General features: G+C 31.8%; 6 protein-coding genes and 1 pseudogene across 9 annotated transcripts; all 7 read left to right on the forward strand.

Moving 5' to 3' along the window:
• The first annotated feature begins 1,755 nt into the window (after positions 1–1,755).
• On the forward strand, positions 1,756–28,093 carry ILA (putative protein kinase regulator ILITHYIA). 3 transcript variants are annotated; one of them, XM_022863275.2, is made up of 60 exons: positions 1,756–2,024; positions 3,175–3,551; positions 3,648–3,779; positions 3,922–4,303; positions 4,430–4,576; positions 4,694–4,878; positions 4,971–5,097; positions 5,225–5,298; positions 5,389–5,465; positions 5,556–5,592; positions 5,718–5,884; positions 6,150–6,333; positions 6,432–6,509; positions 6,644–6,763; positions 6,845–6,904; positions 8,087–8,176; positions 8,295–8,394; positions 8,483–8,652; positions 9,694–9,993; positions 10,078–10,194; positions 10,298–10,399; positions 10,498–10,647; positions 10,742–10,906; positions 10,974–11,150; positions 11,329–11,451; positions 11,606–11,686; positions 11,773–11,889; positions 12,065–12,237; positions 12,497–12,574; positions 12,678–12,825; positions 13,190–13,312; positions 13,418–13,474; positions 13,553–13,663; positions 13,741–13,932; positions 14,034–14,207; positions 14,762–14,872; positions 14,966–15,035; positions 15,151–15,229; positions 15,459–15,561; positions 15,713–15,883; positions 15,993–16,115; positions 16,193–16,306; positions 17,004–17,110; positions 17,198–17,249; positions 17,334–17,440; positions 17,541–17,600; positions 17,700–17,814; positions 17,967–18,077; positions 18,169–18,306; positions 18,380–18,502; positions 18,608–18,679; positions 19,260–19,372; positions 25,553–25,711; positions 25,934–26,030; positions 26,112–26,294; positions 26,573–26,767; positions 26,840–27,019; positions 27,124–27,256; positions 27,416–27,494; positions 27,645–28,093. In XM_022863275.2, the coding sequence occupies exons 1-60, from the start codon at positions 1,901–1,903 to the stop codon at positions 27,685–27,687; spliced, it is 7,857 nt and encodes a 2,618-aa protein (XP_022719010.2). In that variant the 5' UTR covers positions 1,756–1,900; the 3' UTR covers positions 27,688–28,093. The 3 variants fall into 3 exon arrangements, with proteins under 3 accessions (XP_022719010.2, XP_089620082.1, XP_022719011.2); XM_089763956.1 differs by having other exon boundaries at positions 1,767–2,024; positions 27,592–28,093; XM_022863276.2 differs by having other exon boundaries at positions 1,767–2,024; positions 8,087–8,170.
• Positions 28,094–32,169: 4,076 nt separating this feature from the next.
• Positions 32,170–37,246, forward strand: LOC111277852 (protein neprosin-like). Its single transcript, XM_022864280.2, has 7 exons — positions 32,170–32,797; positions 32,945–33,031; positions 33,235–33,510; positions 34,107–34,277; positions 34,797–34,850; positions 36,230–36,376; positions 36,494–37,246. The coding sequence occupies exons 1-7, from the start codon at positions 32,579–32,581 to the stop codon at positions 36,869–36,871; spliced, it is 1,332 nt and encodes a 443-aa protein (XP_022720015.2). The 5' UTR covers positions 32,170–32,578; the 3' UTR covers positions 36,872–37,246.
• Positions 37,247–38,094: 848 nt separating this feature from the next.
• Positions 38,095–39,627, forward strand: LOC111277530 (B3 domain-containing protein At2g31420-like). The gene has a single exon (XM_022863958.2). The coding sequence runs from the start codon at positions 38,262–38,264 to the stop codon at positions 38,958–38,960; it is 699 nt and encodes a 232-aa protein (XP_022719693.2). The 5' UTR covers positions 38,095–38,261; the 3' UTR covers positions 38,961–39,627.
• Positions 39,628–40,442: 815 nt separating this feature from the next.
• LOC111277853 (uncharacterized) lies at positions 40,443–41,093 on the forward strand. The gene is made up of 2 exons (XM_022864282.2): positions 40,443–40,756; positions 40,852–41,093. The coding sequence occupies exons 1-2, from the start codon at positions 40,650–40,652 to the stop codon at positions 41,069–41,071; spliced, it is 327 nt and encodes a 108-aa protein (XP_022720017.1). The 5' UTR covers positions 40,443–40,649; the 3' UTR covers positions 41,072–41,093.
• Positions 41,094–43,878: 2,785 nt separating this feature from the next.
• Positions 43,879–46,540, forward strand: LOC149518227 (Nucleic acid-binding, OB-fold-like protein). Of its 2 annotated transcripts, none has more exons than XM_089763957.1 (6): positions 43,879–44,183; positions 44,694–44,768; positions 44,925–45,013; positions 45,653–45,737; positions 45,904–45,985; positions 46,151–46,540. In XM_089763957.1, exons 1-6 carry the CDS (start codon positions 44,022–44,024, stop codon positions 46,240–46,242), a joined length of 585 nt encoding a protein of 194 aa, XP_089620083.1. In that variant the 5' UTR covers positions 43,879–44,021; the 3' UTR covers positions 46,243–46,540. The 2 variants fall into 2 exon arrangements, with proteins under 2 accessions (XP_089620083.1, XP_089620084.1); XM_089763958.1 differs by having other exon boundaries at positions 44,925–45,003; positions 46,151–46,376.
• Positions 46,541–47,059: 519 nt separating this feature from the next.
• Positions 47,060–55,455, forward strand: LOC111277532 (ammonium transporter 1 member 2-like). The gene is made up of 10 exons (XM_022863959.2): positions 47,060–47,404; positions 47,517–47,576; positions 47,703–47,750; positions 48,703–48,835; positions 48,924–49,000; positions 49,257–49,355; positions 49,453–49,523; positions 49,624–49,714; positions 49,813–49,907; positions 53,795–55,455. Exons 1-10 carry the CDS (start codon positions 47,147–47,149, stop codon positions 55,329–55,331), a joined length of 2,469 nt encoding a protein of 822 aa, XP_022719694.2. The 5' UTR covers positions 47,060–47,146; the 3' UTR covers positions 55,332–55,455.
• Positions 55,456–63,846: 8,391 nt separating this feature from the next.
• LOC111277533 (protein CANDIDATE G PROTEIN-COUPLED RECEPTOR 7-like) lies at positions 63,847–65,302 on the forward strand (annotated as a pseudogene).
• The last annotated feature ends 5,219 nt before the right edge of the window (positions 65,303–70,521 follow it).

Genomic DNA, 70,521 nt, shown 5'->3' on the forward strand with positions numbered 1-70,521 from the left:
AAGATGGAATCACCAAAAGAGAAGAGAGGTTTTTAGCCAAACATATTTTATAAAGAAAGGTTTTCTTACAAGAGAGAGGTTTGATTTTTCTCGATTGCTAGAGTGATAGATGATTACTTCCTAGAGAAGTATCATTCTATTTATACATGAAAAAGTAAAGGACTAGTAGCCTAATAAGACAAGACTAGGACAAAGTAACTTTACAAGTGGCTTAGGATAAGACTAAAGGACGGTGAGTCATAACTAAGGTACAATGACTCATAACTAGGGTACAAAGGTTCATTATTATGGTATAGTGACTCATCACTTAAGGTACAGTAACTAAGCACTATGACTCATACTAAAGTACAAAAATACATTATGACTTGACTAAGACATAAAATTGATGAAGACTTGACATAAGGTTGTCTTGATGTGAAATTCACATATTTAAATATTTTATTTTAAATATTTTGTCTAAGACTCGATCTAAAATTTAATTAAACCTAAAATTTGTATTCAAATTTATTTTATAAATTTTAATTTTTTATTTAAATTCTCTAACTTAAATAAACGTTTAAATTTAAATGGATAATCTGATACTTGAACAGATCTACATGTATCTTTGCCACCCCTGTCCTAAAACAGAACTGAAGTAAACTTTTTAAAATTTTTTTCCTTATAAATTATGTATGCCAGTGTGCTTTACATGTACATGACAGAGAGGTTTATGTAGGCTTTTGTGTAATCTCTGCATGACAAACAAATATGATAATTGATGTCAATCTGCCATGGCGCTGTCAATGTGGATACATGCATACTCAGCTTAAGGGATTTTGCAGGACAGATACAATTAGAGGTGCACAAAATTTGTAAAATAATGATGATTAGTACTACTTTTACTAACAACTCTACTAGCCTGTACCTGTATGTAACATCTATCAATAGCATACATTTTACATCTACTAAGTGGATGTATTAGAAAAAAAAATTGTTTTACTTAGGCAAAATTATTCTTAAATTAACTTTTTTTTATTAAAAAATTACATGTCATAATTTTTATTTGATCTAAAAATAGTTTGTTTTGTTTAAAATGGGGTTGTTAAAAAGATTGAATTGTGTGTAATCAAATTAATAATGATAAAATTCTTTAATTTAGTTCATTTAATTTATATAATCGTTTTTAAGAGATGACATTAATTAATTTTGATGAGTTATAGTTTCTTATTTTATCTTCAAACTACTTTTTTTTTTATCAAAAAATTAGTAGCAATAATTACAAATTCAAATAAAAAACATATATTTTTGTATTAGGAAAAAAACTGATTTCGTGTAATAATATATAAAAGGCTTTGGCATTTCAAATAATTAAAGTTCAAGTTAATCAATTTTAAATTATATATATGATAGTCATTGTTTGTCCTATTTTTATCCCTATAAATATTTTTTTATTAAGTAAAAATTTGCTTGTGACAAAAACCAAAATTTTGAAAAATCAACTAAAAATAGGAAGCAATTTGAATAATATTAATTTAATTAAAATTCAGTTGATCTAAAATTTTGTATCCCAAATCTAAATCAAATAAATTCTAGGCCATTCACAAATGAAACAAAGAAAAAAAAATATATAAAGCATGGGCCGGACTAATCTTGCCTAACCCACAAACAAGATCCAGAGCCAGAAGTCCAGCAGCCGCTTTTTCCACAAATTAGAACAAAATTTCTACCGTTGCAGGCCCATTATATATTCCTCCACTCTCGCCTTCCACAAGCTCTAAAACCCTAGCCAAACACTCCACACTGAAGAAACAAAAAAAAAAAAAAAGAATCGTGTTCATTTCAAAGACCTGAAAAACAAAAAGAGGTCCAAAGGCCGTAATTTTGGATCTGGAATCCAAATCGGGATCTATTCCGGGAAGAAATGGCGGCTTCTTCATCGCAGGTGGAATCTCTAGTCTCAATCGCCGAGATTGTTTCTACTCCGTCAACTAAAAAACGGGTCCGGATCTTTCGCGATGAACTCCCTCCCATTATCGCCAATTCAGGTCTCTGATTCTCTTTCTTTTTTTTTTTCATTAATATTAATTATTAGTTGTTTTTTGTTAATGTGATTGTTTCATTTTACTGTTGGAACTGTTGAAGTAAAATTTGTACTTAGATTTATTGGAAATGAAAGGTGTTTCTTTCAGGGGTTGTTGAGGTTTTAGAAGTCAGAATTGGGTTTATGGAATTGAAAATTTTAATATTTTTCTGTAAATGCTAATTTTTGCATACATTGATGTATATGCGTATGTATACTTAGTAGTGTTTACGTGTATAATGGATAAAAAAAATACGAATTCATCAATGAGGTGAATTTGCGTTGTTGTTGTGAATTGTAGCAAATGGGAGTGATTACATGTCGGCACACTTGAGTACTAAGTAGTGTTTGTTTCTTGAGTAATTACTGGATGAATGGTTGCTGAAGTAGGATGGATTAAAGTTTGAGAAGAGTTGAAAATAAAGTTCATGTTCTTGGCTGTCTGTGGATGTGAAATGGATTTAGAGTTATAATTAGAGGGTTTTCGTTTATGAAGCATGATTTCAAAGGTTTGCTGGTATCTAAATCACCTTGCTTGACTGGTTTAACTCGGTTGCAATCTGTGTAAAAAACTGGAAATATTTTATGAATGAATAAGGGACAGAAGAATTTGTAATTTGCATTGACAAAGTAGGCATCTTCTTTCCTGTTGCCTGAAGTAGTAGATCATAATCTTTCTGTGAATTTGTAAACTGATTGGCATTAATAACGAGAAAGGTAGAAAGATGTCTTCTCTGAATTTGAAAGTTTTACTCAGAAATGAAGTTATGATTTTGCTTTTCCCTATTGGAGCTTATATCATGTGCTGCAATCTCAAGAAATTGTGTGCATGTTGAAATGCATTAATTTTGTGAATCGACTGCAAATAAGCTGGGTATACAGCATGATTAATCTTAGATATTTTATCACTTTTAACCTTCACTTTAATGCAACACATGGCCCCCTCTCCCCCTTTCTCTCTCTCTCTGTTTCTGTCTATCTCTCTGTCTGTCTCTCAATAACTGAATATTTGTGCACTCGATGCTGCAAATATAGGGTAAAACCAGAATAAGATGAACTTATTTTGCATGTACATGCATCTACTGACTGGTTGAACCATTACTCATTTTGAACAGATATGTCTCCTGACTTTACATCACTTTTGGTTGATATAATATTTAAAACATTCCAAATATATGATGATGGAGGGTCGAGAAAAGCTGTTAATGATGTGATTGTGAAGGCTTTAGGCGAGGTTACGTTCATGAAAAGTTTTGCAGCGGCACTTGTTCAGGCAATGGAGAAGCAATTGAAGTTCCAATCTCATGTAGGGTGCTATAGTCTACTCAAGTGGTCATGTCTCCTCTTAAGCAGAAGTCAATTTGCCACACTTTCGAGAAATGCATTGTGTAGAGTAGCTGCAGCACAGGCATCTTTGCTTCATATTGTCATGCAAAGATCTTTCCGTGAGCGAAGGGCATGCATAAAAACATTTTTGCATTTATTTTCTCAGGTTTGCTATGACTAACCTTTTCTGGTTTTTAGGATATTGTCCTGCTGGTTACTGCAAAATAAATTTCTTAGATTTTATTGCTTTCTTTTTTTACAGTCACCTGATGTCTACAACATATACATAGAAGAAATAAAGGATGCACGGATTCCATACAAGGATACTCCTGAGTTGCTATTTTTATTACTAGAATTTTCTTCTCTGGTACCATCTAAGTTTGAGCAAAGCAAGGTAGGAGTTATTTGATTTCAGCTTTGTTATTTATGTTGGAATTTCTTTGACTTTTGGGAATCTTCAAGGCTTTTTAGTTTAGTGTTTACTTATATTCACCGAGTTGTATTGAAGGTTTAACATGATTGTTTGCTTTGTACAGCCTATATTTCTTGACATCTATGTTAAAGCTGTTTTAAATGCCAGAGAAAAGCCAACCAAGGGGCTTAGTGAATCTTTTCGTCCACTATTTGCGCGTATGTCACATGAAGATCTCCAAAGTACTGTGATCCCGTCATCAGTGAAAATGCTAAAACGCAACCCTGAGATTGTGTTGGAGTCTGTTGGAATACTATTAAGTTTAGTTGATCTTGATTTAAGTAAGTATGCAATGGAAATTCTTTCTGTCATATTACCACAGGTTCGGCATGCAGAAGATGGAAGAAGGGTTGGGGCATTGGCTATAGTACGCTGTTTAAGCCAAAAGTCTAGTACTCCTGATGCTTTTGAATCAATGTTCAATGCTGTTAAAGCTGTTCTTGGAGGTTTGACCTTCTCCTCTTTTTAAGACATTTATAGATCTCCGTGTGCGGTGTATGACACTTTAAGAGTTAAGACCTTTAGTCAGTAATCTTTTCATGAACTTTAACTCAACTTTCCGTTGCAAGCAGGCTCGGAAGGAAGGCTGGCATTTCCTTACCAAAGAATTGGCATGATCAATGCCCTGCAGGAACTGTCTAATGCTCCTGAAGGAAAATATCTCAACAACCTCGCTCGCATTGTATGCAGCTTTCTTTTAACTTTTTACAAAGATGAAGGTAAGCTATGATGATTCTCTACCTCTTCTGTTTACATATAAAAATTTTAGTTAAGTTTTGTTAGGTGTTGAAAATCCTTTACAGATGATCTTTCTGAATCGTCATCTGTCCTTGCAGGAAATGAAGAGGTCAAGCTAGCAATACTATCAACTATTGCTTCTTGGGCAGCCCGTTTTGCTGATGCAGTTCAACCAGATTTAATTTCTTTTTTTTCCTCTGGCCTCAAGGAGAAGGAGGCTTTAAGAAGGGGTCATCTTCGTTGTTTGCGAGCTATCTGCAAAAACTCTGATGCCCTTTTGCAGGTCAACAACCCTTTTTTTTTGTGTGTGTGAAGCTTGTTCTTGTCATTATTCTTGTTCCATTACCGTGAAGCTTTTGAAATATGAATTTTCAGATGTCAACGTTACTGGGGCCTCTTGTTCAACTCGTAAAAACTGGTTTCACTAAAGCTGTGCAGCGTCTAGATGGCATATATGCATTAAATATTGTTGGGAAGATTGCAGCTGCTGATATCAAAGCAGGTGTTTGTCTTGTTGTAGTTGCAAATGATTGCAGATTAGGATGCCTACAATCTCTTTCCATCCATTATTATTTTCTAGTTCAAACGTTTTATCTCTTTTTTATTCTATTTGTCTTTGCCTTTCCCAGAGGAGACTGTGGCAAAGGAGAAAATTTGGTCCTTGATATCTCAGAATGAGCCCTCACTTGTTGTAATTTCGATGGTAGCTATTGCTAAAACTTTGTTTTTAGAGTTTTTTTTTAATTGGATTATTTTTAACATTTTTTCCTAAAAAAGTATCTTTGTTACCTAGGTCTCAAAATTGTCAATTGAAGATTGCATATTATGTGTAGATCTTCTTGAAGTGCTATTGGTGGAACACTCTCGCAGGTTTAAGTCATTTATAATGCACTAATGTCTTGTAATATTTATTTATTTTGGCTTATGACTAAACTTCGTTGAGTTGCCTTCTTTATGCAGAGTGTTGGAAACTTTCTCAGCGAAATTACTGTTACAGGTAGACCAGTGTGCATTGATCTTTTTTTTTTTTTCTGTTACCAATTGAAAGAAAGAAACTTTGATCTTTGCTCCGTGCTAAGGATGAATTCAATATGTGATAATTGATTTTGAATTTTGATGTAGTTATTACTCTTTTTAATGTGCCATTCAAGCTGGGATGTACGTAAAATAACTTATGATGCTACAAGGAAGATAATTGCTGCTGCTCCTCAGTTATCAGAAGATCTTCTGCTTGAGTTCTCAAACTTTCTTTCTCTTGTTGGAGAGAAAATAAGTACCTTGAAGACAAGGTACAAAATGAGTCAGTTCTTTAAGTTTTGGTGTTTTTAATACCATGCACTGATTGTCTATTTTGAATGTGTTTTATAGGTATAAAGACTGTTGTTTTGGATTTTTTCTTACTGGCGAAATTACTTTTATCACCGTCCATTTTATTTTATGGTTATTGTTAATGTTTTTTCTTCTTCTTTATTGAGGCTCTATGTTCTATATTCTGAATTTTGTTTAGCCTTTTATCTGATCTGATGAGAGAAATCTAAATCTGTTTGTTTGTAGTGATGCAGATAATTCTCAAGACACGCAACTTCATATCATTCCATCTGTTGAGGTTTTAGTGAAAGCTTTAGCTGTTATATCATTCACAGCTCTTGCTACAACACCAAGTGTATGTACACGAATTATATTCTGCTCTCATCATCCGTGCATAGTTGGAACTGCAAAAAGAGATGCTGTTTGGCGGGTATACTAATTTTATCTTTTATTGTTTTAGTTTCATGAAGATATTCTGGTTTAGTGGCTTATTTTGTCTTTGTTTTACATTCATCTTTTTTTCCTTAGAGGCTCCATAAATGTTTGAGAACACTTGGCTTTGATGTGATTGGTATTATCTCTGCTAATGTTGGCAATATCTGCAAGGTAAAATCTTTGTTCTTGGGAAATATGTCTTATGTCTTTTTTTTTTTGTGGTAATTAACCTTATTAGCACTGCTGTCCAATTACATGCTTCTGTTATGGTCTGTAGTTAACTTTTTTGGGGTAATGTTTTGTAGGGTCTAGTGGGACCAATGGGATTGATGAGTGCCAATCCATTCGAACAAAAGTCTGCAGTATATTCTCTGTGCACTTTGATGTCAATAGCACCTGAAGATAGTTATGCGGAGTTTGAGAAGGTGTTGCATATACTTAGTCAAAGTCAGTTTCTTTTTTTTCTTGGTGCTGATTATTTACGTTAGCTCCCTTCCACTTTGCAGCACCTTATAAACATTCCAGATCACCATTCACATGATATGCTTTCAGAAAATGACATTCAGGTGTGGTTTATAACATTATCTACTTCATTTGTTCTGGTTTCTTGGGTGTAATCTTTCACTATAGTTATGCTATTATCAGTGTTTTGGCTAGTAATTAAGATCAACTGCCACATATATGAAACAGTTGACCAACTTTGGTAGGATTAAACTTTAGATAATGTTTCTTGGATCAGGGTAGGGATGAACCCTGTATAACAATCTTTTAGTGTTTATATTTCTTTTATACATTTCTCTCTCTCTCTCTCTCTATATATATATATATATATTTATGTGTGTGTGTGTGTCTATATATATATATATATATAATTCTCAGCGAGCTGATATTAGCTACAAAAACAAAACTCTTTCCTCTTTAGGTGGGTGAAAATTTTTGCTAAACAATTATGTTAGCAGCTGTCACCTACTGTCAATTTCTAGTTGCCTTATTTTATGACAAGGATTTAGTTCTCTGCGGTCTATCTTTCCTAGAGACTTGGCATAAGACATTTAAATTGCTATTATGAGCATATTTAGTTGTAATGGTGCATACTTTTAGCATTGGTTTCCTTTGCGTGTGACTTCTAATTGCACCGTTAGATTACATGCATATTGTTTCTACTCTGCTATTTTTTTTTCTTTCTGTAAACTTTGGCTTTTTTATTACAGAAGAGTGTGTCAAAACGAGATATCTAAGAGGATTGGATGGACAATGTTATGATTATTGAGTTGATCATCTTCTTTTTTACTTTTAGCTTCCCTCTTAACTTGTTTTGGGCCTTAAAGTGCCACATGTACTTGGCTTTGTTAATCCTCATTCTTCTTTTGCTCTCTCAAGGTTTTTGGCTGCAATATGTGCTTCATTCTATATTTCTCAATCAACAAACTTATTTCTCTCACTATCTCCTAATGCATGCTTACTTCAAAGATGGCATAAATTAGTAGGGCTTTAATTTTTTAAGGTTTTTTCGCAACAAAATTTCCATTTTAGTGAGTGGCTACCTGAGGGTAATATTTTTAGCGAGAATGATGGGAAAGTGTGATGATCAAAACTTGGCTTACAATTAGAAGGTGGAGGAATAGTATAAGTCATTAGATCACCCTTTTTGGCGTATTATGTTTTGTGTAGTTTTATGTTCTTGTTCATTGAGTTGTTCTTTTTTATTTTCTTTAAGACTTGATTCTATCATTTTTATGTTGTTTTAGGTTTTCCGGACTCCTGAAGGAATTCTTTCCAATGAGCAAGGTGTTTATGTTGCAGAATCTATTACTTCTAAGAATGCAAAACAAGTTGAGGTCTTGTCTCTCCTTTTCTCTTTGAAAATTGTTCATCTTGGTTTCCTGCGGTCTTTTACATATCTTTACTTTATTAGAACTTTTCATTCATTTATATTATGTTATGTTCTATTACCAGGACCATATCAGTTCCAACCATTCTGGAAAGAGGGAGGTATCTAGTAGAGCAGCCGGTGGTGGTGGGAAAAAGGATAGCGGAAAGTCAACAAAGAAAGCTGGCATGTCAACTTTGCCTTCTGTTTATTGCTTCATAATTTTTATTGCTTAATTCATGTCATAAAATTGTCTGTCATTTAATCCATATAGATAAAGGAAAGACTGCAAAAGAGGAAGCCCGAGAGCAGCTTCTTAGAGAGGAGGCATCCATACGCGAGAAGGTTCGGGAAATACAGAAGAATCTATCATTGATGCTGACTGCTCTGGGGGAGATGGCAGTTGCTAATCCTGTTTTTGCACATAGTCAATTACCTTCCCTGGTTTGTTTCTTGCAAACTGCTCTGTTTTCTGTCCTTCTGTATTTCCTTTTAGGTATGTTTTATAAGCCATTGATGAGAATGTTGCATGGCAGTCTTTCATTTTCTAGCTGCAACCTCCTTTATGGTGGTGAGGTAGGGGTTCCATCAGGTTGCTATCTTAACCGCCACCTGGCACATATTATGAGGGTACAATTTACTTAAGGTTTCTTACATACTTTCCTCAAGTTCTCCAAGTGGTGAACCCTAAACCTAACTTCATTGCTGAGTTAGCAATTTAAAACATGTGATCCATTTTCATTGGGGAACTTTTGGAACAGGAGATAAGAAACCTCACCTATGGTTTTGTTTGTAGTATTATTTCATATTGATTGAGTTTAAAGTTCGTTGTTTGTCTACCTATTAGGTTTGTTCTTAGTATGGTATCGGCACTCAGGTTATTTGTTCCTTCCTTCATTACCCTTATTTGTTGTTCATGTGTTTGGCCCATTTTTCCTATTGTTTTTCATTGGCCCTACATGTGAGGAAGTGATAAGTGGTGTTGTCTCACATTGGTTAAGAAGTTTGTTGCCCTTTATTCAAGTTGAGCCGTCAATTGTTTTACGTTGGATCTTAGCAATTTTGTCTACATATCATGAACTTTTTTTCAATTCTCTAATGCTCAAAAACTGGGATTTGTTTGAGTGATTCTAGTGATGCATGCTATAAAATGCCATGCATTAGAAACCTCTTTGTGAGCTCAGTAAAAATTCCCTTCTCCTCCTAGATCCGGCATAGGCTCATTTGTTTTCCCTAATTTGCCTGTCCTTTTCTCATTTTTTGCATCTCCATTTCAATTTCAATTTGCATTGGCAATAAATTTTTAACTCAACTTGCAGAGGAACTTAGTTTTTATTTATTTTTCGCTCAAAGTGGCATTAAATGCTTGTATTAATCTAATTTTCCTTTGCTGTTAATTTCATATTTGTTTTCCACCAGTTATTTGGTATGGATTTTGTCTTTAGATTTCTTCTGGTTAAGTTCGTGGATCCTTTATTTTTGCAGGTTAAGTTTGTTGATCCTTTATTGCGTTCACCGATTGTTAGTGATGTGGCCTATGATACATCAGTGAAGCTCTCCCGATGTTTAGTTTATCCCCTATGTAATTGGGCCCTCGATATTGCTACTGCTCTACGTTTAATTGTGACTGATGAAGTTCACATTCAGTGGGAGCTAGTTTCTTTTGTGGATGAAGAAGCTGAAGAAAGACCATCTTTGGGTCTTTTTGAGAGAATTGTATACGGATTGTCTGTGTCTTGTAAATCTGGACCTCTTCCTGTAGATTCCTTCACTTTTGTCTTTCCTGTAAGATATCCTACTTTCATGTGTTACTGAATGCTTTCAATGATGCTTCTGTTATTTATTTATCTCATCTATGTTTCTCATCAGATAATGGAACGGATTTTATTATCACCCAAGAGAACAGGACTTCATGATGATGTTCTTCGGATTCTTTATATGCACATGGACCCTCTTCTTCCCCTTCCTAGGCTTCGCATGTTATCGGTTACGCAATCAAACTTTTAGTCTAATTTAGAGATTTATGATTTATAGTCTTTTTTTTTTTAATGGTTTGTTCCTGCTATATCATTCATTTTACTTTTTGCAGGCTCTCTATCATGTTCTAGGTGTTGTTCCAGCTTATCAAGCATCAATTGGGCCTGCATTGAATGAGTTGTGTCTAGGCCTGCAGCCGGATGAAGTAGCATCTGTATGTCCTTAACAAAGTTCCTTATTTTCTGCTACATGCTGATTGAAAATATATGTTATTGAAAATATATGTTCTATGTATTAATTTTATTCTTACAGGCTTTGTATGGAGTGTATGCAAAAGATGTTCATGTTAGAATGGCTTGCTTAAATGCTGTAAAATGCATTCCATGTGTTTCTGGTCGGGCTCTTCCTCAAAACGTTGAAGTTGCAACAAACATTTGGATTGCTCTACATGATCCAGAAAAGGTTTGGTTAGAACTGTTTTCATGAATGTTCAAAATTTTGATTTTTTTGGCTTCCATTTGATGAGTCATTCAGTTCATTATCTCTGTGCTTTCAGTCTATTGCAGAAGCTGCAGAAGATGTATGGGATCGCTATGGATACGAGTTTGGGACTGACTATTCTGGGATTTTCAAGGCACTTTCTCATATAAATTACAATGTGCGCTTGGCTGCGGCAGAGGCATTAGCTACTGCTTTGGATGAAAACCCAGATTCTATACAGGTTTGTTGATATTTGCCTTTCATATTGCTTTCACGTTGTTTTCTGATCTTTTTGGTGATATTTTCAGGAATCTCTTTCTACTCTATTTTCTTTGTATATTCGTGATTCGGGTTTTGGTGAGGAAAATCTTGATGCTGGTTGGCTTGGCCGACAAGGAATAGCACTGGCATTGCATTCTGCAGCTGATGTATTAAGAACAAAAGACCTTCCTGTTGTCATGACATTCCTGATATCACGAGCACTGGTGTGTATTCTTTCCTGATTTTTGGTAATAATTATTTAAGTGTGCTGGCTTTGCTATATAAGCTGGGAATGATTCCTCTTGTATTTTATTGTGTAGGGCTGCAAAATTATTTGTACTTTTAGTTTTTTTCACTAGAAATAAGGATGTTTAACTACTTTGTGAAAATTTGTCGTTGCAGGCTGATCCTAATGCAGATGTTCGTGGAAGAATGATTAATGCTGGTATTATGATTATTGATAGGCATGGAAGAGAGAATGTTTCTTTGCTATTCCCGATTTTCGAAAATTACTTGAATAAGAAGGTTAAACTCTCTTCCAAATTAGAATACTTTCTTTTGAATATGTTCCATTGATTCCATGCTTGCATAATCAAGTGCTGGAGTACCTTGTTTTTCTTCTTCCTGTAGTTTTGCAGAACCTGCTGAGTATTCATGCATAATTTTTCTCTTTGTGTAGGCATCAGATGAAGAAAAATATGATCTGGTTCGTGAAGGTGTGGTTATTTTTACAGGAGCCCTAGCAAAACATTTGGCAAAGGTGCTGATTTTACTGCTTCTCTCTTATAATAAGAAGAACATGGCATTGTTCTAGTTTAGCTCTAAGATCCGTACTTTTGTTAACAGGATGATCCCAAAGTTCATGCTGTCATAGAGAAGCTGTTGGATGTGTTAAACACTCCTTCAGAAGCTGTGCAGCGAGCAGTCTCGACATGCCTATCTCCTCTGATGCAATCAAAGCAAGTATGTGGCACCTGGTGCTAAAAATGGGTTTTTAGGTTTAGAAATAATAACCTATGTGCTTTTTATTTTGTGCTATTATGCATGATAGTTTCTGCTTGAAGATATATGATACTTCTGCAGATTCATCTCCTTGTCAGGATTACTGATCAATTTAATGTTAACATTGCTTGTATAGGATGATGCAGCCGCACTTGTTTCTAAACTGTTGGGTCAGTTGATGAAGAGTGAGAAATATGGTGAACGTCGAGGAGCAGCTTTTGGACTCGCAGGAGTGGTCAAGGGGTTCGGTTTATCATCTTTGAAGAAATATGGGGTTGTGGCTGTATTACGAGAAGGTTTTTCTGATAGGTGTGACTTCCTTTCAACCCTTCAGCTCTTATCACATATATAATGGATGCTATTAAGTTTAATTCAGTTGGGTGAAGTTCCCAAACTTTAATTGCTATTCTATTCTGTCTGCTTTGATTCTTTTTACCTCTCCACCCCCTCCCCAATTAAGATTGCTGATGATGCTTGTTATGAACATTAGTCATATATTTAGTGACTCATTTAGTTCCTTTTCTCATTCTATTTTTTGTTTCTCTTTCTTTTTCATTTTCAATTGCAGAAATTCTGCAAAATCTCGTGAAGGAGCTCTGCTGGCATTTGAGTGCCTTTGTGAATATCTGGGAAGATTATTTGAGCCGTATGTCAACAATCATTAGGGCCTATTTTTTGTTTAATTTCATGTTAGATAGGTCCATCATTGTACAACATTTTATATTTGATTGCATGTGATTTTGATCCAGGTATGTTATTCAGATGTTACCATTGCTTTTGGTTTCTTTCTCTGATCAAGTAATTGCAGTTCGTGAGGCTGCTGAATGTGCAGCTCGTGCTATGATGTCTCAACTGAGTGCACAAGGAGTAAAGCTTGTCCTTCCATCTCTGCTAAAGGTGATGTTTCTGTTTGTTTTCCTCGTTCCCCACTTTCTCTTCAACTACTGATGTAATTTGCTTTATGGTACTGAATGCAAAGCTATTGAAATATATGTTTAAAGGTTAATATCACTTAAGAATCTTGAAAGGTTTATACATTAATTGACAGATAGTTGGAAATTGGAAGATACTCTGTTTAAATTTGCACACTAGTTGGGATGATTATGTACTTTCTTTAGGATACAGTAAATGAGTTGTGTATGCCGGCCATAAACTCTTAGGTATTAATATAAAAGCATGTTTGATGAGCCACAAGCAAGTTCTTATAGGTTTCCTGTTTTAACATCTGTCTGTCTTGTGGTACCTTTTTGTGCATATCTAGGGTCTTGAAGATAAGGCCTGGAGAACGAAGCAAAGTAGTGTACAACTACTTGGTGCCATGGCTTACTGTGCTCCTCAGCAACTCTCTCAGTGCCTTCCTAAAATTGTACCTAAATTGACAGAGGTCATTTCAATATACTTGTTTTTTGTTATTTCAGGTTCTGACTGATTGTACCCTTGGTTTGATACCAATTTTATTTTGACTTTTATATTTCTTTGTTAACTGTAGGTGTTAACAGATACACACCCCAAGGTCCAATCAGCAGCGCAAATGGCCCTTCAGCAGGTTATAGTTTATCCTCTTTTCTAAGCTCTGGCTTCTTTTTACATGAAAATTGTTGAGCTAATATACTTATTCTTTTAGGTTGGAAGTGTAATAAAGAATCCGGAAATATCTTCACTCGTCCCAACTCTTCTAATGGGTCTTACAGATCCCAATGACCATACAAAGTATTCCCTTGATATTCTCCTCCAAGTAAGATTCTGCACCTGAAAATATCAATTTTGATTGTTTTCTCTTTTGTCCTTCTAAACTTATTTTTAATTTTGCAGACAACTTTCATTAATTCAATTGATGCTCCTTCACTTGCATTATTGGTACCAATAGTACATAGAGGTTTAAGGGAGAGGAGTGCTGATACCAAAAAGAAAGCTGCTCAAATAGTTGGAAATATGTGTTCCTTAGTCACAGAGCCCAAGGATATGATTCCTTACATTGGATTGCTCCTTCCTGAAGTGAAAAAGGTGCCTATTCCAAGAAAATTTTAAATTTTAGATTTTGTTTTTTTTATTTTTTTTGTGTAAACCCTTAATTCCAGAAGTTCATATGTTGAAAATATGTACAGGTACTTGTAGATCCCATTCCAGAAGTTCGATCAGTTGCAGCTAGGGCCATTGGATCTCTTATAAGAGGAATGGGAGAAGAAAACTTCCCAGATCTTGTCCCATGGTTGTTTGATACACTTAAATCAGACAATAGTAACGTTGAGCGCTCTGGTGCTGCTCAAGGCTTGAGTGAGGTTAGAATTTATCAGTTATTGAATTCTGGCATATATACATTGACTTAAATCTTTGCTTATCCTTCCAATCTCCAAGAATATATGAACCAATTTTATAGGTGTTTCCCATCTCTCCGTTTTTTCCACTACATGCTGTGTTTGGTTATTTTTCATCAGTGTTAGTGGTATTAACATGATGAGGGGATTTACAGATAGGAATAAGGGGATTAATTGGAGGCTGGTCCTAATATGAAGCTTGAGGGATTTAGAGATTTTTAATGGACAGGAATGTCCGAGTTAGATCGAGCTAGAGATCTTGAGTATTCTTTTAGCTGACTCTTGTTTTCACTTTCTCTGTACATTTTCTACTTAACCATATTTTTCTAAAGTTTCATTGATGTATAAGAAGTTGCCATTATTTGTTAAATTGTTTTCTGTGCACTTGTCTACTTGCACGTGTAAGTCTTGTGCCTAACGTGCTCTTTGTAAATTATTACTATTATTTTTCACCAATCAAAAATAGAAAAAAAAAATCATAAGTTGAGTAAGCAAGAGATGTTTGCATCTATCTTCAGGTCTTAGCTGCCCTAGGTACCGAGTACTTTGAAAATGTACTTCCTGATATTATTCGAAACTGTTCGCATCAAAAGGCATCTGTACGTGATGGATATTTGACACTTTTCAAGGTAATCTCATCATACCTTTTGATATCTTAGTTTCCCTTGAAGAAATTCTTTTTATTGGATTTTCTTAACAGTTTTCTTTGAAATTTGTTATAGTATTTCCCAAGGTCATTGGGTGTTCAATTCCAGAACTACTTGCAGCTGGTGTTGCCTGCCATCTTAGATGGTATATACTAATTATCTTTTCTGTTCTTCAAATCCTTAGTTGGACCTTCTTTGATAATGATTCTTGGCACAAGTTATTTATAAATCAATTATAATGGCTGCTTATATGATAATAGGTCTTGCGGATGAGAATGAATCTGTGCGGGATGCAGCTCTAGGTGCTGGGCATGTCCTAGTGGAGCATTATGCAACAACGTAAGGATTCTTCTGGTTTTGTTTTTGAAGTTAATTTTGTACTTTATCTAAAAAATCATTAGGATTTGTTCTGGCTTTCTCGAATTATTCTTGGGCATTTTTAAAATGTTAAGTTCATTTTTGAATAATACAACTTTGATGGATAAAGATGGATAAATTGCATGTCTAGTCTCAATGTCATCCACTAGTGACATAATGATGATCTTTTCTGTTTTCTTCTTCATGTCAGGTCGTTACCTCTTCTCCTTCCAGCTGTTGAAGATGGCATCTTTAATGATAATTGGCGAATCAGACAAAGCTCTGTGGAGCTATTAGGAGATCTCCTGTTTAAGGTTTGCATCTTCATCTTTCAGTTCTCCTTGTAATTTTTTGGCAAATCAGCAATTTTGGTTTCCTTGGTCCTTTGGAGATCCAAACCAAGTGACTCTTTCTTACCGCCTAAGAACTCAATGATTTTATTTCTTTACTCTATATCTTATCCAGGTTGCTGGAACTTCTGGGAAAGCTTTACTTGAGGGTGGTAGTGATGATGAAGGTGCTAGTACTGAAGCACATGGACGTGCTATTATTGAGGTTCTGGGAAGGGATAAGCGCAATGAAGTTCTTGCTGCACTATATATGGTTCGAACTGATGTCAGCATTACTGTACGCCAGGTAATTTTCTTCATGTTAGTTATCAAATTCATTAAATGAACTAATGGTGTGACCATTTTGATTACAGTATATTGTAGATAAACTTAAAATTTCCTTCTCCATTTGTCAGGCTGCATTACATGTATGGAAAACTATTGTGGCAAACACCCCAAAGACACTCAAGGAAATAATGCCTGTTTTAATGAATACTCTAATTACTTCACTTGCATCAGCATCCTCTGAAAGGCGGCAGGTTTGTACCTGAGTTGTTCTGCATCCTCTGTTATAATGTTAAGGTTCAGAACTTAAAAATATCCGTCGGTTATATAGGTTGCTGGAAGATCACTGGGAGAACTTGTAAGGAAGCTTGGGGAGAGAGTACTTCCTCTGATCATTCCAATTTTATCCCAGGGATTAAAGGACCCAGATGCTAGTAGAAGACAGGTGAGTCTTTCCTCTTCTCATGATACTGTATTTTACCTTTTATTCTCTGTACTGTTGAGTGTGATCATCCTTTGATCTAAATACACAAAGATATACGGATTCATATAGTATTAAAAACAATTATGGATGAATTATGAAGTAATTATTTGGAATCTATTAGAATGCTATAGTTCTATTAAAATTATAGGAAGCATGAAATATTGATGTATTACATTTTTTTTTATAGCTTTTTCTTTCTTCTCTTTTTGTGTGTCATACTTTTAAGCTTCATTCTGTGAATCTTTTTTTAGTGGGAAGTCCATTGAAGGATATTGTTGTTGTCATCTAATTCCATAACTGAAAATATCATATTGATATCTGTATAAAGACTAGTTTAATGTCTAAGGATTTCATGTGAACTATATGATACGGTTTAAGTGTTGGTTGTTTTGTTAAGCTTCTTTTCTTCTACCTGCTAATAAAATTTCTATATAAGGTACGACATCATTAAGGGTTGGGTAGGGTTGGATTGACAGGCAAGGTTTGTGTAAGAAGGTTCCTCACCTTTGTATTTGTGACATCAGTGCTTTGCCTCTGGGTAATTGTTATTGTTCTGAAGCTGCAATTTTAATTCTTCTTTCTCTGCAGTCTTTCTGTGTGTATGTGTGTTGATTTATGATACTTTTAGTTTTGATGTCTGAAATTACATGGTTGATAGGGTGTATGCATTGGTTTGAGTGAAGTGATGGCGAGTGCTGGTAAGAGTCAGTTATTGAGTTTCATGGATGAGCTTATTCCTACTATTCGTACGGCCCTTTGTGATAGGTTTGTTTCAATCTTGTGTCTGCTAGTGCTTGTTCTCTATCTTTAATTGTTCGAGAAATTATTATGCCTTACTATTTATTCCAACAGTGTTCCTGAGGTTCGTGAGTCAGCAGGCTTAGCATTCAGTACTCTCTACAAGGTACTTTTTTGATCTCTTGTTTCTTTCAAACTTGCTTATATAGCTATATTCGGACAGAATGAACTATAAATTGTCTTGATGCAGAGTGCTGGTATGCAAGCAATTGACGAAATTGTTCCAACATTGCTACATGCTTTGGAGGATGATGAAACTTCTGATACTGCTCTAGATGGTCTCAAACAAATCTTGAGGTTATATTTTACTTCCCTCTGGAGACTATGGTTTTCTATTTCTTGGGCATGGTTTCATATAATTTGCCAGTACTAAATTGCTCTTTCTCGGCAACTTTAGTGTCAGAACTACTGCAGTCTTGCCTCATATTTTGCCTAAGCTGGTTCATCTTCCCCTTTCGTAAGTGCCCACTCTTTTACGTTGTTGATATTTTTCAAAAAAATAAAACTTGCTTTAATAACTCTGCTTGGTTACTGATTCTTTTGCAATTCTGTTCAGTGCCTTCAATGCACATGCTCTTGGAGCTTTAGCTGAGGTTGCAGGGCCTGGCCTTAACTATCACCTTGGTACCGTCCTGCCTGCTTTACTTTCTTCAATGGGTGGTGATGATGTGGTACACACATTTCCTTTTCCTTCCTTCTTTTGTAGTACTCATTTTGAACTTGGAATGTGAACTGAATTTTTGTTCATATTCATTTGTTATTAAGCACATAAGCCTTTTTAATTCAATGACATCTTACTGCCTGCTCATTGCGGATGTTTCAGGATGTTCAACCTCTTGCTAAGGAAGCTGCAGAAACAGTGGTCTTGGTCATTGATGAGGAAGGCATCGAATCATTAATGTCAGAGCTTCTTAGAGGAGTTGGTGATAGTGAGGTTTGTCTGATATGCTGTTAATGGTCACTAAGGCTTGCTCTTTTTGACTGACACAAATGCACTTACATTCTGTGGCTTTCTGTGGTTTCAGGCATCAATTAGAAGAAGTTCATCATATTTGATAGGATACTTCTTCAAAAACAGCAAACTTTATCTAGTTGATGAAAGTCCAAACATGATATCTACCTTGATTATTTTGCTTAGTGATTCAGATTCTGCCACGATTGCAGTATGTTATGAGCTATTCCTTGCCTGTTATTGCCCATCTACATAGTACCTTGCATCTAATGTTTGGTTTATAGGTTGCTTGGGAAGCTTTATCAAGGGTTGTCAACTCAGTTCCAAAAGAGGTACTTCCTTCATATATAAAGTTAGTACGCGATGCTGTATCTACTGCAAGAGATAAGGAGCGTAGAAAAAAGAAGGTGAGTGGTTGCTACTTTCTCATAAGGATGATGATTATCAGATGCAAATGGTCTGTGGAAAACTAACAAATCTGAACATCCTTTTTTTTTTTAATTTACTTGCAGGGAGGCCCTGTTGTTATTCCTGGATTCTCTCTTCCAAAAGCTCTTCAACCTTTGCTTCCCATATTTCTTCAGGTATTCCTGTTTTTCATTTCTCTCCTAAGTGTGTCATCATTACCTCATGTTGATATCCCAAAAATGTCGGATTTTCCTGAAACATGCAATTCTAAATTAGTGCTGGTGAAAATACAATGCTTAATCATCTCTACCTTGTGTTTCAAGCCCATTTCTTTCTTCATCCATGTTTTGTATAGATAAATAAAAGCAATATTTTGACAACAATTTCGGTACCAATTACCGTCATAAATGCCATTTTCAATGGATATTGCAAAATGTTCTATTGTTGTTTCTATCATACAATCATATTACAATTTTTGTCTAAAGCATCTTGAATGTTATTTTTGCATGTTGAGAATCTTTACAGTTGGGATGATGCTTGGAGTTCAATGCAATTGCTAGTTTATGTACACTTTTCTTTTAAGTTCAAGTTTGTTTATATGGTGAATTCAAATGATCAAATTCAGTTGACTGTTTGAAACTTTTTTATACATTAATTAAATATGTTTTTATTTGTTATTATGGCATTTTACTTGATCTCTATTCCTCTGACAAGTCAACATGGTATTAATTTTTTTATTTCTGATTGGATCTGCAGGGTCTGATTAGTGGGTCAGCTGAACTAAGAGAGCAGGCAGCCCTAGGTCTTGGGGAGCTTATTGAAGTGACTAGTGAACAATCACTGAAGGAGTTTGTCATCCCAATAACAGGGTATGTACCGTAGGAAATTGAAAGGTTTAAATAACAAAAAAGGACGTCACAAAGAGAGGTTAGAATAAATGAACCAAAAAAATCGGAATGTGTATAGCACCATTCTTAGCTACTGCTCAGCCTGGCTTGGTTGCCTGATGATACACAAGCCTGGTTTTGAGGCTGTCAATACTTTGAGTCACTGTTATTAAACATGGACCGGTCCGGTAGTTAGACCGGTACCTGGTGACCCAGCTCGGTTTTTTAATGAGATTGTTTCTGTAATTGACCCAAGAAAAGCCAGAGTGGCCCTCAGGATTTATTAAAAAACCGGTGACCCACTGGGTTTGTTATTGACCTGGGTCAATTAAAAATCTTTTAAAAATTATTTTAAAATGCTAACTTACTTAATGTTTGCATGCTAATTAATAATTCTTTTGTCATTTTCACTACAAAAATATTTGTCTTCAAAAAAGTTGAAAATAAAAAATAAAAACTTTACAGGGAACTGAAAGTAAAAAAAAAAATGATGTAAACTTAGCCTTTTTTTCTAATTTTTTAAATGATAATAAATATTTTTAATTCTTATATCATAATTTTTTAAATTATACAATTTGTGGAAAAACTAAGAAATAAAACTGTGTGAAAAACTAAGAGTAAAACTGAATATATATTGAAAAAATGCTCATAAAGAATTATACAAGCACCTTAGGTTTATATACAACTAACTAGTAGGTAAACTAGGAAAATAAATGTTCCTAAAAACTAATCTTATAATTGAGGGATTGTCTATCTTAATTTTTTATCATTGATTCTAGGGATATAAATGTAAATATATAGATTATAAGATTACAATCAGCTGTAAATAAGTGTTTTCCCACACTCCTCCTCAAGTTGGTGAATAGGTGTTTTTCATTCCTAGCTTGAAAATAATTTCTTGAAATGTTGTAGTACTTAGACCTTTAGTCAACACATCTGCAAGTTAACCCTTGGTTGATACATTCGGTGTACAAATCAACTCACTGTCTAATTTCTCCTTTATGAAATGTTGGTTTACTTCAATGTGTTTTGTTCTGTCATGTTGCATAGGATTGAGTGCAATGCTTATTGTAGACTTGTTATCACAGTAGAGTCTTATTGGTCCATCTCACTTGATCTTCAAGTCTTTTAGGATAATCTTTAATCATAGTAGTTCACAAATTCCTTGAGCCATTTCTCTGAACTCTGCTTCAACACTTGATCTTGCCATCACATTCTGTTTTTTACTTCTCCAAGTCACAAGATTACCACCTAGGAAAGTGCAGTAGCCTGAGGTGGATCTTTTATTAGTTACTGAACCTACATAATCAGCATCTATATATGCCTTTAGAACCAGCCCCGAATTTCTTTTGAATAAGATACCTTTCCTAGGATTGGCCTTCAAATAGTGCAATACATGGTAAACAGCTTGTAGGTGCACTTCTTTAGGACTATGCATAAATTGACTTATCACACTCAAAGCATATGCTATATCAGGTGTAGTACGTGAGAGATAAATGAATCTTCTAACTAATTTTTGGTACATCTCTCTATTTACAGCAGCATCTTCATTAGCTTCTCCGAGTTTATGATTAGGATCTTAGGGGTATTTGCAGGTTTACATGCGAGCTTCCCTGTTTTTTTTAGAAGATCCATCACATATTTTTGTTGTGAGATGAATAGCATGCTGTTAGTGAGCTACTTCAATTCCTAGGAAGTATTTTATCTCAAATTCTCTAGCCAAACATTGTTTTAGAGATTCTCTCTTTTTCATCATCTCCAATTCCAATTATATCATCAACAAACACCAATAGAATTGTGACTCTCCCTAAATCAGAGTGCTTGATAAACAATGTGTGATCTCCTTGACTCTGTTTATATCCCATTGCTAGCATCACTTTGGCAAATCTCCTGAACCAAGCCCTAAGAGACTGTTCAAGGTCATATAAATCTTTTTTCAACTTTCATACTTTGTTTGCTTCTAGAGGATCTCCAAATCTCGGTGAAACCTTCATATATATTTCTTCTTCCAAATCACCATGTAGAAAAGCATTCTTTACATCAAATTGTTGAAGTTGCCAATTGTAATTTGCAGCTAATGATAACAAAATCCGAACTATATTCATCTTGGTAACTAGAGCAAAAGTTTCCTAATAATTCACTCCATAAGTTTGAGTGTAACCCTTACCCACTAACTTGGCTTTATACCTTTCAACAGTACTATCCACCTTGTATTTTACGGTGAAAACCAAGTTACACTCAACTGGATTTTTTCCTTTAGGCAACTCTACCAGTTCCCATGTCTTTTTTTTTCTGTAAGGCCTTTATTTCTATTTTCATGACTTGCCTTCATTTCTCACTGGATAATGCCTCGGATAATGTAGTTGGAATAGAAATAGTGTTTAGGCTCACAAGAAAACTTGTGGGATGGTGAGAATTTTTCAAATGATACAAAGTTATAGATTGGGTATAGTGGATGCTTAGTACAACAAAGTTATAGATTGGGTATAGTGGATGCTTAATACATTCTCTAGTTCCTTTCTTAATGGCAATAGGTAGATCATAAACTAGTTATAGTTTGAGGAGATTTATGCTTATTTTGAGAAACAGAGTCAAAGACTGTAGTTATCTCATTTTCAGAGTTAGGATTCTTGGACTGGCACTGGTTTAGGATTTGAAACTTTCCTTCTTGAGTACACCTGTAATTCCTTCATAGAATGAAGATCAATATTATCCTTTGTCACATCTTCTGTGTTTGGAATGGGTTCAGACTCAAATTCAGTGTTTGACTTGGACTCAGAAGAAACAGGTTTCGACTTAGAAGAATTAATGGGTGAAAATGTTGAAGAAGAGGATAAATCAAGCAAAAAGACATCTTTATCCTTATCTTTCATGAATGAAGTCTCCCCCTGAAGATAAGGCTAAGTAAAAAATGGTTTGCTTTCTTCAAAAGTAACATCTCAGACACAAAGAATTTTTTGGTAGGAGGATGATAACACTTGTACCCTTTCTGAGTTGATGAATATCCCACAAAAATGCAGTTAGTTGCTTTAGGATCCAATTTCCCCCTATTGTGACTGTGAACATGAACAAATGATCTACAACCAAATATTTTAGGTGTGAGGTTGTTTATGGTATTAAAGTTGGGATAGAACTGTGAAAGTAGTTCCATAGGAGTTTTAAATCCCAAAACCCTTGAAAGTAACTTATTTATAATATGTGTGGCAGTGAGAATAGCTTCCCCCCAGTAGGATTTGGGTACGTTTGCTTGAAAAAGTAAAGCTTGGGTTATGGCTAGTACATGACTATTTTTCCTTTTTGCCACTCCATTTAGCTGTGGAGTATTAACATAAGATGACTCATGGATAATCCTTTCCTTTTGGAAATAGATAGATAAACTCTGGTTGAAATAGTCTCTTGCATTATCAAACCTAAATCTCTTGATTTTCACTCCAAATTGATTTTGGATCATGTTTTGGAAGCTTAAAAACACACTATTCTCATTTGATTTGGATTTAAGTAAAAATATCCAAGAGACCCTCGTACAATCATTTATGAAAGAAACAAACTACCTTGCACCCGAATTATTAGGAATTGTAAAGGGACCCCATATGTTATTATGAATCAAGTAAAAAAGAGTAAAACTTCTTTTATTGCTAACTGAAAAAGACACGACTATGCTTTGCAAGTTCACAAACATCACAATGAAAATTTTTGGCATTTAATCCTTTGAACAAAGAAAGAAGCATGTTTTTCAAAGTTCCAAAAGAAGGATGTCTAAGACAAAAATGATAAAGTCGGATTTTGTTTTTATTGGGAGATTTTTCAAAAAGAAATACAAAGGTAAACTATTCCTGATATTACTTGTGTTGTTTGATGTCTCAAGATAGTATAATGCATCTTTCTCCTTAGCAAGTCCAATCCTCTTTTTCGAACTCTGGTATTGAAATTCACAATAAGAAGGATAAAAAGTCACTTTGCAGTTCATATCTCTGGTAAGTTTTTGTATAGATATCAGACTAGTAGATAATCCAGGAACATGAAGAACATTTTTAAGAACAAATGAGGGATTAATTTGAACATCTGCTAATTCTGCCATTGTAGTAAGTGAACCATCTGCAACAATAATTTTTTTATTACTAGGACACAGTGTATATATACTAGACTTTTGTGAGGAATGTGTCATATGGTTTGTGGCTCTTGAGTCAATGACCCAAGAACTTGTAATAGGCTTAATCGAGATATTTAATCCATGAGAGCCAGAAGCTTTACTTGAACTAGAAACCTTACCCAAGGAACATACCCCAGTAGGCTTTTTTAGGGTTTTCAATAGGCTTTTCAGTTTCTCAATATTTTCTTTATCCAACTTTCCTTGTTTCTGAGATATCTGTAGTATTCCAGTGATTTTCCTAGTTGATACTTTCTCAAATTGGGTGGTAGTGATAGCTTTCTTTGAATTGAAACAAGTCTTAAGATATAACCAGAAATGACTCTTAGCAATGAAGGGTAAAGAAGGGAAAAATAAAATGGCTATAAAGGCCTTAACAGGGTTCGGCAATGAAGGCCCAAAATAGAAGTCAACAATGAAGGCTGAAAATTTTGTTTTCCAAGAAGAGCTTAAAGCTCTGATACCATGTGGAAAAACTAAGAAATAAAACTGTGTGAAAAATTATGAGTAAAACTGAATGTATATTGAAAAACTGCTCATAAAGAATTATACAAGCACCTTAGGTTATATACAACTAACTAGTGGGTAAACTAGGAAACTAAATCTTCCTAAAAATTGATCCTATAATTGAGGGATTGTTTATCCTAATTTTTTTGTGCTTAACTCTAAGGATATAAATACTTAATTCTAGGGGTACAAATATAAATATACAGATTACAAGATTATAATAGCTGTAAATAAGTGATTTCCCACACAATTACATAAAATATTTTAATCTATATATAATTTTATTTATAATATCTTAAAATATTGTAATTAACCAAACATTGACCCTAATGATCCAACAGTTGAACCAATTGACCTGAGACCAGAAGCCTTGAAAGGGTCAACATTCAGTCTGATTCTGATGACTATTCTCTGAGTTTGAGTTGGACCCCTTGGAGTCAATACTTCTATTGGAATAGTTGACCACTATATCTCTATTGGATAGAGAATGAAATTAATATGATTTTTTTTGGCCAAAAAATTAGCATGAATTATGTTTGATCCATTGCCAGTGTATAATTTGATACCTTGACAGTGACCACAACTTGTCTAATTTGATAAGTTGGCAAGTTCTGGTACATTTTGTTGTAGTAATGAAAGTAGAAACAACAATAGAAACACAGAATAGAAGCTAAAATTGATGCAAAACTCAAGCTGAAAAAAAAATATACAGTAGGCGGTAGTTGGTTATAGAACTACTAACTTTCAGTATAATATGGCTGCTTAAAGTGTCTAGAAGACTTTGTACTAGGGTTATAGTAGCTTTATTCCTAGCCCTTGGATACAAATAAGCCCCATCTAATCCTAGCAACTCGAACTCGTTAAAGGATCATACACTTTCCACCAGATCAGTTGAGAAAAATAAAAACATAATCACTTACCATAGACTAAAATAAGATAGCAAACACAGAGAACATGTAAAAAAAAATCAACTTGGTAGAATTTAAGGATGCTTCTACTTCATATTCATATATAACTCTTACAAATATCATACGCAGTCAATAGCCATGCCTATTATCATCTTTCAATGAAATCCCAAGTTTGTTTTTGAGCGTTTTCTTTCTGCTTTCTGTCAAGCTTTTGTTATCTTCTTCAGGCTGTCAATAACACCATGCTTTCTTATATTTGTCATTTACATTATCAAGTTCATTCTTGGTTATGTTGTTCGGAAAATTGAGTGTAAACTGGATTCTGTGAAAGCATACCTAAGTTTGTTGCAATGTCATGTAAAAGGAAAAAAACAATTTATAGCTTTGACCACTACCTCTTGATGTGTGTTGCATAAGGATGTAGGTTAATATTTTGCATATTTAAGGTTACTTCTCATTCAAGATTTGTGAAGTTCTTAAGTTGTTAAAAGTCTCATTTTTCCCTTGGATAAATTCATAATATTCTTTTGCTGACTGCTATTCAGTGTTTTTTCGAGTCTGATGCATATTTGTTTTTCCATTTTTCTTTCTTAACTGCAGGCCTCTTATTCGAATCATAGGTGATCGTTTTCCTTGGCAGGTCAAGAGTGCTATTTTGTCTACATTGAGTGTCATGATCCGAAAGGGTGGGATTGCACTGAAACCTTTTCTTCCTCAGCTACAAACAACATTTATCAAGTGTCTACAAGATAATACAAGGTCCTTTTGAAATCTTTAGTTGCTGTGTCAGTTTATTTACTATAGACAATGTCTATTGTGTTCAACTGTTTCAGTCTGAACTTCATTATTCCATTCTCTTTCCTTTGATTTGCTTTAAATTTTTCTGTTTGATGTTACTCACATAACCTTGCCATATTTATTACCTTTTTTTGTGTGCTTGCTTGTTGCTTTTTTTTTGAATTCTCATGTGTTTGAATGCAGGACTGTCCGGTCAATTGCTGCCCTCGCACTGGGTAAGCTTAGTGCACTAAGTACCAGGGTTGACCCATTAGTCAGTGACCTCCTATCTAGTTTGCAGGTAATTACTAGCATTTGGTCTCTGTATGAGTCATTTATCTTACAATTGGATGAGATAGGTTACTAATAATTGACTGTTCAGGCATCAGATTCTGGAGTAAGGGAGGCCATGTTGACTGCTTTAAAAGGTGTGGTAAAGCATGCTGGTAAGAGTGTGAGCCCAGCTACTAGAACTCGTGTCTACACTCTCCTCAAAGATTTAATTCATCATGATGATGACCAAGTTCGAATGTTTGCTTCAAGCATATTGGGTGTTATATCGCAGGTACTTTGCAGATATTCTTAAGAACCTTTATTAACTACTAGCCTTTTTGTCTCGCTACTAGTCATTATGAGGAACAACCCTGGACCGCGGCATTATTTGCATATTTTGTGTTGCCTTTTGGCCCTATCCGGTGATGAATTCATCACTTGTACAGGTGACTAGTGGAACCAGCTAAAGAGATATGCAATATTTTCCCTGCTATATGTCAGTCTGCTTATTCTGAATCCATTTTGATTTGCTCCGATTGTCTTTTGACTTTTCTTCTAATGGTACTGCAGTATATGGAAGAGTCGCAGCTGTCCGACCTTCTTCAGGAACTTCTAGATCTATCCTCTTCTTCAAACTGGGCTGATCGTCATGGCGCCATTCTTGCATTCTCCTCCTTACTCAGGCATAATCCATCCACCATTTTGACATCTCCGGAGTCCCCATCTATTTCACTGTGTCTCAAAGGCTCCTTGAAAGATGAGAAGGTATTGCAATTCTAAAATATTTTATTCAATAATTGCTTTTCACCATTTTCTGACCCTTTCTTGTGAAAATAGTTTCCACTACGTGAAACATCAACCAAGGCATTGGGGAGGCTTTTACTCTATCAAGTTCAAAGTGATCCCTCTAACTCCGCCGCACTTGTGGATATTCTTTCATCCGTACTTTCAGCATTGCATGATGACTCTAGTGAAGTAAGGAGAAGGGCATTATCTGCTATAAAAGCTGCTGCCAAAGTATGTACGGGAGCTTTAGTTCTTTATGCTGAAAGCATAACTGGCCTATTGTTTTATTTCCATGAGGATATGTGTCACCTAAAATATGTCTAATGTTGTTGCAGTCGAATCCCTCAGCTATCATGGCTCATCTTTCATTGATTGGCCCTGCACTTGCTGAATGTTTAAAGGACAGCAGCACCCCAGTTAGGCTTGCTGCAGAAAGATGTGCTCTCCACAGCTTCCAGTTGACAAAGGGTACTTTTGCCTTTCTATTCCATGTTTTTTGGCTGGTTGCTTCTCCTCAAGCAGCCTTACGATGAATTAAATGCATTCTTCTTACCTGTTTTTCCTCTTCACTTGAGAGTTGGTAGAAACAAGAGCATCATGTTGTACTAACTGATTTATATTTTCTAGGTACCGAAAACGTTCAAACTGCACAAAAATATATCACTGGCTTGGATGCTAGACGCATATCAAAATTTCCTGAACACAGGTACACCAAACTTCTTTTATAACAATTACGTGTACATCTCTCATTCTCGCTTATGCAAATGTGTTCATGTTTTTTTTTTTTTTTTAAATCTTTTAAGTGTGATTCCAAACCGATGGTATCTTAAGCTGTTTGCTGAATATGAAAATGCAGCGACAACAGTGAAGGAAGTGAAGATGACTCAGCGAGCAGCTGAAAATCTGTTTCATCGTTCTAAATATTGCATTCTTTCTTCATCAAGACGACTCATAATGGATGTAACTGGAACTTCAAATAATTGGAAGGGTCTCCAGCCAAAATTTTCCCATGGCATCGGTGTTTTTTCGTATGAAGTACAAATACATACAGAGAAAGAGCCCAAATTTTTGGCATATGGGTTTTTTATAATATCAGTGTAATTGCCACTCCCTAATAATGAGCATGATATAGAAACCACAGGCCTCATGGATGGGAATTAAATTTTCAGGATTATAATTGAGAATAAACCACTTTTGTTTTGATGTGAAATAGGGCCTTCATTTGACTAAATATTGTTATAACGAGAGTTTATTTTTACATATATAGTATTTAGTAAAATGTACTAGTTTCTTCTACTTTTACTATATTTGGATATATTATAAACCCAATTTCTACTGCATATGATATGAACAAGGGCGTATCAATCGAGAAATAGCTTTCGCCCTTTTCCCAATTGATTTAATTTGATACTATTTGAATTATTTGAGAGATGTCTATGGACAAGAAAATCATATTTTTCTGGTTTTGTGCAATGTTGGTGGGCTCAGTCTTGATTGAAGATACAAATGCAGCAGCACCACCACCAATCGGCAACCCGGCTCTGGGAAGAAATCGTCGACCTCCATGGAAATGAGGGAATTGCCTAACCCCTGAATCAAATCATAAAAATAGAGGCTGTGAGAAAACCACGAAATGTCGACTTCCACCCATGAGTTCGCCCAATGCCTAAATAAAAAGGCTTCATTCAGCTCATCGTGTTCTTACTGTATTTGCATGTATCATGGAGCTATATATATATAGAATTATATCAAATGTATAATATAATATATACATCTCCCTTTCATCTATAACATATCAAAAAACAATTAATACCTTCACATTTTGATTTAATCCTTAACTTGTTTTAATTCTTTGAACTTTGTCTGTGTGCATGAAATCTTTTTTTTTTTTTTTTTTTTGACTGGAGAGATGCAAATGTATGATAAATAGTTAGAAACTCAGCTAGGGAAAGGAGCTTTATGAATTGTGAAAGATTTACCCAATTATTAAGTTTTGGCTCATCAAATCAAGAAAGAGCTGTCCTTCTCCATCTTTCAACTTAGCATCACGTCAGATTTTTTGCCCGTTTTGCCTGGTCGCTTGATTTTGAGCCTGTCTCGTCAGGTATCTATCGGGAGGGGGTGTCAAAAGTCTCACATCTTGTGCCTGAGTGTGACTTATATATGCTGTTGGGCTCTCCACCTTATAAGGTAGCTTTTGAGGTTGGATTTTGATCTTTCAACCACCTTAACCTCATAACAAAAGAGAAAAGAAATTAAGCAATAATACCCATTTTATGTTTGCACATGGAATTTGCATTTATAAAAAGATGAACCCTGAGTTTCTTTCAGTCAAGTTGCTGGATTTTAAATATCAGCATACATAATTTTTTTTTTAATATTTCCGAATTATGATCTCCTTTGTGTCAAGAAAGAGTAAGCTAAACTTGAAGAAAATATATATAATATGCCTCTAAGCAAGGATGGATTTATATATTTAATTAAAGCATTCATCGTATTTTTAAAGATTAAAAATTAAAAAAAAAATTTAGACACTTTTAAAATTTTTTATAAATACTCTTTTCGTAGATAAAATTAATAAATTTATTGATAACTTTTTTTATATATATTATAAATATACATTGCATATACGTGTTTGTATAGAGTAAGCAAGCAGCTATCAGCTACACAACGAAAAAAAAAAAAAAGAAAGGGAAACAATGAAAGAAAGCGACAATCTTTAATGGAGAAAATGTGGGAAGAATTAATGGCAACTTTTAGCAAATGTCGTAGATCTGTTGGCAGTTAGTTAATAAGGGAGATTAGAAGATATTAAATGATGAAGCATCCATCCATTTTCAAGTTTGACATCCAAAATTTCAAATCATAGTTTAAGATTTGAAACATTATATTATAGTAAATTCATAGAATCTTTTTCAAGTGGCCAAAGATTGATATATGAAACTAATAGATTAATTAACTATTAGATTAACATGTTATGACAAGAAAACCACTTATATTTTAAAAAATTTCTCCCCCAATGCATAAAAATTTTGCTAATTAACCTTACATTAATAGCTTTTAATATTTGCAAAGAGAGTTTACAATTTTAACGCCATGAAAGCTTAAATTTTTTTTAATTTCTTCAAACTAATCAGCCATAGTTTCCTATTTCGAACATAGTATTTTTTTTTTTTTTTTTGGTGACACTTGAGGCTACTTAAAGTCGGATTGAATTAAAAACTCAATACTCCATCAATAGGTTGCACGAATGTTATCAACTTATAATTTTTTCCTAAAAAAAAATTTTGCCTTTACATTTTTAAAATTTTTACTAGTTAGTCCTTAAATATGATATTAGGATCTAGCCAAATTCATGTCAGTCAATGAATACCAAATTGATTAAATTAATTCGGCATGAATTAACTGATGAATGTTATACATTAAGTAAATGCAAAGTCGAAGTAATTTTGATGCAACAAAAAAAAAATCAGTCCTATAATATTAAATTGCTTTAAAGAGATCACACCCATAATTATTTACCTTTGGTTGGCTCAATTTTTCGTTCTATTAATTAAAACTAGAACATTATTAATTAAAAAACTAATTCAAAAGCTGACCTTTCTTGGGTACCTGATGAAATTCATGAAAGAATTTCTTTATTGAATTGCCCAAATATTATTGGAGAAAAAACTTGATAAATCTCTATGGTAAGCCATCCCTTTCATTCCAGCTTTATTTAGCTAAGAAACCTTGCAATCAATGCATGGACGGCCTCACCTAAATAAGATCTTAAATTCATGGAAAAAGCAATTATGCTAGCCGAGCAAACCGATGGAAGAGACCAGCTGCCCAAAAATGAAAAACATAAACGTAAGAAACTAATGAATTGAAGTTTGTGAAGCTGTGGAAATATATAGTACATGGAAGAATAATCAAATTTAACTTGTCTATTAAAAAATGATGAAAGCAACTCCATATGTTAAAGTCATGAAGTTAAATTATTCAATTAAATAAGTACATTAAGTGGATGTTTGGATGTAACTGTACCTCCAGTGAAGTGTAATTAAGTTTCAATTATTATTAATTGAATTTAAATGTAAATTTCAGTTGAATTTAAATCTACCTTTTGTTTTTAACATGGTCAGCAAGCAGGAGAAAAGAAATATACAGAGAGGCATATAGGTCATGTTGTTATAATATTATTATTATTTTTTTCAGTCAAAACCACAGTTCCAGGTTGGTAGAGTTACGGAGGCCGACAAAAACAAAATTTTCTGTTGAATGAGCAGAGAAGAATTCGAGATTCGAGAATAGAAGCTTTTACAATCTCCATTTAATTTAATCCAACTCGCATATATATATATATATATATATAATTTTATATCATAGTTTTCCAATGTTTTCTCTACGATGCCATTCCCACATGGAGATGAGTGCTTTGTAGCACACTTCAAGGGAATCGATTGCTTCCATTTTACATTATCAAAAAAGGAAAATTACAACCGTAGAAGCCTCCCCAATATGTTGAAATTTCAACAAACAACTCTCTTTTCTTTGCCTTGGGTTTCATCACCACACCTCAAATTCCAAACTCGAGATGCTACTCTTTATTATATTAACTAACACTATCAATAAATTAAACCATGAAGCAGCTGTTCATCATTTGAAAACAATCCCATTTTATTTTATTTTATCTCTTCTAGTATTATTGTCCTATATATATACATTAATACGCTAGTTTCGGTAATGTATTTCGTCTTTGACCAAAAAAAAAAATCAATTATTTTAAAATTAATGGAGATATAATCGATACTAATGACATTAATTAAAGATTTATCATTAAGAAGATAATTAGTAGGTTAAAATTCAGTATTAATTAATATAATATATATGAAAGCAACCAAACTAGATATAAGTTTGTTATGTAAAGGAGTGTTGAAATATAGTAAAATTAATTATACTAGATAGGAATTAAATTTGAGGTATGGGAAAGATGGTAACATTTCATATTCAAATTTGGATACATTATACCTATAGTTAGGTGTGAGGAAATCTTGAGAAGGCAGTGCCATGTGGCGGCTACAAAGGTTAGAGAGGATATATACCAATTGAGTGCTACTTGGAGTTCAAAAGAAGGTAATAAAAGCAAAGGAAATGGAGAGACTGAGAAGTAAAGAAATGCCAAAGAGAGAACAACCGGAAAGTTGGGTGTGTGTATATATGAATTTATGTCAAAAAAAGGAAAAAATAAATGGAAAATAGAAAAGAAAAATATTAATGGTAAAGTATATGGTGGCAGATACAAACATTGAAGGAGTCCTGCAATAAAAAAAGGGGACCTGTTTAGTTGGGTAGGTCTGGGATTTATTAATGCCTTCAAGTCTCTTCCTTCTTTTCTTGTTTCTTTGCTTTTGCTGCAAATTTTATCCTCACAAAAAAATGGGGTTTCAATAGAAAAATAAATATTTTTGTTCATTATATGAAACCAATGCAGGCAATCATGATTTTGATGGTGAAAGAGTAAGGTATAGCCTGGTCTGGCCTGGCCTGTGTTCACTGTTTCAGAGTCAATTAAACCTTCTTCACCAACCTCCCTTCTCTCCCCATTAAAGATAGGGAGACAGAAGAAAAAAAAGTCATTTTCTTTCTTTTCTTTGTTTCTCTAGTTGTTTTGGTGCACTAGTGAAAGAGATCAAGGGAAGAAAGTCTTGTTTGTTTTTAGCAATTGTTTTTTCTAGTAATGGTTTGCTAGAATCACCTTCACTTTCCTCCTTTTTCTCGGGCTTCCCTTTGGCACTGAATGAGATAATGGCTTGTCACATTGTTGCCAAGAAGAGAGGAGTTCCATCTCATCTTCTTCTTCATCTTCATCTTCTTGTTCTTCTCTCTTTCCTTCTAGTCGCGAAATTTGATGTTGTTTCAGGCCTGAATTACACAAAGTATAATAAGCAACTGAGTAGCTTGAGGCTTGAAAGAATTCAAAAACACTTGGAAAAGATTAACAAGCCTGCTCTCATGACCATTGAGGTACATGTATATTTACATCTTTTTCAACTGTGAAAAAGCATTGCCCTACCCCTATTTCTCTCTTTCTTCTTTTTTTTTTTTTTTTTTTCCCATGTTAACAATTTTCTCTCATATTTCTCATCGAGTTTCTTGTTTTGATGTTTTCAGAGCCCAGATGGAGATATCATAGATTGTGTCCATAAAAGAAAACAACCAGCTTTAGATCATCCTCTTTTAAAAAGTCACAAGATTCAGGTAAAAGTATCATAAAACTATATCCCTTCTCCTCTTTCTCTTTCTTTCAATATCAAAAGGACTTTATTTATCAGTTTAATTCATGGAAACCTTTCTGTAAATCTAGCCTCGATTCATTTTAACAACACGATAAAAACAACTTATTCTTGAACATATCAAACATGAATTAAAAATAAATTTTGTTTTCGTTAATAATGTAACAGAGAGCTCCATCAGAGATGCCAAAGGTGAAAATGTTGAAACCAGATGAGGCAAGAGGTTCAAGGAGTAATGAGGCAGGTGTAAAGGGTAGTGCATGGCAAATGTGGCATAGGAATGGGACAAGATGTCCAAAAGGAACGGTTCCCATACGCCGAAGCTCAATGCAGGATGTTCTCAGAGCTAAGTCTTTGTTTGACTTTGGTAAGAAACAACATGGATTCATCAACCCTACTCGCCGTACCGATGCACCGGATGTTGTTAGCGGCAACGGACACGAAGTACGTTATTTATTTTTTATCATAAATTTAAATTAATATTTCTTTTCATAAAAATTAACATAAAAAATATTTCTTAAAAATGACGGTAAAGTTTTTCGAAGATTATATTTTGATTAAAAGTTACATAATTTAAAAAAAATTATTAATAAATTCATAATTTAAAATTTATATTTTAAAATTACGATTTTCATTAAAAAAAAAACCGTCTGTGTTTTGCTTTTTTTTTTTTTTTTTAATCTAGTGACCTAAAATTCTCAAATTATTGGATAGAATTTTTAATATGAAAGTGAAAGGGCTGTAATTGACGTCCGCAAATCAACTCTAAAATAAAAAAAAAATTTAAAAATTAAGTCAAAATTGTTAAATTATTAATTCCTTTAATACCCTAAAGGGCCCCATGAATTTGTGAAATATCCATATGGTAAATAAATATAAAATCAAAGCCATTTTAATTTGTAATACTTATTTTTCAAAAGGGCCTACAAACTTAAATTCTTCGGAATAGTATTTTTCTCCTTTGATAACTCGTTTTCATGAATAAAAGTCGATAACTAACCAGAATTCGATGGTGACTGATGCATGTGCACGATTTGTAGCATGCGATTGCATATACCGGAACATCCCAAGAGGTTTATGGAGCAAAGGCAACTATTAACGTGTGGGACCCGTCAATCCAAGAGGTCAACGAGTTCAGTCTATCACAGATTTGGATTCTTTCAGGAGCATTCGACGGCACTGATCTCAACAGTATTGAAGCTGGATGGCAGGTACTCCTACCATTTCCTGTCCCTCGCATGCACATAATTCCACACCTTTTTTTTTTATTATTATTATCTTCTCTTAATTAAATAATAAACAAAAATAATTATACATTCACTTCAAGATTCTGCTTTCAACGTGAAAAAAATTTAAATTAAACATTTGTCAATAAATTAAAATAATTTGAAATCTAAATACTCAATATATACAATTAAAATTGATCTAACAATTTATGTATTAATATCATATAAAATATTAAAATTCGTATATTTATATCATGTTTTATATAAAAATTATATATTATAATTTATATTAATACGAAGATATAAAATATATTTTTTAATTTTATTAAATTCATATATAATTATTTTTAAAATTTTAAATCATATCATTTTTTTTATTCATATCGTTTTCTTGTCATATCATATTATAAATTGTCAAATTTAATTATAACTCTTATGATATAATAAAAAAATGAAAGAATTTGCCATTAGAGTTTTTGAAGTTTTGATTATTCTACTAGTCAGGTCAGTCCGGAGCTTTATGGTGACAGCAGGCCAAGATTGTTCACTTATTGGACGGTGAGTTTTCTATAATTCTACTTTTATAATTAATTTTTTTACTAATCATATTTTTATTTTATGGTTCAAATGGTTTATATATATTAATTAATTATATTATATCATATGTATGAAAATTAACCATGTGGAATTATTATGTGCACATGCATATGGTTAGACCTATCTTGAATCAATATGTATGTTCATAATGCAATAAGTTTCTTTTTTATATATATTTAATTCAGAATTTAAATTTGATTATTAAAATTAAGAATTCAATATTTTAATAACATATCATACGACTGGTGGCATGACGTACGCATGTTGCATCATTGATTTAATTTGTTTGAAGCTCAAGTAATCAATTTGTAGGAATGATTAATCAAAAAAGTTGTCTCGACTATAATAAAAGACCAATTATTACTTTTAAAGATGTTCTTAAAGCTGGTTAGTTAACCGTTCTTTGAAGCTAAAATTCAATGAAACCCAAATGAAAAACAACCATGCAATAATTCAATGAAACCTACCAACAATGGCTCCATTATTGCATCTTTTAAATTAACTTTTGTCGAATGACATTCTTCCAAACATTTTTTACTTAAAATGTTTTAAATATATATGTTGTAATAAAAAGAAAATCTTGTAAAAGAATGTGAAGGTTGGTAGCCTTCAAGGAAAAGTGGATAGAAAAAGAACAATTTGTCAAGAGTAAAATCAATTGTTAGTACTTTACCTTTTAGTACCATTCATAAATATCTTGGGAGAAAATGTTGAAATGCTTGATTTTTGCTTCCCAACAAATTTTTTTATTATGTCTACAAGTTAAAGATAACTTCATTTATTTGATGGAATTTGGCATTTATTTCTCAAGGGGATTGGAGATTTCACATGTAAGTTATTACTTTCATATAATGAAGTGAAAATTAATTAATATTCTTATTCATTATCTTGAACATTTTTATGATAAGTAGATTGGAATATTTTATTGTCATTGAATGTCATGTAAGTTAATTATTACTTTCATATAATGAGGTGAACATTAGTAATATAGGGATAGAAAAAAAATTACGGAATTGTATAAATCAATTAAATTAAGTATTAAGTGAAACGTAAGAATATTAACATAAGTAATATTCTTATTGATCATTAATTAATTAGTATTCTTATTGATTATGTATGACGGATGGATTTTTTTATTTTAATTTTAATGGTTTTTTGTTGGTGGCATTTTAAACATTAATCAGGGCTAGGAAATATTCTAAAAATGTTAAACAACACCTTGCTTCAATGCAGTACTTCTGATTTTTATTTTTAGGTTTTGAAATGAAAAAGATTAACACACTTGTTGGAATTATTTCTGCAATTTATTAACTAGATTCTTTTTTTTTTTTTCTTTACAGACTGATTCCTATCAAGCAACTGGATGCTACAACCTTTTATGTGCAGGCTTTGTCCAAACAAATAGTAGAATTGCCATTGGAGCTGCCATTTCTCCTGTCTCACAATATGCTGCAAATCAATATGACATTACCATCCTCATTTGGAAGGTAAATAATTATATACTTAACATTTATTAAAATTTAATTCAACTACAAATGTTGGTGCAACAAATTAATATATTTCATTATATAACTTGAAGTAATTTTTTCTGTTTTCAATTGCAGGATCCTAAGATAGGAAATTGGTGGATGGGATTTGGTGACAATACCTTGGTAGGTTATTGGCCAGCAGAGCTATTTACTCACCTAGCAGACCATGCCACCATGGTGGAATGGGGTGGTGAAGTGGTGAACTCAAGGGCCAACGGCAAGCACACGTCGACGCAGATGGGCTCTGGTCACTTTGCCGAAAACGGGTTCGGAAAGTCAAGCTATTTCCGGAACCTAGAGGTCGTTGATGCTGATAATAGCTTGAGTTCTGTCCATGATATCTCAACCCTAGCTGAGAATACAAATTGTTACAACATCAAAAGTTCCTACAGCACTGAATGGGGCACATATTTCTACTATGGAGGGCCTGGAAACAATCCTCGGTGCCCTTGATCATTAGTTCCACCGTTGCCATCGTCGTCATCGTCAATATTATTGCAAGATATAATTTCTAAGATGGCTTAAAAATTGGTAGTGTCAAAATTCTTTAGTAGTGTAATTATTGAATTATGCTATTTCCAATCTTGTTTTTGCTAATTTTACAATTTTTGTTGGTGTTGTGATGAAGGAATGTGTATCATTAGTAAAATAAGACGAAGGCAAATTTGCATAAACAGGCATGGAAATAGCAGTATTTTGGGAATAGTGTATGGCTTAATGTGAAAATTTCGTTGATTGTAACATGTGTAGTACAATTTCAGTATTGTAGACTCAAACATTACTTGGCTAAGCAAAAGTTTATGTTTTTTTAGTAAAATAATTACTTCTTAAAACTTGAATTTTAATTTAATTAATTCATGAAATTATCTTAAGAAATAACATTCAATAAATTTATAATTTAAATTCCAATGTAACAAAAAAAATTACTTCTTAAATGTTCTTTTACTTTTACAAGATATTGCAATTTACAAGTAAAAATCTAAAGATTGGTTAGCAGAATCCTAATTATATTTAAGAATTATTAAAAATTTTTAATTTCAAATTTGACAAAGAGTTAGGAGGCCATCATTAAAAACCAAGTTCAAGAAAAAGAAAAAAATTAATGTTCTACCAAAGAATATAAAAGCAGGCAGCATATTTATTTAGGCAGAAACAAAACAAGCTTATTTGCAAGTCAAAAGGATGAGCTATTCAATGTTCATGTTGGAAAATGAGCCTTTCCAGCACCTATAATTTTGTTCTTCAAAAGAAAAAAAAAAAAAAACTCTTCAGCTACTTAAATAAAAAAAATAATAATGAAGAGGATATCTTCCATAAATCAAAACTCTTTAAATGATGTAAAAAAAAAATTGATTCAATTTGAAATGAAAATTTTAAAATCTAGTAGCTTTTAAGGCCCTTTTACTTCGATTCTTCAGCTCCCTTCAAGAAAAAGAGATTCCGATCTCACGGTAAAGAAAGTAGTTGATGAGCTTAGAGGATGGTTTCTCATATATGGGCCTTACATAGGCTTAGATTATAGTTTAATCAGGGCTTTCAACCCATTAAAGTTTTAATTTTCAAGAACTCCCTGCAACTTTGGCAATGTCACAACCCAAGAAAGTTGAACCCAACTCAAAAATCCTTTTATATTTTCTGCAATTGAAGTTTGTAAAAATCAATATTCTATATATATATTTCTATTGAACTAGGAAACCTGTTTTGGGGAATCCTACTGCAATTTAAGTACTTAGTTGTACTAATAGGACTTGTAACAAAGATTTCCATGGTCTGTAGCCTGTGGCTGTGATCAGGTAACCCTTCCAGGATCAGAATAATTTTGTTTAAGAAGAAAAAGGGAGATATGTCGTTTCATAAAAAGCTACAGGAGGTTGACGATGGATCCTTTGATGAACTACTGAAAAAGATTGAACAGCAAACGGAGGATAAAGCTGAAAGGGAGAAGCTGTTGACAGAGATCGTCTTGCAAAATTTCATGAGGAGATGTGCTCTGAATTCCCAGAAAGGCAGGGAAAACTTGAAGCCATCATCGGGAACAGATCTAACCCCGGAAAAGTTGAAGAATTATATAGAAAACATACAAGCTTCTGAGCCAGTGTTCGTTATAGAAAAGAGACTGACTAATTCTGATTTGAATGAGACGTCTCAGGGTTGTCTGTCAATACCAGAAAGCAAAATCAATGCTGATCAGTTCCTTGGAAAACAAGAAATTGAAAAGCTTAATAAAGATGGAGCGCTGCCAGTTACGTTGATAGAAATTGGAACTGATCCTGTTGTGGAAACCAATCTGAGGTTGAAAAAGTGGAAGACAAATTATGGATTGACTGAAAAGTGGAATGAAGTTAAGAGAAGGAATGAAGAGAAATTCAAAAGTGGTGATGGGGTTAATGCTGTCATTCAACTATGGTCTTTCCGACACAAATCAAGGCAATATTTTGCACTCAATGTAGTTGAAGAAGAAGCAAAAACTGGGGTTGCAATTACGAATGGAAACAATGGTGGTGGTTCAAGTAGCAGCCTCAACAAATCTAACACCGCTTAGTGCTAGAGTGCTAGTAGCGGGTTAAAGAATTTTTTCAGAAGTATTCACTTATAATATATATAAAAAAACTAGGATGAATTTATCAAATTTATTGACTTAAAAGTGTCTGGGGAAAATTTTGAAGGTGCGAGGGTTTTAAGACTGTTTAGTTTTTTGTATTTTAAAATATTGTGCTAAAGAGTTTACTTGGGGTGGGTGTTTAAGACTGCACTGCTCTTATGGATGTATTTCTCCAAATATTTATGGGATATAAATAGGTATTATTAGGCATAGTAGCATATGGATTCCTCATAAGGGATTTGGAAGCACTGATTTTTTATTTTTTTTTATAATTGAGAGATTGTCAGGGATTGAACTATGATCATTGAAATTAAGAATCTAGTACTTTGCTACCAACAGATGGTTGGCTGTTGACAACTCCTTCCTTTTCTAGTCTAAATAAACTAATGCTGTTGTAGGGTGATAGAGTTGAATGAAGTTAGCTTTAGCGCTTTTCGATGTTGCTCTAAGGTTAATCCTATGCTTTACGACGTTACTCAAACTTAAATGTCTTATCTGCAGTGCGTTCCTTCTTTGTTTCTTCCAATGGCTTTTGAATTTCAGATTGAATTCTCCAAAGTCCAAATTGAGGTAAGATCATTAAATGAGCAAAATGTTTTCGAGCCTGATCATGAGTCATGACTCAGAACCATTTGCTACACCTAGCTTCTTTTGGATCAGAATGGCAATTCAGGATTTGAACTTGATAGAAATTAAATTCAAATCTGATTGCCCGTGTGTTAAATTTTAAGGATTACCTGCCAATGTAATGGAACAAGGACAAATTTCCAGTCTAGATTTAACATTCTGTGATCATTTGAACCTGTAGCACTATTCTTCTACTATTTTATCAGCCAATCTGGGAAGTAAAGATGGTAGGATCAGATCAGATCATATATATCTAGTCTCAATTCAATATTTGGATAATTCCTGGGTCAGGATCAACACAGAATCTCAAATCCATACATGTCTTTCCCTGGTCCCCTCCCCCAAATCCCCCTCACTTTCCTCCTTTCCAAAACAAATGGCTAGTTCATAAAAAACAAATTTATAATTGGTAGAAGACAAATTTTGACCTAAAGATGTTTCATCATGTTCAAAGTACATTAGAGAGCAAAGGACACGAAGCATTATTCATTTTGGAATGGAAAAAGTGATAATGACAGCTAAAAACTTCAATTTATTTTAAAACTATATCACATGCATGTCCAGCTTTCTCTGTCATTTAATCTTATTGCTAATTTCTGGTGTTCACATTCTTTCCTGTAAATCAACATTGCAGCCATCAAAATGGGCTGCATCAGACCTCAGAACCCCAGTCAAAACAAAAACATTCCTGTATAGGAAAAAGCCAAAAGCCAAATAGCTGAAGACAACTGTTTTAGGTCATCTGGTCAAACCATTTGACCATATCTATCCAAAAAACATACTACGGCACATGCTATTGTTTTGTATATGCTGATAATTTTCTGCGGTACATAATAACATCCTTTTCTTGTAAAGATTCCTTCCACTTCCTGGCAGCTAAGCTAATAACTTATTTTTATATAAAGGCAGGCCAACGACCATATGTTAATCCTGTACTAGCCACCTCTTCCTCTTTTTTTTTTCTTCATCCTCTTTTCTTTTGCTTCTTTCAGCTTTGGTTCCATGGCAACAACATCAACACCAGATTCATCTTCGGATTTAAGTATAACTGTCGAAAGCAGTCCTTCTGATTTGCGATTATCTGAACTGGGTATTAAATCATGGCCTAAGTAAGTACATATATACATAAACATGTATGCTAAACCATATCTCTAGCTGTTCTAAATTGTTTTCCTGTTCATGATTTTTTTTTTTTTTGGGGTAGATGGGGATGTCCTCCAGGGAAGTATCTGCTGAAATTTGATGCTGAAGAGACATGCTATTTGCTTAAAGGAAAGGTGAAGGTGTATCCAAAAGGGTCATCTGAATATGTAGAATTTGGTGCAGGTGATCTTGTCACAATCCCTCAGGGTCTTAGTTGCACTTGGGATGTATCTGTTGCAATTGATAAACACTATAAATTTGCCTCTTCATTATCTTCATAATTCTACCATATCTTTGTAGCCATCTTATCTCTCATTTTTCTCTCTTTCTCCTTTAAATGATTCATCAAAGATAAATATTTATATTCTTTTTATCAAAAATTTTTTTTAATAACCCAACTCTTTAAGCAGGCGATACGTCTATTACTATTATTATTATTAGAATAAACATTCAGGTGCTAAGGATGAATATATATATATATATATATATATATATATATTGTGAGTACAAAGGAATAAGATGCCCTACCAACTAATGGTTTAAATATATAATTGAGTGGCTTTTAATATGTTTAATCTAATGATCTAAAGTTCAATTGGGTATTAAATTCTACTTAGTTTCATGCAATCTAATATATGAAGAATTTTAGAAGTTTTCAATGTATGACATGTGATGTATCAATATGGTTTAAGCAACAAAATTAAAGCTACCCATTACCCAATTGGCCCTAACGGAAAGAGATCTCTTATTCAGATTTTGATTGTGAGGTAATAACGTAGTAGAAGCAACAAATTTAAAGCTACGAACTGATATGGCTTATTCTAATTGATAAATACAATTATTTTTAATAAATGATTTAATTTTTAAGAATATAACCAAATTTGCAAATCAATATTTGAAAGCGTACCATCAAGAGCAGAAACAACAACAAACTCTAGTGGTCAGGTCAAGCTATAGGTGGAAGATAATATAAGTAGATAAAATAATCTCATAATATGATAAAATATGAATAAAAAATATAAAAATAATATAATTTAAAATTTTAATAAAAATTATAAATAAATTTAATAAAATTAAAAAATATATATTTTATATTTTCATATTAACATAAATTATGAGATATTATTTTTATATAAAATATAATATAAATATATAAATTATTAATGTAAAATAACTTTGATGGGCTTTAGATAAAGAGAAAGTGATAGGCAGTATAGGAGCTACAGTCAGAAACAACATTGGAGAGGTTTTTGGTGCAATTGTCACGTATTTAAAGAAGAATCTTGAATCTCATATCGAACATAAAAGAAAGGTTATTGGGGTATATAAAGATTCACATCACTTTTTTTTTGTGAGATATTTTTTGTAGGATAAAACCGTAAGATCAAGGGGACTAGAGCCGACAATACCTCATAAAAGTGTGAATCATAGTAGGTAGGTTGATCTGGGACGTAGGAAGGGTGAATGCCCAGGTCTCGGAGCTGCGCGAGCTCGGAGCTTAAGTCTCGACCCGTGACAAATGGTATCAAAGCTAGTCCTATACCGTTCGATCCACGTCAAGCACCTTGAGAGAAGTAAGCAGAGTGGTCAGCCTTCATGACGAGAGCGTCACGAAATTGGGTGGAAGAGAATATCACAGACTTAAGAAGAAATCTTGAATCCTACATCGAACATAAAATGAAAGTCATTAGGATATATAAGAGCTTACACTACTTTTTTTTTGTGAGATTTTTTTGTAAGATAAAATCGTAAAATTTGAAGAACTAAAACGGATAATACTTCATAAAAATATGAATCATGATGATTAAATTGATCTAAAATATTAAAAGAGTGAATGTCTGAATGTTATAATCGTACGCACTCGAAGATTAAATTTTGACGTAACACAATGACTAAGACAGTAAAAGGGGTTAGGGACTCGGCAATAATTGAGGTTATGGCAACAGCCAAAGCCATAGAGTTTGCTGCTGATACGGGCTTTCACAAGATTTCCTTAGAAGGAGATGCATTAGGGATCATCAATGAAGTACTTTTCCATTAAGGTACTTTTAATAGTATGATGTAAAATGATTCCATCATCTGGTTTTCCTTTTCCCTTTAATTGGATATGCATTTGCAAATGGGAAAATTGGAATAATTGTCATAACACTCAGAGATAGTAAGAATTATTGAGCTAGTTGGGTTTTTTTTTTTTTTCTTTTGTTACTATTTTAATGGATATAAATTTATTTTCTAATTTTTTTACATATTTATGTTATAAAATTAATTTCTCTCAATAAATATATTTATTAATTTATTAATTTAATTCTATTTCATTATAAGATAAATAAATTATTATTAACATTTTACAAATTATTATTTTTAAATAATATTTAAATAATTAATTTATATAATTATTTTGATACATTCAATAAAATATTATTTAATTTTTAATCATTTCAAATAAAATAATTTTAAATCATGAATAATAAGAATAATAATTTAAATAATCATTATCATATAATAATTTTAAAAATAATATCAACTACTTTTTAGATTTAATATAAGTAATGGATAAAATTTTTTGAGAAAAAAATTAATAAAATTTTTTGTGTGCTACAAACAAATTTGTTTAAGAGTCAATTATTTATTTAGATTTAAAAATTAAAATCCATTAAATCATTTTAGATATAATTTTTAAATTCATTTAAATTTTGATAAAATTTTAAATAAAAAAATTAAAATATATAATTAAAATATTATGATTATTTAATATAATATATAATTTTGGCATGATATTGATGCGATCTTTTTAAATAAAATATATAATTAAAATATTATAATTATATAAATAATGATTTTTTAAAAAAACAAATTTTTTTATTATATAAATTAAATTTAATGAATAAATTTATAATTTATAAAAAAATTTAAAATTTAAATATTAAATCGAATCAAATTTAATAAAATATATAAATTATTACCATAAAATATCCCACGACCCGATCTCAAACAAATCTACGAACCACTCTAGCTGTATGCCTCGAATGTGTAGGCTCCTCCCTACACTTTTGAGAATAAAAAAATTAACTAAATTTTTTCTTCTGAAAGAAAGAAAAAAAAAAGTTATAGGGTAAATTAGACAAAAGTAAAATAAGAAGGCAGCCTCCATTGGAACTGGACCAAGAAAGAGGCAGGGCAGCAAGCGACGGCAGAGTTTCCGCTTCTCATTGCAAAAAGCTCCAAAGAAAAATGGAAGAAGCAGAGATGGTAACGCCAGGAGAAGTGTTGGGAAGAGCCATTGAGCTTAAAGCAGGGAAAGGAGCCTACGTTGAGCCTCACAACAAGACCATCTATGCTTCCCTTACTGGCTTCCGCCGTATCCTATCCCCTCCTCCTGACTCTCCTGACCAGGTTTTCTTTGCTGTTTCTATCTGGGTTTTTTACCTTACATCAATTTAACCCACAAAGTTCTTTTCTTTTATTTTTTTTGTTATTTTCCTATTTATTTATCAATATAAAGTCTGGGTTTTAAGCTTCCTAAGGATTTAATCCACCATTATTTTTCCTTGTTTGGTGATATGTTAATTCTCAACATCAGTTGTGCGGTTTTAGCCTAGATTATTTTGAACCAATTTTACCAATTGTTTTAATTATGCTATTGTTGCAAATAAAGTTTGGGTTTTTACCTTTGTTGAGTTTTATCATAGGCAAATTTATCTTCTTTTTTTTTTTTTTTTTTCTCCTTCGGGTGGATTTTCTTGTATGTTTAGGTAGTTATAAACCATTGTAGAAATAATTTTCTTTTGGAATCACATTTTTAGGCTTTTAGTTGAATTAGTGCTTTGATAATTAAAAGTCATATCGTATAATGTGTTAGCATTCTGCATTGTTATTGATAATGCTGTTCATAATCATTTATAGAGGCCAACTGTGGAAATAACTGGTCACAAAGCCCATGGTCCTGTTCCAGAGCCTGGTTCTGTTGTCATTGCCCGAGTAAGTTTTACATTTTTTAAAACAGTTTTGCCTACACTAATATTGTTGCACTCTATGTTTCTTGTGCTTCTCTATATGTTACTCAAGAACTATATTAATTATCTTAAGTGTTATTTTCTTTGTGATATCAAAATCTGATTTTTATTTGAATCATAGGTTACTAAGGTGATGGCTAGGACAGCATCAGCTGATATTATGTGTGTTGGTCCAAAGTCTGTCAGAGAAAAATTCACCGGTATAATTAGGTATTTAATGTTCTTTTTCTATATTAGGAGTAGGGCTGAATTTTCTTATTTGAAAATGATGCGATCCTTTTGTGTTTAGTTATCGATTTCAATCACTTGGTAATTCGTATTTCCAAAAAGGATTGTTAAATGTTAACCATCCAGTCTATCCTTGATGTATTTGTAACCCCAAAACTATATATACCTTCTATCCTCTCTTTCCAACGTAATACAAGTGTGTTCTTCCTTTCAAAACTGCATGCTTTACTTTTGACAACAGCATGCTGTAATCTTGAGGCTGCATACCAATTTGTTCTCAAGATATTCATCATTTCCTTGCAGCACATGATTCATGTATGAAATGCCATGTTTGATATCTAGGCATTCCATACAGCCAAGTATGCAGACTTAAATTGGTTGATGAAATTATCCCTCAAAGTTTAGCCTATCCTCCCTCCATCTTTTTTTCTTTGATATGGATATAATGGGCAGTTGATAGTGCTACAGTCTATTATAAGTTTAAAACATGTCATTTGCCCATCTCTTGTAAGTTGCTTGAGTCCATGAGAATTTCAAATGTTTGATATATTTATATACTTCTGGTTCTGGCTAGATTTTTCAAAAGGTATGTATTTACTGAAAGAGTGTTTATTTTAACAGGCAACAGGATGTTAGAGCAACTGAAATTGACAAAGTGGATATGCACTTGTCATTTCGTCCTGGTGATATTGTCAGAGCTGTGGTGGTATCCTTTATGTTTAGCATTGTCTTATTCATAAATCTTAACCTTATAGCATTGTCTTGTTCATAAATCTTAACCTTCTATCAAGTCAGTTGGAAATTAGAATTGTGTTGCCATTTATATTGTTTTGTTATGCAAAAGTTTTCCTCAACACAGTTCCTTTATTAAGCTGTCTCTTGGAGATGCACGGGCTTACTACCTATCAACTGCTAAGAATGAACTGGGTGTTGTGTCTGCCGAGAGCTCAGCTGGTTAGATTGGTTTTTTTTTTTTTTTTTTAAACTTTGGCAAATCTTTTAAATTGGTCTGAAACAGAAGCTGGATGTTTCATGGTAGTCCTATTGGCTTTTTAGTGTACATCTCCACTATTATGTGTTCAACAACGCCTCAGCTTCCATTTTTGTTGTCTATTATAGGCGCAGCAATGGTTCCAATAAGTTGGACGGAAATGCAGTGCCCATTGACTGGCCAAATCGAGCAAAGGAAGGTTGCAAAGGTTGGAAGTTAACCAACTGATACCAAACTAAGCTAGTAGCAGCCTCATATGTACCAATTATTTAAGTTTTGCCTTTGAGAAGTTGTATTGTGGAACTTGATTATAGGCAATTATGTATCACAAACACTGCCCTCATTTTTTTTTTCCTCAAATTCTAAAAGTTTAGGGGGGGACGGGGAGTGGGGAAATGGGGCAATTTCACAGGCTTTTTTAGTTAGAATCGTTCTCTTGAAAGCTTTAACTTTCTCTTTCCATGCTGTAAACTATATACTGGTTGAGAATTTGAAATATGTTTTGTTTGTTTCAGTTATTCTTTTTAAAAGTGTTTTTGGAATAGATGTCCGTTTTTTTTTTTTTTTAACAAAAGAGGCCGCACACCATCGATAAGGAAAGGATAAGGGATGAGATTTGAACATCAAATATTATTTGCATATCATCTTTTAAAGGTGATTATACAATATGATTATATGAACTGTCTGATTTAAGCTTACGTACCATATCAACGCGAGGGATATATGTTTTTTTCATCCATTAAATTTATCATCTTTTCAAAATTTGGAATGAGAATTTTAGGAGGAAACTTTCCAATAATAGCAAGACTCAATTGTCATATTCAATGAAGCCTTTTTACCTTTACGTTTCCAGTAGGGAATAAGAATCCCATTTTGTATTTCAATTATTGAATTATTAAAAAAAAAAAAAAGGAAAAGGAAATATATGGATAACCTTTTGAATTGCAGATTATCCCAAAATATCAGTTGTAGGACCTCGATCTGCTTAAATGCCCAACCATATCCACAAGAAAACTTCAAAAAAAAATAATAATAATAAAAGCAAAAGCTATAAATTAAAGTTCAAGTAGCTAACTTCCAAAAATCCTAACAGCTTCTGGCACTGAACAACTCAACTTTAAAACATGCCTTGTTCTTCTTCTTCTTCGTTTCTACTTCTTCTTCAACCTCTCACCTTTCCCTCAACTCCATCCCCCTCTCCTACCCTTCTGTTTTACCAAAATCCCATCCATAACCCTTTCAAAACTTCTCTAAGAAAGCCCTTTAATAACTCCAAAAAGCTCTACCTCTCAAAGCCTCAAACTATCCCATTTGCTCTCACAGAATCAGACTCCCCTAAATCCCTGGAACCCAACCCTCAAACCCTTCTCCAAGAAGTTGCTGTAAGCACTAATTTCAGAGTCTTTTTTTTTTCCCATCTAATTTGGTTCTTTGAATTGTTTTTTTTTAACACTAGCTGTCTACTTTATTTCTTTGTGCTTTGCATGGTTGCAGGATAGCTTTGATCTTCCATCAGATTACTTTTCCCAGTTACCAACAGATCTTCGTTTGGATGTAAGATGAATCTGATGACTCTTTTGGATATAATTAACAATCTTTTTTGATGTTTTTGGTTTTATGGTTTTTTCTAAAAGCATGTAAATTGATTGTGTCTTGGTGTATTACAAATGTTTTTTTTAGTTAAATGATGCAGCTTTTGATCTATCAAATGGACCTGTGATTGATGAGGTTAGTTATCTTTACTTGTTCATTAGTTGCTTAATTTCTTGAATTAATATTCTGGTTTTCAAAATTTTGTGAGATAGTGTAAAAAGAATGAATTGCAAGAAATGGGTGATGCTTTATTCCCATTTTGAGTCTCATTTTTTATGACTTCAATCATGAACCATATCAACAGCTTTTCCATATCTTGTAAATTTTTTTCCATGCTCACTACCTGCCTACTCTAACTATTGTATGGTTTTAATTTCTCTATCTCTAAGATTTGCAAATAGAATAATTTAAAGAGTTAAACTAATTTACACAATATCTTAGTTGACTGAGTTATTTAGATAGACCCTAGAGCAATAGAAGTGAATGTGCAGAAGAGGGATCAACTCCGTGGGAAGGGAAGAGTGGCAAGCTGTTGGACTTCCACCTCTTGTTAATGTCTTTGTAAAATGTTATCAAATGGGGTGTAAAAGATTTAAAGATGAAAGAGAATGGAAAAGCAGATATGTATAAAGATTACTGGAGTCAGACTGAAAGTTAATGAAATGCTAAAATCGAAATTCAACAATTACGGTCCATGCTCTAGAACAAAGCAGCTTGCCCGTGGAAGCTATAGAATACAATTATTTTAATATTGAAATTATCCATGGGGTGCAAATAGTAGGTTACTAGTTTCTGTTTTAGTTTCTGTTTGTGTTTCTGTTCATGACAGTCTTCATGTGCAGATATCTACGAATAAGTACTAAATGTAAAAATTCAGATAATTGGATACCTGAACTTATATGGGTATATCTCTTATTCTCTACCATGCTTTTGGAATTGCACCAACCATACAATTGACAATAAGCATGTTTATTTAACAATTGGCTACCAATTCTGATATCGCTAATCTATAATGGTGATAATGTTTGTGTTACTGGCAAGAATAAATTAGTGATAAGAAACTTAGCTCTTTGAACGATCTTTTCAGTGTGGTCTAGAGTTGGGAGAAACATTATTAAAACTCTCTAGAGCTTGGGAACTAGCTGATACTTCAACTTCCCATACATTGGCAAGCAAACTCCCTTTGTTGGAGAGCTCTTTGACTGACAGTGGAAAATCAGGCAAGAAAAAAGCATATGAAAATTATGCTTAAATGCATTCTAAAAACTTTTTGTTCTGAAGCTTGTTTCCACCCATTTGTTGCTTTAGCATTTGGAAGGCGTTTGGTAGCTGCTGGCAGGAGGTTCCAGGCAACGGGACAGTATGGTCAAGGGGAACTACAAAAGGTAACTCAAGTAACCTTGAAATTGTTGTCTGTTTTATGAACATTCAAACGTTTTCCCTAGAGATTGGAGAAATACTGAATATGTATTTTAATTCCTGATCAAGAAGCAAAGAAATAGCGCAAAGTCTCATCCCCATCTTGGGTTATTTCCATGTCAAAAAGTATTCTTGAGATTTTTTCCCCCAATGAAACATTCATTATAATTGTTTTAGCATTATGTCATAAAATATGAAAAACTTCACATTGAACCATTGTAGATTGCGAAAGCAATGAATGCAGCTGGAAGACTTCTGTCTGCAAGTTCAGTATCTGCGACAACTGATGAACAACCAAAAATGGAAACTAGGACGTTTAAGGTAGATAACATTTTTTCACCTTTTCGAGGATGTACCTTCAATCAAGTGCACCTAGAATAATTACCAAAATGGTTTTTTTTTTTTTTTGCAATTTCAGTTTGGAGAACTTCAGGTTGAGGTAACATCTGAGAAAGCTAACATTGGAGCTGCAATAGGTTTTGTTTTCGGGTAAATATCTCATTTACACTGAGAGCTCTCTCTTCTACCTTTATTTATGAAACAAATCCTAAAATAATGTATATAACAGCTCTTAATCTTAAAAATGCAGGATTCTTTCATGGCAAATAGCTCAGGGCATACAAAGCATTCCAGAGAGTTCATTAGAATATGCAAATGACAATGCTCTGCTTCTAGCTAAGGTGCTTGAAAATTGTGTCTCAGATTCCATTGGAACTTGTTCTTTGTCATAACTGTTAGCCCATTGCTGGATACTAAAACTTTAAACTTTATGATGCAGTCTCTAAGGGGAGCGCTACTTGTTCTTTTCTATTCATCCACAATCTTGTCAGTTTCAACCACAATAGGACTTGTCTTACTCGGAATACGACTAAAGTCCGCGGGGAAATGATTGTCTTGGAGCTTTCTTGCCTCAATTTTGCTTGTAAATTGGCTAGACTCGAATCAATTTAGACAACTATGACCTGGAGCTTCCACTAGCAAGGGTGGCATGAGGATCAGGAAGGCTGCTATCTGGGTGTGACTTCAGAAACGACAAAAATTTTGTTTTGTCCTGTAGTTAACAGATCCCGACTTGTTTCGGATTAAGAATTAGTTGAGTTGTGCTCAGTTTTGTTATCTGGTTCTCTCTTTTGGTTCTTTTTAACAAGAGAAGATTTGATTATTCATCTGAATGGAAAGGTTATTTCTTATGTTCCCTTTTTAGACATGAGGAAAACCAATCAGCTGAGTTGCTGTAACTGAATATTACAAAATGACACTGATTATGTACAAGTTATACACTTCAATGTTTAGGGAAAAACTCCACTCTGATTGAGATGAAGTGAATTACCGGAATCTACATATGAATAGGTGTTGGTATCTAAGCTATGTCAATGTTTGTCAGAGTTGATTTTGAGATGTTAGAAGTTCAGCAAATTTGAAGAGAACATGTAGGTGTCGTTCTTGTTTGATACTTCTACACTGATTTCTCTTTTTAAATCTCACATTTTGATAAAAAATGACTTTCTTTTTGAAAACATGATTATCTCAGTTTTAGGATTTTATAATTATCAAATGTTCCGAAAGACATTAGGAGAGTTTAAAACATCTGAACTCTCAATTTCTCATTGCTTTTGTCATAACTTAATATGGTAGTTATGTGCATTGAAAAGATTTCATTTTTGATACCTATATATTTGATTGGAGGAACTATCATGTTTTACATAGAAGCCTACTGCTTTAGGAATATATGTTTTCTACACTCTCTTGCACTTAAGGTTGTTGCATTTACCACTTAAATTGTTTAGATCAGCCAAAACAATGTTTACAGATAGGAAGGCAAATTGATCTTTTTCGCAGGCACTGCCAAGCTCCCGTTGACTTCTCTTCTAGTGACAGGTGCACACTGTTTGCGTCTAAAATGTAAAGAAGAATGCTTTAAAAATCGTAAACCAGACTTTTCCCTGGAATGTTCATGACTTTAGTCTTGTTCATTTGGTGATTCATATTCCAGGGGCACAAGCAACCAGTATAGACAGTTGACTCTGAGATTCCTGTTACTTGATATATTTTGCTTACTGTGGCTATGCTGACAGGAGGAAAATGACATGCCTTGGTGACTTGGTCATAAAGCAATTTTTTGACTTTACCTTCATTTATATTATTAAAAAAATTAAGATTCTTCAACTCATGAATCGTGATGAAGCTGTTCATATCAAGGTAATTATCATCAGTAATGCTCTTATCACTCTTGGTTTTAGGCAACTTAGAAGAAGCATTGGTTGTCAGTTTCCTGTTTCTGTTACAATTTTGTTAAATAACCACATTTTGTGGCGACTTGTCAATGCATGGAAATCTGTGAGCTTATGCAAATTGTTTAATTTTTATATAATTTAGATTCTTCAGTTTGTGAAGAGGCCATCCTTCTCTGTGACTGAAGCTATAGGACCACCAAAATGCTGTCACAATCTTGTGAGGCATAACAATGGTTTTATGTAAACCTTCCTGCTTAATCAATTGAGGTCATGACATCAATTGTGACATAAATTGTGCTTTAAAAAACTCCTTTGAAACAATATAAGATCAGTGACTTCAAGTTCACTGAGAAGCCATGCCCTTAGCTTGTTCTTTCAGTCCACTGGATTAAATTAATCACCAAAGGTTGCATTGCATCTATATCTATAATTTTCACTGTTATATAAATGAATCTTTCTTCAATTCAATATGGTAGCTCCCTATCGCTTTCACTGAAATAAAACAAAATATAGTGTTTCACTTGCCCCTGGCAACTTGAATGATTTGCTGCCTCACAAATTAAATAAATGATAAACAAATAAATAAATAAATAAACATTAAATTTAAAAAAAAAAGAATTAATATTTTATTAACAATCGTTTTCAATAAAATTTTAAAATTTAAATTTTAATTATTAAAATTCAATTCTTGATAATATTAAATACTAATCAATAAATAATATATTGATTCATACTTTCCTTTGATTGGATTGTTAGATTAATGGTCCCGAAATTAATAAATTTGGCAAAAATTTTACATTAAATTATATTTTAGAAACTATATATTTTGCTCATCAATATTAAAATAATCATAATTAATTAGGGTAATTTTTCAACCATTGTTGGTTAACTAAATTCTTCACCGACTAATTTTGCATATAAAAAAAAGTTGCTATAAAAAGTTTTGAACCAATTTCTTATAGAGCCACCCCATCATGTTCATCAATCGCCGTAGTTTGATTGTAAACAATTACTTTGTTTAATTAATTCATCAATATTAAATTAATCAATACACTTGGAATTATATAAATCTTATACACTCACGTACCAAATCAAGATCAATCAATTTGTTTAAATAAACTCTTATATTTTTATTTTATTTAAATAAACTCTTTTTTGTTTATTTATATTCAAGTAAACCCACATTTAAAATAAAATAATAATTTATTTTAAACCCTTATTTAGGTATAAATTAAAGAATAAGGATTTATTAAAATATAAATTAAAGTTTAACAATTTATTTGAATGCAAAGCATCAAAAATTTATTTGAATATAATAAAAATATAAAAATTTATTTAAATGAAATGATAAAATTAAAATATATATATTATTTTAACCGATTTATAATGAAAGGAGTCTGCAAAATGATTAACTTTTTATATACATAACCATTTTGGAATTGCTTTCAATAATGATATCTGTAATGAATTAAATTTTGCTTTCATCACAACCAATAGAACTTCAAAATCAACCATAAGTTAAAGCCAAATTCGAGTCAGCAATCAAAAACAGTAATTAATCAAATAAAATTATCATCTCAAATCAAAATTTTCGGATTTCTTTAGGTTCGGATGACGAATCTTTAGAGTTTAGATTATCAACTTAAATGAAAGATACAATTAAGAGAAATGCTAACAGAAGAGGAGGTTAGGGTTCTTGAAATGGAAAATTGGCCATGTCCTCAGAGGTTGGGCTGGATAATTTTTCCATGAGAGCAGCTAGCTCCTCCCACTTGGCCGGTGAGTAAATTCTTTGTCTCTCGCTTATTCTTTCCACTAAAATATCACAGAATATTTCAACATTATCGCATCATCAGCTGGTTGCTGTACAAATTGGAACCACTCGACTCTCATTTCATTTCCTTCAGATATACACTTGTTTAAAAAATACGGTCAATACATAAAACATACCATGCAAATTTATTTATGCACATTAAATCAAATACGTTTTTACTTATATTAACTGCACTAATTAAATAGAATTGAACCTTGAATTCCACGATATTTTTAGTACAATATTATTGAATTATTATATCATTAATTGAATTTAAATATCAATTTTAATAAAATTTATTAAATATAAATTTTTTAATAATTTTTTCAAACATAATTACTATAATTTTATTATTGTTTTTAATTTCACATAAACAATCTCACTATATCCTTACTATATCTATATAAGATCAAAGTCAAACTTTTTATTTTTTTAATTATCTGAACAAATTATAGTTATATACTTTGAAACATTTGTAATATTTTTACTTTTTACATAAAAAAATATCATATAATATTATATAATATATAAAAAATAAAAAAATTAGGTCAAAATTGGTGAAGTAATTGTTATAGTAAATCATTTTTTTAGTTTGCGAAATGAAGGAATAACAAAATTTGTCGTTGTCTCTAACGTCAACCATTCCTTTCACTCTCTCTACATAATCACCCCTTCGCTTCCCTCTCTGTTTCCATCCCTGTTTTCCTCTTAATTTCCACCATGGATTCCCTCAGTTGCGCAGCCTCCGACCTCGTCCCCCTCCTCTCCTCCTCCAACAATGCAACAGCCCTCGCCTCCTTCCTTTGCACCCGTTTTTCAACCATCTCCAACCAACTCTCAGACACCACTCACGCCATAGACAACACTTTTCTCCTCTTCTCCGCCTACCTAGTCTTCGCCATGCAACTGGGCTTTGCCATGCTCTGTGCTGGATCAGTCAGAGCTAAGAACACCATGAACATCATGTTGACTAACGTCCTTGACGCAGCAGCCGGTGCTCTGTCTTATTACCTCTTTGGTTTTGCCTTTGCCTTTGGTACCCCTTCTAATGGTTTCGTTGGTCGCCACTTCTTTGGGCTTAAATCTTACCCTTCACCTTCCAGTGATTATAGTTTTTTTCTTTATCAATGGGCTTTTGCCATAGCTGCTGCTGGGATTACTAGTGGCTCCATAGCCGAACGAACCCAATTCGTAGCTTACCTTATTTACTCTTCCTTTTTAACCGGCTTTGTTTACCCAATCGTTTCACATTGGTTTTGGTCTGGATATGGGTGGGCCAGCGCCACCCGATCGGATAACCTTTTATTCGGGTCGGGTGTGATTGACTTTGCTGGTTCAGGTGTCGTTCACATGGTTGGTGGCATCGCCGGTTTATGGGGTGCGTTGATCGAGGGCCCAAGAATCGGCAGGTTTGATCGGGCAGGTCGGTCTGTGGCGTTACGTGGGCATAGTGCCTCGTTAGTAGTGCTCGGGTCGTTTCTTCTGTGGTTCGGGTGGTACGGATTTAACCCGGGTTCCTTTTTGACCATCATGAAAGGGTATGGTAGTGGTGGGGGTTATTATGGACAATGGAGCGCAATCGGTAGGACAGCTGTCACAACAACATTGGCTGGGTGCACAGCTGCTCTTACTACCTTGTTCAGCAAGAGACTATTAGTTGGTCATTGGAACGTAATTGACGTTTGTAATGGTTTGTTAGGAGGCTTTGCTGCAATCACCTCAGGGTGTTCAGTGGTAGAACCATGGGCTGCAATCATATGTGGCTTCGTAGCAGCATGGGTTCTAATTGGATTCAACATGCTTGCATCCAAACTCAAATATGATGACCCACTAGAGGCAGCCCAATTACATGGGGGCTGCGGCGCGTGGGGTCTACTCTTCACGGGATTGTTCGCCACCAAGGCATACGTTAACGAGGTCTATCCAGGGCGGCCGGGAAGGCCATACGGGTTATTCATGGGTGGAGGAGGGAAGCTATTTGCGGCTCAGATCATTCAGATTTTGGTCATAACAGGATGGGTCACGGCCACAATGGGGCCGCTCTTTTATGTGCTGCATAAGATGAAGTTGTTAAGGATTTCTAGAGAAGATGAAACTGCTGGGATGGACTTCACGAGGCATGGGGGATTTGCTTATGTGTATCATGATGAAGAGGATCTTTCACTGAGGCCAGGATTCATGATGACAAAAATCGGACCTACAAATGTAAGTCCCTCATCACAGGGTGAAAAATCACCCTCAAATGTATGATAAGTTTGTGTTTTGTCCTTGTAATAGTAAACCTTAGTGTGTGCTCGGTAAAAGTATGTAAAATAATTACTCAACTTAAATACTGACTTTTTTTCTTGGAAATGAAATATCATTAAGTACTAAAGTCATGGACATTTTGATTAACTTGATTTGTAGAAACCAAAGTTTGGTTTCATAAACATAACCTGCCTAGTCCTACACTATGCTATTAAAGTGGGAAACGGCTTTGTCAAAGGTCTGAAAGGTTTGTTCTTTCTCCAATACTTGTTTATTCACTTTGGTTGTTATTGAATCCAAAACTTCGAATTCCATCTCATTGATTATATATATATATAGATTTGGATCATTAAGTTCTTTAGAGAGCAAAGACAAACAAAGAAAAAAAAAAGTTTCATAGACAGCCTTGAACGTAAGTTCCAATGGTAAGAGAGTTTGTTTGTTTGTTTTTTTTTTTTTTTTAAATTATTTCGAGTTTGAATCAATTAAAAGATTATAAGCAGATAAATTTTTTTATAAATTTATTAAAATCAGTTTAAATAAACCTGTAAGAATCCGCTCGAAAAAGGGATGCACTTAAAATCTTTTATTGCTAAAAAAAAGGGGAGAAAGGGTAAGACAAACGTTACTACATAAGGCCATCAACAACTAATTCCATATTCATAGACGATAGGGAGAATCGATGCTTGATTTGGCCAACTTGGTTGTTTATGATAACCCAACATATGAAGCTAGTGACTAAAAGGTTTAAACAGCCATAACCAAGCTGGACTTTTTATTTAATCTTTTTTGATAATTAAGTTCAAGGGCAGTGATTTGGATTAATCTATATTGTAAACAACTATTTCATATGAAAAATTGGATGTTGTGTCAAAGTAATTTGAATCGATTTTTGATTTTATTCGTATCTAATCAAACATTTTAATTGAATGTATCAGGTTGTTTTTGTATCGGATCATTTTAAATTTTAATTACATTTTACTTTCATTTTCATTTATTATTATTATTATTTCTCTTTTTCTTTTCTTTGTTCTGTTTTTCTTATTCCTTCCCCGAAGCCACAGTGCATTAAATGCACTGAATTCCAGCCACATCTCAGCCTCCCTGCCAGCCTTCTTGCCTGACTTTTGCATCTGAGATTTCGACAACAAAGTCAACATGCCCCAAAAGTCTACAATAATCCTAAAAAATCTGGGACGATTTTGATTCCCAAATTAATTCTATAAATAGAGTCTTTCAATTCACAGAAGAGGACATGGACAGAGGATTTGATGGAATCGAGGAACAATTAAGAGTCCTACTACCATTCTACCAAAAACACATAGCACAGAGAGCAAATTTTTAAGACACAGAAGATTTTGACAAAAATCCTCACGGTCATTCTGCCAAAATTCGCCCAAGATCACGCACTTAAAAAGAAAAACAAAAAAATAAAAAATTTCAACATCCACATCGTCGGAACCAGCAGCAACAAAAAAAAAATTTAAGCCAAGATTGAAAACCTTGATCTAAGAGATTTAAGATTTTTTTTTTTAAAGAAAACTATTTGAAGAATAGTGTTTCGGGGATTGAGAGGTGTGTTTTGAGAATTTTTGAAATCTTTTGAAATTTTTTTGAAATGATCTGAATTTGAAATTATTTTTAATTTTTCGATTATCGAATTTTGAAAAACTCATTAGATTTTAAGAAATTGGTTATAATATAAAATAAAAAATAAATAGTAACTTTTAACCCAAAATAAAAAGTAATTAAATCAAAACAAAATAACAATTATCAAGGAAAACGAAAGAGTTCTATTTTTCTTTAATTTTATAAGTAAAAATATTTCTTAAATTTTGTTAAAGTGTTAGGATAATTCAAACAAATTATTTTTGCTAAAAAAAATGCTACAAATAATAAACTTGTTAAAATAATTGATTGTTGAAATAAATCTTTTAAAATGTAATTTTCAAAGAAAATTGAAAGAGTTTAATTTTTTTTAATTATTTTAAGTAAAAATATTTTTTAAAATTTCATCAAAGAGTTGTGATAATTTAAAAATTATTTTTATGAAATAAAGGTTTATTTAAAAAATAAAACAAAAATAAATGAAAATAATGATAAAAAAAAAATGATAAAAGAAACCTAATGACAAAACAATAACAAAAAATTAATTAAATATTTAATTCGATTAAATCTCTTAAGTAATAATTTTAAGAAAAATTGAAAGGGTCTTATTTTTCTTAATTGTTACCAAGAGAAATGGTTTTTGGATTTCATTAGAGAGTTGGAATAATTATAAATTAGTTTTATAAAAACTATAATAATTAAAAAAATAATAATAAATAAAAGATTTTTCATAATTGGTGTAACTCATGCATGTCAATTTTGAATAAAAAAAAAATCTTTATGATGAAATTTTGTGAATTTTATGAATGCTTAATTTTTTTGAAAATTTTTAGAATAAAGATATTTTATATAGATTTCGCTAAAATATTGAAGAATTTATAGAATATAAAAATAATAATAATTTCACCAAAAAATCTTTTTTCATAAATAAATTTTAAAAAAATTAATTTTAAATATTAAAAGATTGTATTATCAAAATTAAAAGATAATATATATTTAATTAGTACTGTTCTTTGAATGAATAATGTAAACGTTAATACATTTTTCACTTATAACTGTATTTTCGAATTAAATTTTGATTTCACAAATTAAAATATTTTTTAATATATCTTAATTAATTTTGAGATTTTTATTAAAGATGATATTTTAAGTGATTAATTACAACTAATAAAAAAATATTGATGATAATTTTATAATTTTCATCAAATTTAAAAATCGAGTCTTCAGAAAAAAAAAAAAAAAAACCTTGCGGCATATATCTCTTGAAATTACTGATAGTCAAACTTTAAACTAATGACTTGTTTATTGTGCTAATAATTAATTCCAGTTCAAATATTTAGGCAACTTTCCTCTGATCTTTATTGTCAAAAGTCCCTTGTTTGTATTTAGTTGATTTAATGTCCCTATTCTCTGCTCTCACTCACTACCTTTCTTCATGGAACATTTTTTTTTCCTTTCTTTTTGGCTTACAGGATTCTGCTACACCCCACGAATCTGAGGCATTTAAAGTCACTAACCTCTGCCCATGATGCCAACTATACGTAGAGATCATTGCTTGCCAAAGAATTTATTCCGAAGCCAACAAAAATGATGGTGCCAATTTATTTTGGTATAAAAAAAAGCCACGGCTTGAAAATAAGAGAAAAAAAAATTGTAAGTATTAAAATTCGAATTTTAAATTTATTGAATGTTATTTTTTAAAAATTATTATATGAATCAATGAAGTTAAATTTTAAATTTAATAATAGCTATTTTTGCTTAATATTTTTTCAATAAAACCAATTTCCTCTTATTGTTGTTTCTTATTGTCTTGCACATTTTCTTGCTCTCCCATAATTTTTATTAATTTCACCCGGCAAGATCTAATGATTATTGATGTTGAATGATCAATTTTTTGTCCCTTTGTTCTTTACAGGTTAGTTTGATAGGAGCTCTATTGATGGAAAGTGGCCGGAGGAATGATCATGGTTGGGATAGAAATCTCAAGTTCCGGCCAGTCCAACCCCTCAAAATTCGATAGCTGAGCCGATCCAACTTTATAATTACTGAAAAATCAATGACTTTAACTCGAAATGAGTTCAATTCAAACCCGTAATAATCCGAATACTGCGGCCTCTTTTGGGAAAAAAAATGGACCACAAAAAGACCTGTAGTTTGTCACTGCTAAGTAGTCAGAAGCTGGAGCACGACTAGATCAACAGTTAGCTCTTGAGTGATAGAATTTATAAGGTTGTAAATAATTTCACAAAGAAAAATCTTTGAATTTGAGTTTCTCCCCACAAAACAAAAAAATGTCCTAATAAAAATGGTTCTATGGACTGAATCGGAGATTCATTTGTGCTCCAAAATTTGTTGTTTTTTTTTTTTTTTTCTCTTGTCCAGTGGAGAGAGTTGAGTGGCTCAAAGTGCTGCAATGCAATTTGTGACCCTACTTTCTTTGTCCCTGTTCTGTTTTTTTTTTTTTTTCTTTTTTTGTGTGCGTAGAAGAAAAGGTTTGTGTGATTGTTAAGCTTGCCTCTATGTCCATAAAAGATGTTGATGATGACCTTGAGAGTTGAGAACCCTAACAAGGAAAAAAAAAAAAAAACGAGGTAAACAGTGATGGTAAATTGCAGAATTTGTTATGAACCAGGAATTGTGTTGTCACGTTACAGGTTGTGTCAATTGTAACAATCCTTTTTCATTTTTTTCTCTATGGTTGAAACTTTTTATCTTGTCTGGATTGTCAGCTCGTCCAAGTGTGATAACAGTAATCGTCAAAGTTCTCAGCTATATCAACATGTCACTGGAAAATCCAATTTGTTGTTGTTCGGGATTTGAAGCCTCTTAGGCTATCATGATCTTCATTATAAATGGTATTCACTATAAATGGTATAGGCTGGTAAATAAGGCCCGCTATTTTTATTTAATAAATACAACTGTATAATGTTTTGAAATTAAACATAACTTATTTATGAAAATATATGTTTTCAATAGCCACGTGTTTGTTTTTAGAGTATTAATTCTTAGTTTTAGTGATTGAAATTCAAATTTTCATTTTTACAAATAAAAAAAAAATGAAAATACTTGTTTCAAAAACACTAAATTAAGCTTCAGACATGAAACAATTTATCAGACAAAATAGGTGGTAAGAATCCTTTGAAGTAGTAACTATGACATCGACACATGTCCTAGGAAATGATTTGGATTAATTTCTATTGTAAATATTTATTTTGTTCAAAAATTCGAGTATTGCATTAAAATAACCTGAATAGATTTTCGATTTTATTCAAATTTAGTCAAATATTTTAATTGAATGTATCGAATTATTTTCATATCAAATCATTTTAAATTTTATTATACTTTTAAATTTTTATTGCCTTTTACTTTCATTCTCATTTTTATTATTATTATTATTATTATTATTATTATTATTATTATTATTGATACTTTATTTTTTTTTTCTCTTTTTGTTTTCGTTTTTCTTCATCCTTCCCCAAGAGTCACAGCGTATTAAATGCACCAAATTCCAACCACGTCGTAATCTCGCTATCAGCCTCTTTGCCTGACTTTTGCATCTGAGATTTAGACAACAAAGTCAACATGCCCCAGAAGTTTACAATAATCCTAAAAGATTTAAGACGATTCTGATTCCCAAATTGGTTTATAGATAGTCTTTCAATTCACAGAAGAGGACATGGACAGAGGACTTGATGGGGGCGAGGAACAATTAAGAGCCTTACTACCATTCTACCAAAAACACAGCACAGAGAGCAAAATTTTTAGACAGAGAAGATTTTGACAAAAATTCCCACAACTATTTTGCCAAAATTCGCCCAAGATCACACACATTAAAAAAAAAAAAAAAATCAACATCCACATTCTCTTTTGGGGAACGAGCAGCAACGCACACAAAAAAAAAAAAAAAAAAAAAAAAAAAAAGCCAAAATTGAAAACCTTATTTTAGGAGATTTGGCATTTTCTTTTTTTTTTTTTAGGAAAACTATTTGAAGAACATTGTTAAGGGATTGAGAGGAGTGTATTGGGATTTTTTGAAATATTTTAAAAAATTTTTGGGTGGTTAGAATTTGGGATTTTTTGAATTTTTTGATTATCAAATTTTAGAAAACTTGTCAACTTCTAAGAAATTAGTTAAAATATATATAAAAAATTTAATAGTAACTTTTAACTCAAAATAAAAAATAATTAAATCACAACAAAATAATAATTATCGAGGAAAATGAAAAGAGTTTTATTTTTCTTTAATTTTATAAGTAAAAATATTTTTTAAATTTCGTTAAAGTGTTAAGATAATTCAAAATTTTTTTTGCTAAAAAAATGCTATGAACAATAAACTAGTTAAAATAATTTACTGTTGAAATAACTCTTTTAAAATGTAATTTTTAAAGAAAATTGAAAAAGTTCAGTTTTCTTTAATTATTAAAAATAAAAATATTTTTTTAGATGTCATCAAAGAGTTAGGATAATTTAAAAATTATTTTTACTAAATAAAAGTTTATTTAAATAATAAAATAGAAATAAACGAAAACAATGATAAAAAAATGATAAAACAAAAATAATAACAAAAAATTAATTAAATGTTTTCTTCGATTAAATCTCTTCGATTAAATCACTTGAGGAATAATTTTAAGAAAAATTGGTGTAAATCATACATGTCATTTGTGAATAAACAAATATCTTATGATGAATTTTTGTGAATAATTAATTTTTTAAAAAATTTCTAAATAAAGATATTTTTTTATAGATTCCACTAAAACATTGGTGAATTTATAGAATGAGAAAACAAAATAATTTCACAAAATAAAAAATGCTTTTTCTTAAATAAATTTTTCAAAAATTAATTTGAAATATTAAAAAATTATATTATTAAAATTAAAAGGTAATATATATTTAATTAGTACTGTTCCTTAAATGAGCGATGGGAATGTTAATACTTTCTTTATTTGTAATCATACTTTTGAACTCAACATTGATTTTGAAGAACAAAAATTTTTTTAATAAATCTTAATTAATTTTATAATTTTCATTAAATTTGGCGATTGAATCTCCCGACAAAAAATGTTATGGCATATATCTCTTGAAATTACTGATATTCAAGCTTTAAACTAATGATCTGTTAATTGTGCTAATAATTAATTCCAGTTCAAATAATTAGGCAAATTTCATCTGACCTTTATTTTCAAAAGTCCCCTATATATATTTAGTTGATTTAATGTCCCTATTCTCTGCTCTCAATCACTACCTTTCTTCATGGAACATTTTTTTTCTTTTCTTTTTGGCTTACAGGGTTCACCCCCATGAATCTGAGGCATTTAAAGCCACTAACCTCTGCCCATAATGCCAACCATACGTAAAGATCATTGCTGGCCAAAGAATTTATTCCGAAGCCAACAAAAATATTGGTGCCAATTTATTTTGGAATAAAAAAAAGTCACAATTTGAAAATTAGAGAAAATTTGGTATTTAAATTTGTTAAATATTATTTTTTAAAAATAATTATGTGAATAAATTGAATTAAGTTTTAAATTTAATAGCGACAATTTTTGCTAAATATTTTCTCAATAAAACCAATTTCCTCTGCTCGTTGTTTCTTATTGTTTTGCACATTTTCTTGCTCTCCCATAAGTTTTATTAATTTCACCTGGCAAGATCTAATGATTATTGATGTTGAATGATCAATTTTTTGTCCCTTTGTTCTTTACAGGTTAGTTGATATGAGCACTGTTGATGGAAAGTGGCCGGAGGAATGAATCATGGTTGGGATAGAAATCTCAAGCTCCGGCCAGTCCAACCTCTCAAAATTCGATAGCTGAGCCGATCCAACTTTATAATTACTGAACAATCAATGACTTTAACTCGAAATGAGTTCAATTCAAACCCGTAATAATCCGAATTCGATTACTGCGGCCTCTTCTGGGATATATATATATATATATATATATGGACCACAAAAAGACCTGTAGTTTGTCACTGCTAAGTAGTCAGAAGCGGGAGCACGACTAGATCAACAGTTAGCTCTTGAGTGAAAGAATTTATAAGGTTGTAAATAATTTCACAAAGAAAAATCTTTGAATTTGAGTTTCTCCCCACAAAAAAAAAAAAAATTGTCCTAATAAAAATGGTTCCATTGACTGAAGCATAGGAGATTCATTTGTGCTCCAAAATTTGTTGTTTTTTTTTTCTCTTGTCCAGTAGAGGGAGTTGACTGGCTCAAACTGCTGCAATGCAATTTGTGACCCAACTTTCTTTTTCTCTGTTCTGATTTTTTTTTTCTTTTTTTTTTTTTTTTGTTTAGAAGAAAAGGTTTGTGTGATTATTAAGCTTGCCTCTATGTCCATAAAAGATGATGATGATGACCTTGAGATTAAGAACTCTAACATGAGGTAAACAGTGATGGTAATTGCAGAATTTGTTATGAACCAGTAATCGTCAAAGTTCTCAGCTATATCAACATGTCACTGAAATATCCAATTTGTTGTTGGTCGGGATTTGAAGCCTCCTAGGCTATCATGATCTTAACTATAAAAGGTGTAGGCTGGTAAATAAGGACCGCTATTTTTTATTGAAGATATACAACTGTATAATGTTTTGAAATTAAACATAACTTATTTATTAAAATACATGTTTTCAATAACCACGTGTTTGTTTTTAGATTATTGAATTCTTAGTTTTAGTGATTAAAATTCAAATTTTCACGTTTACAAAAAAAAAAAAAATACATGTTTCAAAAACACTAAATTAAGCTTCGGACATGAAACAATTTGTCAGACAAGCTAGGTGGTAAGAATCCTTTGAAGTAGTTACTATGACATCGACACATGTCCTAGGATAGTTCCCTCACTCTCCCAAATCTATGGCACATAAATCGTTTTTCTTTTACTTTTACCATAATTATCAACCATCCGAATTCCGACATTGTTTTCAATGGAAATTCTCACACAAATCTTCAAATTTGTTTACTATTAGTCAGTGTTTTGTTCTTTTTTCTCAGGAAAATCACTTGCCATATTGATCACACGTGATGGAACATTTCAGTTTCTGTACAACTTTTCTCCATCACCCTCTACTCCAAATATTATCTGCATTGTTATTGATTGTCAAGCATCCCAGTGTCATTGTCTGAGATCAACAACACTTGGATTTTCGATGATTACGGATCTACGATCTTATTTGAGAGCTTTGGATTTGGCAAAAATGGTCATATAGAAATTTCAGTAACAAATGTTACATGGACACCGAGACATCAAAACATGCAATTCAACCCTTCTTACAAGGCATTTTTCATTGCTAATGTCCCTTCATTTCGAAACATTTGGAATGAATCAGAGTACACTGAAGGCTTTTGTGTTTTATCAAGCAGGTATGCACAGCTCATATTCAAGTTTGAAAACCTGGCTGCTGATTTGAAGTATAGCGGTTCTATAGAAATCGATGACCCTGATGAATATAATTTGGTATTTGGAAACTGTCAACCAGAATTCAAAGTGTCAATGCATGGTCATACAGAAATGTATAACCTGAAAGAAGGTGAAAAGGATTTCTTGCCTGCAGGCCAAACCCCATTGCCAAAACTCTATTTTCTCTTCTTTTTGATATATGCAGGATTTTTCCTTGTTTGGGTTTTTGCCTGTATCAATCAAAGGCCTAGAGTTGAGAAGATTCATTTAATAATGGGTGCATTGCTTCTATTCAAGTGCCTTAACATGATTTATGCCTCAGAGGCCAAAATGTAGGCCAGGAAAACTGGTACTCCCCATGGATGGGAAGTGGCATTTTACATTTTCGGATTCTTCAAAGGCATAATGTTGTTCACTGTGATAATCCTTACAGGAAGAGGCTGGTCATTCCTGAAACCGTACCTTCAGGAACGCGAAAAACAGGTTTTGATAACTGTAATCCCTTTACAGGTTCTTGAAAATATAGCTTATGTGGTTATCGGTGAAACTGGGCCTGCAACAAGAGATTGGATGACTTGGAACCAACTGTTCTTGTTGATTGATATTGCTTGTTGTTGTGTAGTGTTTTTTCCAATCATTTGGTCAATAAGAAGCCAGAGAGAAGCATCCAAGACAGATGGAAAGGCAGCTAAGAACCTGGAAAAATTGACACTTTTCAAGCAGTTTTACCTATTTGTGATAGGGTATTTATGCTTCACAAGAATTGTGGTTTCAGCAGTTGGGGCTTTCCTGAATTACAGATTAGAGTGGTTGATAACCGTTTTGGAAGAGGGTGCAAGCTTGGTTTTCTATGCATTTATTTTCTATAATTTTCAGCCAATGGAAAAGAATCCATATTTATTGATTAATGATGAGGAAGAGAATGCAGCAGCTCAAATGTTAGAAGAAAATGACTCATTTGAACTATAGGGGCCTTCTTTTGAGACCAGTAATGTTGAATTAAACTACTTAGATTCTAGTTTTGTATGTCAATTCTAGAAAAGAAAGCCTTGAGAATCAAATTTCAGAATTTGTTTGTAATCTTGTTTAGAACTTTTCTTCTTCCTTAATATAAAATCTGAAATTTCATGATTTCATTATTTCTATCTTGTATGGAATAATTTCAGCATTTGTTTTTCTTTTTCCATACAAAGTTACCTCATTAAAAAAGAATTTCAATGTCTTTTAAAAAAGCATATATAGACTAATATATTTACTTAATAACAATAATACTTTTAGTATTTGAAATTTTTATGAATTAAATTCGAATTAAATTCTTATCATTGGATTTTATCGACCATAATTATCACTTTACTATTAAACACATTGAAAAACTTTTTGAATTTAAAAAATAAATTCATTAAATAATTTCAATAAAAAGTTTAATTTTAAACTGTAATTTTTTTATACTCTAATAGAATCAATAACGCTATATTAAAGCTATCCCCACTTAATCAAGTAACTCAATTTTTGAACAAGTCAGATAGTCATTAATATTGAGTGTAATTATGGTAATTGGAGTGAAATACTAGGATAATTTAGACATTAATTGAAAGAGTTGAGAATTTTGAGAAAAAGGGGAGAGGGGAAAAACAAAGGAAAAGAAAGGTTAGGAATAAAAATGTAATCAATCGAGTTTGAATCGTTACAGTATTAAATTTGAGCTCAAATTTAATTTTAAATTCAAAATTTAAAACTTAACTTAAATTCAATTAAATTTTATTTTTTTAATTTGAATTTGACTCGAGATAAAAATAAAATTATTTGAATTTGTTAAATTTGACTCGATTAATATGAAAAAATAAGTTTGATCTTTATACTTAATAAAAATTTGATTATTTATGTTAGAATTCGAGATATTTTATTAATTAAAATAATTAAAATATATTAAAATATAAAATTTTGATTAAATTTATAAGCTATTTGAATCAGATATAAAAATATTCAAATTCGATTTAATTTAATAATAATTAAATTAAATTTAAATTTTATTCGAATCTAATTTAAATAATTTATGAATATTAATATATCATTTATATTTTTAATCAAAAACCAAAAAAATAAAAAAGCCAATTACAATCGGAGAATTCGTTCCTAAGTCAAGCTCACAAGCAAGACCTACGGATATATATTCGAATGAATCTCGAAACTTGCTCTCTCAAAGGAGCTTTCTAGCCACTGACCCCGCGTAGGACCCTTCCGGCCTAGCACATAAATCTACGGAGGTTGAATTCCAAAATCCAATGAGAATAAAAGGCGTAGGCTTGAAAGCGAGTTTGTTGGGTGTGGAAAAAATGTGACATTAAAAGAATGGATTTACTTTTTATGCGTTATACTCTAAATATGATAATATTATCTTATTAATAAAATAAATTAAATGATATTATTTCATTAATAAATAAATTTTTTTAAAATATTAATTATTTAATGTTTATTTATTAATAAAATAATATCATCTGATTCACTAATAATAAATATAATTTATACACTGACAATACATTAAATAAAAATTTTAAAATTTTTTAACTTATTAAATTTTATCTTTTTCTCCAAATCTCGTCTGTTTCTTTATATTTCTTTTTTTTTTATTTTTTTATTAAAGATGGGAAAACGATTTAAAAAGAGAGAGGAATAGGTATGTCGCATTAAACTTTCCTTTTTTATTTAATTGTTCTTCAATAGAGCATGCAATAGGTAAAGTTGTTTTTATAAGTAGTGAAATTTTTTCCTATTCTGTGAGCTCTCAAATCTTTAAAATACAGTACATACATCATCTAATTTAGCTTTTATTTTTTATTTATCTGTTTTTCATGAAATTTTAAAATGATTTTTTTTGTGGGTTACTTGAGATCATGTTTGCATGTGATTTACAGGACTAAATTGTTGATCTAACCTGTTGTAGAATAATTATGAGATAACTATATATGGTTGGCGTTAAGGTACTACTTCTATTCCCCTTTTTCTTGCTTCTTTTCCACTACATTATACTCTTAATAATTGTCCTTGCTTTCAGCTTGGTTCTTAATTTCATGTTTTTATCTTTTTTTTACTATTATATGTGTGCATTGTTTTAATTCAGTAATTTATTTTGTTTAGATTTTTATTATCCAAACTGATTAATGTAACTAATCCTCTTTACTATTTTGTGCTTACTTCTTTGTTATTGATATCTGCAGCTTACTTGCTTTTTATCTGTCAACTTTATTTCATTTGTGCTCATCTACTTATGTTGATTACATTGATGATAAAAAAAAATCTAAATATTTAACTTTTTAGGTTTACTTAATCACACGGATGAAGGTACTTTTTGTTTTCCTTATTTGCATTTCATAAATTGAAAGGATATGATTTCCACAATTAATTTTCATTTTTTGTATTTACATTATGTGAATTTCATGTAGGAATGGAACATGAAAATGTTCTGAATTTGTAAAGCTGAATTTTTAAAACAAGTAAAAAGATTACAAATTCAATGGATTTAGCAAAAAAAAAAAGATTTAGATTTCTAAGAAAGGTACCATATTAATTTGGGTAATTAATCCAAACTATTCGGAATTAATATTTAGTTAGGGTTGAGTCAATATGATAATCCTCTCCTATTCTCTAATCCCAATATTATTCGTTTTCTATAAGTGGAGATGATTCAGGAGGTGGTGAAACTACCTACAGCTCAAAATTAGATACCTTCAAATTAATATAAAAATTATTTTTTTGATTAAAATAATAATTGATTTAATTTTCGCTCAACTTTTATTTTAATATACATATATATGATTAATTTATATCTTAAAATTATTTAGTCTTTCTCAATTGTATTAAATTATTTGCTTTTTTTTTATCATCTAAGTGGTTGAACGACATAAAGTGAATTATTATAAATAAAAATTATTAAGTGAAGTAAAATTAATAATTTTTTATGAATTCTTTTAAGGTATGAAAAAATTCATTGGAATTATTTTTTGAACGTGTTTATGCCAAAATTGCTTTTTTTTTTTACAAAAATTATATTGTTAATGTTACAAATAAAATCGTTTTAAATTATATAGGTATTACATAATAAGTTTGTTATTATTAAAATTGGAGTTTTCTTAAGAAAACATGACAAGTACCAATGTTAGGATCTTATTTATTTTTTAAAATGATGTATTTTAATATTTTTATTTAATAAAAATTTATGTATAATAAAAATTTTCAATAAAAGGAAAATTTTGCTTTCAATTGATAAAAGATACAATTGCATTCAATTAATGGAATGACCAATGGAATGTTATTCTAAGCAGAAAAATGAGAAAAAAGATTAATTGGTTATGCATAACTCTATGTTCTCCATATGAAAAAGAAGGTTAGTGTTATATGATATTTCAATGAAAATATATAAATGCATTGATTTTAAATTTTTTTAGGATTAATATGAAACTTTTTTATTTGAAAAATATTGTATATTAATTCAATTTTTCTTTTATATCAATTGAAGAATACTCACTATTGTATCAAAATTTTTAAGATTACCACATTAGATAATATTTGTTCAAAGAAAATTAAAATTCATCAAATTAATTATCATTTTACATCTAAAATAATAATTATTTGAAATTATAATTTAACCAAACTTAAAAGTAATTTAAAGGTATTTATTAGCAAATTTTATTTGATAAATCTTTATTTAATTGTGTATTTAATATTTCAATAATTTTGAATTTTGACTTTTTATAGTTTTGAGTTGGATTTTAGACTTAATATCAGCTATCAATTAGATTGAGTCAAGTTTGATTATCTACTTCTATTTATATTTACTCAATTACTAAATTATGCACTAGAGTAAATTTGACTCAATAATTTGTTCATTCTTCTCTTTATTTAAAAAGCTATATTTAAATCATCTTAAATTCAAATAAAAAAAATACTCAATTACTTATAATTACAATTTCACTTTAAAAATACTCTTATAATTAATTAACCAATTAAACCACATAGATAATAATAGTAAATCATTGAAGATGAAAGGAAAAAAAGTTTAAATAAAAAACTTTTAAAGTGTTATGGAATATAAATTACTAATATTGGATTTTGATTGTGTTATTATCTCAATTCAAATTTTGGTTATTATTTCAATTCTAATTTTGGTTATATTCAATCATTTCGGGTTTTAAATAACTATTAAGTTATTGACTTTTTAAATTCAATTGAAATCAAATCAAGTTAGTTCATTTTTATAATTATGTGTATTATATTATTTTTAATTAATTTAACATTTAAAATGAGTAAAACAAATTATTTATACTCAACTTTAGTCTTGAATTGTTTCAAATTTGAGTTAATTAATTCATGTTATTTTAGCTATACTTTGATGATATTGGTAAGAAATTTCAAAATAGAATAAGAACATAAGACAATGGGTATTTAAGTGCAAAAGTAATAGAGGTACTAATGATAATATTAGAAGAAAATCTTTAAACCCAAGTTATGTAGAGAATAAATGATATTTATTTTTTGAAGATTTTGAAATTTGTATTGCAAAAATATTAATCTATATCAACGAGTTTATAATCCTTCATTTATTAATAAGTTGCTATTGTATGAGTTGACAGAAATAATTTAAACATATTTCATTTGAAAGAAATCATATCACAATTCAAACTTATTCATAAAGATAACATAGAGTTAAAAAATTTAAGCGTAATGTTATATGGGTTAGTATGACCTCTTATAATATTTTTACTATTTTGAAATGGAGAAGTGATTGACATCAAAATATAAAAAATGTCATTTTGAATGATAGTAATAAAAATGAAGTAACAATTAAAGATATACAATATTTTCATTCAGTAAACAAATTTTTTTACTCAAATGAAAAAGTTGATTGGTATCAAAATATAAAAAAAAGTCATTTTAAATGATGGTAATAAAAATAAAGTAACAATTAAAAATATACAATCTTTTCACTTGGTAGAAGAATTTTTTTTAATGAAAAATGTGAAATATTCTTTATTTTTTCAAAATAAAGAAGTTGATTGATATCAAAATATCAAAAAAAATTATTTTGAATGATAATAATAAAAATGAAATAACAATTAAAAATATATCATCTTTTTGTTTAATAAAAAAAATTATAAAGAATGCGAATGTGATTATTATAATGACACAAACTT

This window comes from Durio zibethinus, chromosome 7 (assembly GCF_047325235.1).
Source record: "Durio zibethinus cultivar Kanyao isolate XHJ-2024 chromosome 7, ASM4732523v1, whole genome shotgun sequence".
NCBI classification, from domain to species: Eukaryota; Viridiplantae; Streptophyta; class Magnoliopsida; order Malvales; family Malvaceae; genus Durio; species Durio zibethinus.

Coding starts and splice junctions, on each gene's coding strand:
- ILA (XM_089763956.1), top strand. CDS start 1,901: ATGGCGGCTTCTTCATCGCAGGTGGAATCTCTAGTCTCAATCGCCGAG. Junction 8,653..9,693: donor ATAGTCAATTACCTTCCCTG/GTTTGTTTCTTG, acceptor TTATTTTTGCAG/GTTAAGTTTGTTGATCCTTT. Junction 10,400..10,497: donor AGCCGGATGAAGTAGCATCT/GTATGTCCTTAA, acceptor TTATTCTTACAG/GCTTTGTATGGAGTGTATGC.
- LOC111277852 (XM_022864280.2), top strand. CDS start 32,579: ATGGCTTGTCACATTGTTGCCAAGAAGAGAGGAGTTCCATCTCATCTT. Junction 32,798..32,944: donor CTGCTCTCATGACCATTGAG/GTACATGTATAT, acceptor TGATGTTTTCAG/AGCCCAGATGGAGATATCAT. Junction 36,377..36,493: donor TTACCATCCTCATTTGGAAG/GTAAATAATTAT, acceptor TTTCAATTGCAG/GATCCTAAGATAGGAAATTG.
- LOC111277530 (XM_022863958.2), top strand. CDS start 38,262: ATGTCGTTTCATAAAAAGCTACAGGAGGTTGACGATGGATCCTTTGAT.
- LOC111277853 (XM_022864282.2), top strand. CDS start 40,650: ATGGCAACAACATCAACACCAGATTCATCTTCGGATTTAAGTATAACT. Junction 40,757..40,851: donor GGTATTAAATCATGGCCTAA/GTAAGTACATAT, acceptor TTTTTGGGGTAG/ATGGGGATGTCCTCCAGGGA.
- LOC149518227 (XM_089763957.1), top strand. CDS start 44,022: ATGGAAGAAGCAGAGATGGTAACGCCAGGAGAAGTGTTGGGAAGAGCC. Junction 44,184..44,693: donor CTCCTGACTCTCCTGACCAG/GTTTTCTTTGCT, acceptor AATCATTTATAG/AGGCCAACTGTGGAAATAAC. Junction 45,014..45,652: donor AAATTCACCGGTATAATTAG/GTATTTAATGTT, acceptor TTATTTTAACAG/GCAACAGGATGTTAGAGCAA.
- LOC111277532 (XM_022863959.2), top strand. CDS start 47,147: ATGCCTTGTTCTTCTTCTTCTTCGTTTCTACTTCTTCTTCAACCTCTC. Junction 49,001..49,256: donor GTCAAGGGGAACTACAAAAG/GTAACTCAAGTA, acceptor GAACCATTGTAG/ATTGCGAAAGCAATGAATGC. Junction 49,524..49,623: donor GCAATAGGTTTTGTTTTCGG/GTAAATATCTCA, acceptor TTAAAAATGCAG/GATTCTTTCATGGCAAATAG.